This window comes from Phragmites australis, chromosome 11, assembly GCF_958298935.1.
Source record: "Phragmites australis chromosome 11, lpPhrAust1.1, whole genome shotgun sequence".
NCBI classification, from domain to species: domain Eukaryota; kingdom Viridiplantae; phylum Streptophyta; class Magnoliopsida; order Poales; family Poaceae; genus Phragmites; species Phragmites australis.
In genome coordinates, this window is record NC_084931.1 from 30,825,881 (window position 1) to 30,894,610 (window position 68,730).

At 45.3% G+C, this 68,730-nt stretch overlaps 11 protein-coding genes, 1 non-coding gene and 1 pseudogene across 12 annotated transcripts in view; 5 read left to right on the forward strand and 8 right to left on the reverse strand.

The window, feature by feature from the left end:
• Positions 1-470: 470 nt before the first annotated feature.
• Positions 471-2,276, reverse strand: LOC133884164 (uncharacterized). The gene is made up of 3 exons (XM_062323520.1): positions 2,262-2,276; positions 764-2,212; positions 471-701 (listed from the first exon to the last, which is right to left on the reverse strand). The coding sequence occupies exons 1-3, from the start codon at positions 2,274-2,276 to the stop codon at positions 471-473; spliced, it is 1,695 nt and encodes a 564-aa protein (XP_062179504.1).
• Positions 2,277-2,282: 6 nt separating this feature from the next.
• Positions 2,283-7,496, forward strand: LOC133884165 (pentatricopeptide repeat-containing protein At2g22070-like; annotated as a pseudogene).
• A 3,168-nt stretch (positions 7,497-10,664) lies between these two features.
• Positions 10,665-12,198, reverse strand: LOC133885377 (zinc finger CCCH domain-containing protein 37-like). Its single transcript, XM_062325085.1, has one exon. The coding sequence runs from the start codon at positions 11,772-11,774 to the stop codon at positions 11,001-11,003; it is 774 nt and encodes a 257-aa protein (XP_062181069.1). The 5' UTR covers positions 11,775-12,198; the 3' UTR covers positions 10,665-11,000.
• A 1,724-nt stretch (positions 12,199-13,922) lies between these two features.
• On the forward strand, positions 13,923-15,306 carry LOC133885376 (photosystem I assembly factor PSA3, chloroplastic-like). The gene is given in 4 exon segments (XM_062325084.1): positions 13,923-14,433; positions 14,436-14,500; positions 14,617-14,781; positions 14,886-15,306. Coding segments are annotated over 4 exon segments (804 nt in total). The 5' UTR covers positions 13,923-14,171; the 3' UTR covers positions 15,198-15,306.
• A 2,351-nt stretch (positions 15,307-17,657) lies between these two features.
• Positions 17,658-21,048, forward strand: LOC133885941 (F-box protein At5g52880-like). The gene is made up of 6 exons (XM_062325715.1): positions 17,658-18,019; positions 19,156-19,307; positions 19,891-19,978; positions 20,058-20,257; positions 20,361-20,512; positions 20,736-21,048. Exons 1-6 carry the CDS (start codon positions 17,802-17,804, stop codon positions 20,868-20,870), a joined length of 945 nt encoding a protein of 314 aa, XP_062181699.1. The 5' UTR covers positions 17,658-17,801; the 3' UTR covers positions 20,871-21,048.
• Positions 21,049-21,617: 569 nt separating this feature from the next.
• LOC133884831 (reticulon-like protein B1) lies at positions 21,618-23,673 on the reverse strand. The gene is made up of 5 exons (XM_062324399.1): positions 23,380-23,673; positions 22,710-22,890; positions 22,333-22,474; positions 22,169-22,238; positions 21,618-22,087 (listed from the first exon to the last, which is right to left on the reverse strand). The coding sequence occupies exons 1-5, from the start codon at positions 23,570-23,572 to the stop codon at positions 21,918-21,920; spliced, it is 756 nt and encodes a 251-aa protein (XP_062180383.1). The 5' UTR covers positions 23,573-23,673; the 3' UTR covers positions 21,618-21,917.
• Positions 23,674-26,577: 2,904 nt separating this feature from the next.
• TRNAD-GUC (transfer RNA aspartic acid (anticodon GUC)) lies at positions 26,578-26,649 on the forward strand. Its single transcript has one exon. It is a non-coding gene; the product is annotated as a tRNA-Asp (tRNA).
• Positions 26,650-28,475: 1,826 nt separating this feature from the next.
• Positions 28,476-29,714, forward strand: LOC133884832 (RING-H2 finger protein ATL67-like). Its single transcript, XM_062324400.1, has one exon. It carries the CDS (start codon positions 28,837-28,839, stop codon positions 29,434-29,436), a length of 600 nt encoding a protein of 199 aa, XP_062180384.1. The 5' UTR covers positions 28,476-28,836; the 3' UTR covers positions 29,437-29,714.
• Positions 29,715-31,194: 1,480 nt separating this feature from the next.
• LOC133884830 (uncharacterized) lies at positions 31,195-32,372 on the reverse strand. Its single transcript, XM_062324398.1, has one exon. It carries the CDS (start codon positions 32,256-32,258, stop codon positions 31,488-31,490), a length of 771 nt encoding a protein of 256 aa, XP_062180382.1. The 5' UTR covers positions 32,259-32,372; the 3' UTR covers positions 31,195-31,487.
• A 4,261-nt stretch (positions 32,373-36,633) lies between these two features.
• On the reverse strand, positions 36,634-39,042 carry LOC133884704 (anthocyanidin 5,3-O-glucosyltransferase-like). The gene is made up of 2 exons (XM_062324215.1): positions 37,386-39,042; positions 36,634-36,888 (listed from the first exon to the last, which is right to left on the reverse strand). Exon 1 carries the CDS (start codon positions 38,866-38,868, stop codon positions 37,453-37,455), a length of 1,416 nt encoding a protein of 471 aa, XP_062180199.1. The 5' UTR covers positions 38,869-39,042; the 3' UTR covers positions 36,634-36,888; positions 37,386-37,452.
• Positions 39,043-50,545: 11,503 nt separating this feature from the next.
• On the reverse strand, positions 50,546-58,679 carry LOC133884705 (respiratory burst oxidase homolog protein A-like). The gene is made up of 14 exons (XM_062324216.1): positions 57,925-58,679; positions 57,683-57,842; positions 57,549-57,597; positions 56,830-56,943; positions 54,832-55,254; positions 53,534-53,917; positions 53,358-53,453; positions 53,169-53,284; positions 52,908-53,075; positions 52,624-52,783; positions 52,254-52,451; positions 52,035-52,163; positions 51,782-51,860; positions 50,546-51,413 (listed from the first exon to the last, which is right to left on the reverse strand). The coding sequence occupies exons 1-14, from the start codon at positions 58,601-58,603 to the stop codon at positions 51,304-51,306; spliced, it is 2,865 nt and encodes a 954-aa protein (XP_062180200.1). The 5' UTR covers positions 58,604-58,679; the 3' UTR covers positions 50,546-51,303.
• A 4,590-nt stretch (positions 58,680-63,269) lies between these two features.
• Positions 63,270-66,582, reverse strand: LOC133885709 (uncharacterized). The gene is made up of 3 exons (XM_062325443.1): positions 66,418-66,582; positions 63,850-64,078; positions 63,270-63,615 (listed from the first exon to the last, which is right to left on the reverse strand). The coding sequence occupies exons 2-3, from the start codon at positions 64,033-64,035 to the stop codon at positions 63,433-63,435; spliced, it is 369 nt and encodes a 122-aa protein (XP_062181427.1). The 5' UTR covers positions 64,036-64,078; positions 66,418-66,582; the 3' UTR covers positions 63,270-63,432.
• A 1,474-nt stretch (positions 66,583-68,056) lies between these two features.
• LOC133885707 (probable WRKY transcription factor 56) overlaps positions 68,057-68,730 on the reverse strand; it is a 2,931-nt gene continuing 2,257 nt past the window's right edge. Inside the window, exon 2 of the mRNA XM_062325441.1 lies at positions 68,057-68,454. Within this exon, the coding sequence (XP_062181425.1) occupies positions 68,274-68,454 (181 nt within the window). The 3' untranslated portion in view covers positions 68,057-68,273. The remainder of the gene's footprint in view (positions 68,455-68,730) is intronic.

The following is a 68,730-nucleotide window of genomic DNA, read 5'->3' on the forward strand; positions in this document are numbered from 1 at the left end:
CGAGCCATGGCGACGATACTCTAGTTGCGGCGCTCCACCACCCCGTTCTGTTGCGGTGAATAGGGGGCGGTGAGCTGCCGTTGGATGTTGCGTTCGGCGCAATACTCGCCGAACTCCATGGAGGTGAACTCCCCCCCATGGTCAGTGCGGAGAACCTTCAATTTCCTCCCGGATTCAACTTCCACCGCCGCTTGGTAATTCTGGATTACGGCGGGTGCTTGATCTTTGCTTGATAGTAGGTGAATCCACATATACCGGTTCAGATCATCAACAAGCAACAAAAAATATTTGTTACCGCTTGGCGTTGTGGGTGCGATTGGTCCGCATAAGTCACCGTGAATCAGATCAAGGATGTGCTCCGCTCGTCGCAGTGCCTTGTTTGGGAATGGTGACCGCCTGTGCTTGCCTGCGAGGCAACTGTCACACACCTGGTCGACTTGATCAAGTGGTGGCAGTCCTTGCACCATCTCCTATTGGGCGAGCGCGTGCAGCGACTTGAAGCTAAGATGACCGTATCTTCCATGCCAGCGCCAGGCCTTCTCAGTGCAGCGCACGGACAAGCACACCGGCCGCCCAAGGTCCAGCTCAAGGACATAGAGCTGAGACGGAGAGCGACGCACGCGCGCGAGAAGCCTGCGCTCCTGGTCGAAGATGCGGAGGATCCCGACGTCGATCTCCACCCGGCTACCTGCCTCGTCCAGCTGACCGAGACTAATGATGTTCGCCGTCAGACGGGGAAAGAAGTAGACCCCCGTCAACGCACGATGCTCGCCATTCTTGCACGTGAAGATGATGGTGCCACGCCCCTTGATCTCCACCACTGATCCATCGCCGAACCGGACCGAGCCGTAGACTCCCCGTCGAGCTCGGAGAAGGCAGACCGTGCGCCAGTCATATGATTTGTGGCGCCCGTGTCTAGCACCCACCGACGGTGATCACGATCCTCGCACGGTCCGAGCTGCGCGAACACGCGCTCCTCGTGGATCTGGACAGCAGAGCGTGGCGGTGTGGAGGAGTGGGTAGGCACCGCCGCCGGAGGGGAAGAGGAGTAGAGTGAAGCGGATGCCATCAACAATGTGGGCCTGCTCGGACTTCGTGGGCCTACTGCGGCAGTCCCGGGCCCAGTGCCCGGGCTTTCCACAATTCCTGCACTTGTCCGCCACCGCTGGTCGCTCCTGGGCCGGCCCTGAAGACGGACCTCTTCTGGTGTGGCGCGCGCCGCCACCACCACCGCCACGGCCTCGCCTAGTCTTGCCGCGCCTGCTGCCGGACCCGCTCCCCTCACCGCCGGACCGTCGCGCAATTTAAGCCGCTCGAGCCACTCCTCTTCAGTGAGAAGAAGACGACCCTGCTTGTCGGCAGTGGGTGTTGACGACACTGGCTTTTTCTTCCTCTGCTCGACGGCACACAGACGTCCTGTGACCTCCTCGACCGAGAGCTCATTGACGTCGAGGAGAGTCTCAATTGAGACAACGATCTGCTCTAGGTGCTCGGGGACGACCTGGAGCATCTTCTTCACGATCTCAGCGTCCGTGATGTCGCGGCCGAGGATTCGAATGTTGTTGGCGAGGTCGACGATCCGGAGCAAGAATTCGTCGACTGATTCGCCCTCCTTGAACGACATCTCGCCGAACTGCTTGAGCAGCTGCTGCGCGTTGGCCTCGCGGACGCGCTGCACACCGACGCGCACGGTTTTCACTGCCTCCCAGGCGGAACGCGCCGTGCGCTTGCGTGCCAACGACCCGAGCATCTCAGGCGGCACGGCACGCAAAATCGCTGCCAGCGCTAGGCGATCTTCACGGTACTCAACGACCTCGCCCTCCTCCGGCTCGACGGCCTGCCACAGCCCTTGGGCTTGAAGATTCACGCGCATCAACAACGACCAATCTTGGTAATTGGTGCGAGTGAGTGTCGGATACTGCACCGAGCCGCCCGTCTCCTTGACGCGCTCGATGATGACTTCGCCGCCGCGCTGGCGCCCACGGCGCGGCGCTGGCGAGTGCAACACCCGACATCGGCAAGGAGGAGATGGCGATCGAATGCCGCTGTCGATTGGTTCCGACTGAGCAGACATGCTGGCCCCGAGAATGTAGAAGCTCTGATACCAATTGTCGTGGAAGACCGGCGGTTTCTCGCCGCCTGCCACAGCCCTTGGGGCATTCAAAACACGATTGAACCCAGTGATTGGTGCTGCAAGAACTGGCAGCGTTTTCTAATTGTATTGGCAAACTATATAAAGGAAAGCTTGAGCTACAAACTACCTGTATACACGGCATGGCCGCATGGTGATCGTGCCATCCCACGACCGCTTGCATGCCGAGCATGACCACGAGCTCTCCTGCATGAACGGGCATGCGTCGAGGCTTCTACAAATGCGCACGGCCACAGCTGACAATTCTAAGCCATGTTCAACTACTAGAGAAAACAAACTAAGCTCTAAAACAAACTAAGCAAAAACAGAACAGAGCAAATGGTGAGGCGCTGGAGTATTTGCAACACCACACAACCAAAGAGAACATCTAAAGTCCATTCCTTGTCGGGCTGCATTGCTCACGGGCCTTGCCCGATGTGGAAGGATCAATGATGCAAGGATTTTATTTGAGCAGATTCCTCAGCCTAATGTTGTATCTTGGAACGCCATGATTACTGGGTACATGCAGAATGAAATGATTGATTAGGCAGAAGAGCTTTTTAACAGGATGCCTTTTAGAAACACAGTATCTTGGGCTGGGATGATTGCAGGGTATGCACAGAACGGGAGGGGTGAACAAGCTTTGGTTTTGCTCCAAGCGCTCCATAGGAACGGGATGTTACCTAGCCTGTCTAGTTTGACTAGTAGCTTCTTTGCTTGTTCAAACATTGAAGCTCTTGAGACAGGAAAGCAAGTGCATACGCTTGCAGTAAAGGCCGGCTGTCAGTTCAATAGCTATGTATGTGATGCATTGATTACTATGGGTCTGTTTGTTTCAGCTAGAGATTCTAAAAAGCAGCTTATAAAAGCTGGATTGTTAAAAGCTGGATTGTGAAAAGCTTTTAGACTGTAGATTCTAAAAAATTTTAATGGACAGTTTAGTAAAATGGACTTTCACAATCTATCAAAAGCTGAGGAAAACCAGCTTCTCAGATTCTCACAATTCAACCAGTAGATTTTAAAAAGCTATAACCAAAAGCTGCCTGTTTGTTTCAGCTTCGGATTATAAAAGCTGAAAGCCAGAATCCGAAGCTGAAACAAACAGGACCTATGTATGCAAAGTGCAGAAACATAGGTCTTGTGAGAGAAATCTTTCGGATGACAGTTATGGATACTGTGTCATATAACTCTTTTATTACCGCACTTGTACAGAATAATCTGTGTCATATAACTCTTTTATGCGCAGTCCAGATATTGTCTCTTGGACTACTATAATATCTGCATGTGCACAGGCTGAGCAGGGGAATGAGGCAGTAGAGATTTTCAGAAGCATGCTACATGAGCATGAGTTACCCAATTCACCAATATTAACGATACTTCTTGGTGTTGGTGGAAGTCTTGGTGATCTCAAACTTGGACAGCAAATTCATACCGTCGCTATTAAACTTGGAATGGATTCAGGAATTATAGTGGCTAATGCTCTAATGTCGATGTATTTCAAGTGTGGCTCTACAGATTCTCTAAAGGTTTTTTTATTCAATGGAGGAATGAGATATTGTAACGCCCGTTCAAATTTTGCTCGCGGCCCAGCCCAATCTTTCGAAGCCGGCCCAACTAGCGCAACCCAGCCCGTTCCCCCTCGCATTCTCCCGCTGACCACCGGGGCCCAGTTGTCGGCGCCTTCTTCTCCACCGCGCCCGCAATCCGAATTCGCCGGCACACTCCGCCCCACGCGCCCACGTCCACGCATTCGGTTGCGCGCGCCCTCGCCTATTTAGCCCCGCAGCGCCGCCATCTCGCTCCCCATCTCACCGTGAACACCGAGCGCCATAGCCGCCGCCGCCAAGCTTGCCGAGCGACTCCGCCGCACCCGAGCTGTCCCTGCCGCGTCTGAGCACACCGCCAGCATCGCCGGAGCGTGGGGAATCCATTTCACCGCTCGCCGAAGCCCCTCCGCCGCCGGAACCGAGACTTCACCGATCGCCGGTAAGCTCCATCGCCCCCTCGTCGTTGCCAGCCTACTCCGAAGCTCCCCGCGGTCAATTGACGCCCCCTCTGTCTCCACGTGCCTCCCAGGAAGCTGTCTCGACCGCTAATTGAGCCATCCCGTCGTCGCAGCAGTGTTTTCACCGAGTTCCGACCGCCGCCGACCGCCATTGCCGTCGCCGACCACCGCCAAGACCTCCCCGGTCGTCGACAAGCCCTCGGTGAGACTCCCCGTGCCCTCCCCGTTCTTTTGCGTCGTTTCCCGTAGAGAATGGTAGCTTGTAGCGCGTTCTAGAGCGTCTCCGGCGAGATTCCGGCAAAGCCCGAGGCGGCGCTGCCGTCCTCCGTCGTCGTCGGCTCTGTCCCCCCCCCCCCCCCCGATCAACCTCGGTTGTCCAATCCGAGATGAATGGCCTAGATTAGAATACCTCGTACCCTTTCGCAGACCAATAGGAAGCCGCCATGTGTCCCCTTTAATACAGTCAGCAAGTCAATCCACGTCAATGCGCCACGTGGTCGTTCCTGTCCTACGTGGCAAAGCCATGTCAGCCCTGGAGCCCAGTCAGCCAGTGACATTAGCATTGCGTAATAAATAGGGTTTTAAGTATAAAAATAAATCAAGTTATTCTCTGAAATTAGGTAAACTTGCAGATAGACCCTTAGACTTTACTATTTTCACAAAAAAGCCCTTAGATAGTTCTGTTTTATGCAATTAGGCCCCTAAACTTTAGGATAATTGCATTTAGACCCTGAACTTTAGGATAATTGCATTTAGACCCCTGAACTTTAGGATAATTAGTGATAGGTCCCTGAACTTTGCTTATAAGCCCCTAGAACTTTCTGTTTTCACAACTTAGTCCCTGCAATCTTTCAGAAAAGCCCCTATAGAGTAAAACTAGCGTAACTTTTTCATCCGAACTCCGATTTAGGTGATTTTCGCGCTCCTGAGATCATAGCAGCGTGTACTTTCCTTTAATAGCCTTTTTAGAGTTAATTGCTCCTGTTTGGTGTGTTGTATTTAGCTGTTTGTTTGTTGCTTTCCGGTGTGTGCTTTGGTTTTAGGAGACGAGCAGAGTGTCAGTGTTCAGGACCAAGCTTTTGAAGACTTCGAGCAGCCTACTTTCGAAGGCAAGTGTTCTTGATCACTTTGATTCCACTATAGGTCATTATAGTTTTATTTTCCTTAGCTGCATGCTTGTCCAATTATGAAATCCCATGAATAGGGTTTTACTAGAATTTTGTGTGATCATTCCTTGTAGCCTCTTTTGGGTCTTGGGACATGAAAAGGGTAGTCATGCTAGTGCAGTCAGGGATTGGAATAATTATGAATTTTGACTAATGCCTATGAAACAAGTATTTGGGGAATGATAATCTTGTAGTAACTTGAATTAGGGTTCCCAACTAGATGGCTAGTATGTGTTGGAGCTACACAGCAGGGATTGTGTACGTTCTTGTGTGGGATCCTAAGGATCGATTCTTGGAGCCTGTAACCCGGCATAACAGCACAACCATGAGGCCTATATGGGTACGGTCTGGCTAAGTAATTAGTGCGCTTCACATTCTGTACGCACCAATGGTCGGTTAAGTGGCACAAGAGGGGGCCTCTGCAGTGGATGAAATCCCTGTTAGCAGTGAAACCTTAGTGGGTGCTTATAGATGTGGAGGTACTTTGTAACGGCCTTGTAGTGAGACCCCAGCTCTACACCCCGGAAGTGTAAGGCAAAACGGGAATCACGACTCATGGGTAAAGTGTGCAAACTCTGCAGAGTAAATAAACTGATCGATCAGCCATGCTCACGGTCAAGAGCGGCTTGGACTTCTTCATGATTAGATGGGGATCTTAAGGGTTGGTTTGGGTAGTCGGGTGGTGGTACTCCCGATGAGTCGGTAGCCGGATATGGGATATCTGGTGAGTCTAGTAGTCGGATGGAATCCGATGAGCTATGTTCTTTATTTGTTGGAGTTTAATCTAGTAAATATGTTGCTATGCTATTTGAGTCTTGTTTAGTTGGGCATAGTCGCAGTAATCCCCAAATCAACTTTTCCTTATCATTAGCCTGCATGTCATACTTTTCCCCCACTTGCTGAGTACTCTGTATACTCACGCTTGCCTTCTCCCAACTTCCGGATGCTGCTCAGAAGGTGAAGCTTTCGAGGATTTCCCGGACGAGGATGCTGAATTCTAGAAGGAAGGAGGCGTCGATTGAAGGCCATATCCTAGGCTGGTGTTTCCCCCGGACAATGCCTGTGGATGGATGGGAGTTCCGCTACCGTTTGAAGATTTCTTAGTATTTTCTTTCAGACCATCGGGTCCTTTTGTAAGGAATGTTTACGTTATTTAAGACACAGTTTATGTTATCACTAATGATGTCGCTACATGTATGGAAAACTTGATCCTAGTATACATGTGGAATACATCTGATTTGTTTCCTTTAAAATCGGGTGTGACAGATATTTTTATATGGAATACCATTATTGCAGGCTATGCTCAACATGACCTTGGAAGAGAAGCCATCGGGATGTATCAACAAATGGAATCTGCAGGAGTGTTGCCAAATGAGGTCACTTTCGTGGGGCTTTTACATGCATGCAGCCATTCCGGTTTGGTGGATGAAGGACGACAGATTTTCAAGTCCATGAGCAGTGATTATGGACTAACTCCTCTGCTGGAGCACTATGCTTGCATGGTGGACCTACTTGGGCGAGCTGGTGATGTGCAAGGAGCTGAACAGTTTATTTATGATATGCCTATTGAGCCAGATATGGTGATCTGGAGTGCTCTTCTTGGGGCATGCAAGATTCACAAGAATGTAGAAGTTGGTAGAAGGGCAGCGGAGAAACTTTTTGCTATTGAGCCATCAAATGCTGGCAATAATGTCATGTTGTCAAATATATATTCCTCCCTAGGAATGTGGGATGAAGTTGCAAAGATACGGAAACTTATGAAAGAACAAGGTGTGAACAAGGAGCCTGGTTGTAGCTGGATGCAGATAAAGAACAAACTGCACTCATTTGTCACTGCAGATGAGGAACATGAGCGAATTCAAGATATATATGCTACCCTCCGGGAGTTATACACTTTGTTAAAGGCTACAGGGTACGTGCCTGACACGGAATTTGTTCTCCGTGACATAGATGAAGAGCAGGAGGAGAGTTCTCTTCTGTACCACAGTGAGAAGCTTGCTGTTGCTTACGGCCTTCTTGTTACACCCAAGGGCATGCCCATACAGATAATGAAGAGAACCTTAGAATATGTGGTGACTGTCACACTTTCATCAAGCTTGTTTTCCATGTCACCAAGAGAGAAATTGACATTGGAGATGGAAATCGATTCCATCATTTTAGGAATGGTAGTTGTTCATGTGGTGATTTTTGGTGATTAATTATCCAAGCAACAATAGGTCCTCTTTACACTATATCTTCAAAGACTCAAAATCAGGTTGCCTGATCTCTTCACACATGTTTTCCTTTCTGTTTCTTTTTTAATCAGGGCCCCCAATACCCAGCCTTCTTTAGAGGCTTCTACGGGGGGAAATATGCGGAACGGAGGGCTAGAACCCCCCACCGGCTCCCTCCCACCTTGGAGTTTTGCCACTGAGCCAGAGGCTTATCCGCAGCCTTTCCGTTTTTCTTTGGTCTGTATCTAAATCTTTCTTCCCGTTCTCCCATAGATCAAAGAGGATTTTGCTATGCAATCTCTTCAATTGGTTAAACAAAGTTGACTTAAAACGACGGGTCGGTACGCTAGAAAATTAGTGCTTATCCACAAAACGTTGTAAATAAATGCAGAGGTAACTGAGATTCTTATAAGATGTGTTCCCTATTGTTGTTGATGTTTTCCCCTGGATTGCATATTGAAGGTCTGCTCATGAAGCTGAATCACGCATCCTATGATGGTATGATTGAGTTGGCACTTTCTACGTATCAGATCGCAGGATGTGTGCAGGGAGAGGGCAGACCTTGCCTCTTGGATGCCCATCTCGATATTAAGGAGGTTATCTATCTGGTAAGTCATTTGATCATCACCATAGCCAGACTGTGCAGTCAAATTTAAAAATACCTTAATTGATTACGATATCACTGTGTCCTCTCTACTGAATGTTTGTGTTTAGTGTGCTAAGCACTCCTATAAGCTCTACAGCTATGCAGTTCTGGACTATTAATGTTATTTTGCAAGAGAAGTTTCTTGCCGCACCAACATCTGCTTCTGATGGCATGGCTACCTAAGTGGCTCGGACTGATTCTACTTCGACATGCCCAGTATGTCTCTGAAGACATAGTTAAATTATCCCTGAAGGTAAAGTGTCAGTAAGAAACTTAGATAGTGGAATAGTGCTGTGAACCACCTAGCAAGGAGTTCAAAGACAGATGACAAGTGTTTGGAGATGATGGCTTCCTTGTTGCAGTTAAATTCGAACCGGTTAGTCCAAATATGAACCCTCAAGGAGGAATTGTGGAAGCTCAAGAACCACTTTGCTAGATGGAAGAAAGACTACAAATCTCAGTTGAAGGGACGGTAAATCTTTAGAAGGTTGCAATCGTGATGAGAAATCCAACCCCCCCCCCCCCCCCACACACCCAAAAAAAAAAGATGGAGATGGTGGGCGAAGAAGACCTCAAAGTAGATGTGAAAGATGAGCTTTGAGCTTTCCCCCCACATTTTCCTGACGTTGCATCAAGGATAAAGATCAAGAATGGCGGCGCAGGCGAGAAGAAATCCTCCCGGTTCTCTTTATCGTGGTGCTGATGAAATCATCGATGATAAGCTCAATCGTCGATGGTTATTCGTCCAGTTAGTGTAGGTAACCTTTCATAAGTTCAGTGTATGTATGCCATTGTTTACGTGGAGCGATAAACCTGAAATATGGAAGGGTGTTTAAATACCGATAATCCTTCATGAGCACATAGAGATGCAACAATTGTAAGGATGTGTACAGTAAGGAAAAGTTCGAATGTGCAAGGCACTTCACTCCATTCTTCTTTCATTTGGTGTCTGCTTACTCTACAAAAAGTTCTCTCTCATTTGGTGTATCCGAGTCTCGTATTGATAGCTGGACTGACTTTGCTTGCACTTTTCAAGATTCAGTGTTTTCATTTAAGTTCACTACTCCGAGCCGAGTGTTGAGTTTGGAAATATGTTTCTTCTCTAATTCGTACTGCTCTGAATTCTACACTGTTTTATGCAGCTTTGCTTGCTGAATTACAACCAGGCCCCGCTTTATTCAAAGCGAGGTCTGAGAAAAGGAGAAACAGAGATTGGGTACACCAGTTTACAACGTAAGATCTTAACAACGTATCAGTCCAAACTAGTATCACAACTCTTCGAACAGCAAAACGGTATCGTGAAGCCCACAGAAAACAATGCTGCTAGAGTGTGCCTCCTTCGCTGCATTTATATGGTCGCGGGCTCACAGCCGGCGATGGCAGATTCAACCCGAGAACCCTTCGCCCACAGATCAGAATCAGGAAGGCCCGGCTTGGAATCCATCCATCTTTTCACAAGCTCCAGGTACCCGCACCGCATGTCACCCAAGCGCTTTTCGTCCTGCCGAGCACCAGCCACCAAGTACTATCGAGCCGCGTCGGGACTCGAGACGGGCGAAGGCGAAAGCGAAAGCGAGAAACCATTCTGCTGCACAGCAAAAAGAAAACGCAAGTTGCAGCACAACTTGGCAGCGAAGCAACGGGAGCTCGCCACCTGAACGAAACCGTTCGCGCGGCGGCATCCTCCTCGTCCTTTACCGGGCCAAGCTGGTGTTCTCGTGGGCAGTGTTCTCGTGGGCGAGAAAATCTTAGAAAAATCGGGCAACTTGGGGGTCTTGGGCAGCCGCGCGCGCGCACGGCGGACCAACGTGCCCGCGCCCTACGGACTCTGGGCGCACCAAGTTGTATTTGCCAACGCCGCAGCTTGGCGGGGACCCGGTGACGAGTCAAAGCGCGCACCCGTTGTTTTGCTCTAATCCCACGGCGTTTCACTTTCATGGCTGGTAGGATGGCTTCGATTTGTCGTACGTGGTCCTCGATCTTTAGCCGGACAAAGCTGTGCAGATGAAATGTTCAGACAACTATACAATACACAAATCCAACCAAGAGTAGTTTCGGAACTGACCATCACAATTCACAAATAACTTTGTAACTCAACATTGGAAAGTCAAGTGACACTTAATATAAATTTGTAGATTCCTACTCTTATTCAAGAAAGAGAGGAGTGGCAGGCGAAATGGTAAAGTACGACTTTGCGAAGCTTGCCTGACGGCATCGTCCTATGTTGTGTGCCGCTTACTGCGAGCTCGGCCGGGACCAGGGTCCAGGGCTCGTCTCGCTCTGGCCTCCATTTTACTCAACCGCACAGGGGGGATGTTTCTCGTACTTTGTCTTTCACACTGACGGGGACATTGGCAAATTTGTGTCGATAGCCGCATCAATAGGAAAAAAAATCAAGAAACCACCCTAACTTTGCATCAAGTTATCGCGCGTTGCTATCGATCGAACCCTGCAGACTCCAGCGGAACACTTGATGACTAAACATATTAAGCACGTACAGATCGGATATATGCTCCTCATTTAATCATACGTACATCATCAACTGTGATGATACATCACGAAACAGCCAAAGCTCCTATCCAATTACACTTGGCATCTGCAATTCTACACTGATAATCGAAAACCCTGGACAGTAGCATGCCACGCCCACGATTTTCGAAAAAAAAAGAGGGAACACACGCCAAACTTACAGATTGCTCTATTAACACTTGTAACATATTTGTTTATCCACAGAAGAATGATGCAAATTTGCGAAATACTAGAATTAATGAAGCTGTTCCGAGTGGCGCGAGAGGAGCCTCTTGTCATCGCCGAACGAGATCCCATCTTGGGCTTGGAACTACATCACCAGCTCCGACACCCACCCGAAGTCCGGCCCGTCGTCCTCCGTGACAGGAGGAAGCACCGGCACTGCCGGCGCCGTGGCCGTCCTGAAGCTGAGCTCCCGCATTGCGAGCATCAGCTCTTCCATCTCCGCGTCCGCGTCCGACTCATCGATGGCGTCGAGCCATCTCCGTCGACCCTCCACCGGCGACACAGGAGGCGACTCCCAGAGAGACGCCAGGGTCGACTTGGGCGAGAGCGACAGCGGCGAGTTCTCCTTGGGCGCGGCGCGGAGCTCGCCGGCCGTGTGCGCGAAGAAGCAGACGCGGCGGCCGCAGGCTGCGCCCGCGCGGCAAGGGCGCGTGCGGTAGCGCGACGGGTGGAGCCACAGCTCGAACGTGCCGTGCGCGAACGGGCACGTGTTCCCGCGCGGGCACGAGGCGCCCGGCCGGCGCCGGAAGTCCGGGCACGTCTCGCCCGTGTACGCCACGCGCCGCGGGTCCCGCCGCCGTGCGGCCTCGCCCGGGTGCGCGTAGGGGCACGCCGTCCAGTCGTGGCTCCGCGCCCGCGCGCACCGCCGCACCTTGAACTCGTACATCATGAACTCGTCGTCGGCCTCTGCCTCGGCCTCAGCATCCCCGTCTCCGCGCCCGGCCGAGAGGTACTCCCCCAGCGCGGCGAGGAGCTGTGGAGGGATCTCCACCGCCGCCGGGTTAGCCCAGGAGACGCCCAGCGCCGCCGGGTCGAGCACGAGGTGCTCGTAGTCGTGGTGGTGCTCACGGCTCACCATGCCTGTGCCTCACTCAACTCAACACTGTCACCTGCTGCCGGAGAGAGAGAGAGAGAGAACCGGACATTGCTTTGAGGAAACAGCGGTGGGGTGACTGGTGCGCGGCTTTATAGGTCGCCGCGTGCGATACAGGATCGACACGGCCGCCGTTGGGTTGGGATGGCATAGGCGGTATTGAGTTTCTGTTGGTTGGTTGCCGAGCTATCGGGTTGGCGACTTGGCGTGGCTGCGTGGGGGTGGTTTCGGCGCGAGGCGGGGTACGTGGAGGGGCGTGGAGGCCGGTGCTGCATGTTGCCCGCCACGTAACGAAGGGCTAGTCTCGTACGGAGTAGTTTTCTCGGCGCTGGCCGCCGGAGGTGGGCGCCTGCATCGCCCTCTCTTCCTTTATTTAGCTTGGCGGATAATCTGGGGCAGTTTCGCTACCGCATGCTAAACACACGCCTCCTGATCGCACCCGCGGTTCCCTAAAACGGTAGCGCTCGTGCCACACGGTGCGAAAGGCAGAGGTCGAACCCCCGACCCGGCCTGCCGCCACCTCGTCGTGGTCTGCTGCGCAGCGCGCGACACGCACACGTACACCGTTGCATCACTGCTCGTATCAGTTCAGGCCTGAGAGAGGAGGCACCCGGACATTTCTTTCTTTTAAAAAAACTAATTACGTGTACATACGATTGCAACAGAAGGCATAAAAATTTCACTAAAAAATCTTTTAAAGAAAACCTAAAAAACACGAGACTCACCACGTTGTGCGGGAAGAGTCCGGCGCGGGACCTTTTGCGACTTTTTAAGTAGCGTAGAAAACAAACCATGTGATTCCGTGCGCCTTTAATACGAGCAGGGTTTCTCTTTTTTTTTTAAGACCTAATACGAGCACGGTTACAGACCTCCTGGCCCAGCTAGCCACTTTTCAGCTGACTGGGGAGTTTATGAGCTTTTCCATGTGCATATGGACATTTCCGCCCGATGCGACGCTGAGCCTTTCCCATCTGTGTTACCTGAGGCCTGAGTACGTGCCTGCTCTCTTTTTGGAGTTTGGAGCGTGAAGTGAATGGACGGACTCGCGGCGTCCGCCGGCTACGCCAGTTAAACATGATCCGTTCATCAGTGAACCGCGCTCTCCACTTGCTCAGTCAGAGGCGCGTTCTTGATAAGGGCGGACGGCTTGCCGCGGTCCTGCGGGCGTGGCTGGTCCCCTCGCGTGGTGAGGAGCACGGTAGCAACTGGCGGACGAAACAGCGGCGGGCAAGTCGCTGCGCGGCGCCCGATTCCGCTGAGAGGAGGATAAGGTCTTGCCAAATGACTGACGCGCGCGTGCACGACAGGCTTGCGGGATTTGGATTTCCCTGAGCGAAGAGCGCACAGCACGCATGTATTTCGTCAAATTGCTGGGCTGGGCTATCAACTGATGCTAAATGCAACTATTTAATTTGGAAGAGAGCACTCACAACGGAAAACCGGCTTTCAGGGGTTATACGTAGTTTTACACAAATAAAATGGCTAAAGAATAAGTGAATTGTCGAGTTCCTACCAATGGTTCGATTTGAAGATTTGTGCTTCAATTGAGCTACGCTTTTTATCTAGCGACAATGAGTTTTGAGTTTAGATTTACCTAATCTCAGTGGCGGATCCACATAGGACTCGGCACATTTGGGAGCCTCAGCCCCCTTCAATTTTTGACATGCAAAAAAAAAAGAATGAGAAGAAAGAAGAAAACGAGAAAAAAAAAAGAAGTAAGAAGAGAGTGAACCTTTTAGTTTTTTTCCTCTCGATCTGTTACTGTCCAATCTCAAACCCTAGAATTACAAGTTTTGGACAGTAGTGTTAGCGCTTATGGATATATATAGGTCAACAATATTTTGAAACTGCAAGTTGAAATAGGAGGAGATAGTATAAGCTGTCAACGTATGAAAGTGGAATGATAAGGAGATAGGGGCGTGGTGATTAGGGATGTAAGTTTTTTGTTTTTAGATCAGTAAATTGACCCAAAATAAAAAAAAAATAAATTAAAAAATCACTCTCATCTAATTAAATTAAGAAAAAAACAAACTACGAAGTACGTACTGACACTATCAATTGGATACCCATTTGCATTCTAATGGTGATCGATAATAATGCGCACCGTAGCGCAATACTCATTTTACTTTTCGCACAATGCTCCTATGCGCTAATGCAGAGGATCGGCGTCCACTGAATGGCATTAGCCATCCTCCAGAGAGTCCACGGTTTCAGAAAAAAGAAATCCTCCAGGCAGAGAGAGTCCATGGTTTCAGCAAAAAAAAAAATCCTCCAGAGAGTCCGAACTCCAAACTGGCTTTGAGCAAGTGAAGTCCATGAAGCAGATAAGGCGCCCGCCATCACCATACACACAGGGCATCCAAGTAAACCCCATCGACGGGCATGGGGGCACTACCCGTCGCCCACAAGCTCGCACTCACCTCGCCCTTCCTCCCGCGCCACCGCCGGCCCTGCCCCACCGCCCACTGCCGTCGCCGGCGACATGGAGCGGTGGTGGCATACATGGAACCGAACTCGAACTCTCCGGCGGCCATCGCGGGGCGCCTCATCGGTGCCCTCCCCGTGGTGGGCCTCGTGGCGCGCATCCTGAGCGACGAGGGCGGCGTCGGCGGTGACATCATCGACTTCGCGGAGTTCCGCCGCCGCGCAGCAAGAAGTGCACCGTCATGGACTCGCAGGCCTTCTACGACTTCAACGAACGCCGCGGCAAGGTACGTACCCACACGACTCGTCCAGCTACTTTGTTTTGCTCTGATTCTCCTACACTTGCACGGCTGTGCAAAACTTTCGAGTAAAAGAGAGATCTTTACATCGCGTCATTGGGCAGCCAGGAGATCCCTTCTACGTCCTGCTGTGCTGCTGGCTGGCTGCCGTTGGTGGCGGGCTGCTGAAAACAGAGGAGATCTTGGAAGGCGTGGCGCGGCTCCGCATCTCCAACGACATCGAGTTCGAGGAGGAGACCTTCATCGACATGATGAGGGCAGCAAAGGAGGTAAGCGGCTTTCTGCAATTCGAGAACTGTGATGCATCGCAGTGCAATATCAGAACTACAGAAAACATCAGTTCGCCCCTGAGAGAAGATGAACTTTGACGCAGAAAAGAGCAAAGCTGAAGGCTCCAACTCCGCAGATACCGATGGAAGCGCGGGCAGAGAAGGCCCTTGAAGCTATATACGTATGCTGCTTTGGGCAGGACATGGTCGAGCAAGAGGACGCGAAGCTCCTGTGCACCATGCTGAACGCGGTCTTCCCGTCGGTCGGGAGGCAGGCGGTCGAGAGGATGGTGGCGTCCATGGCGAAGCAGGTGGCCACTGGCGAGAGGAAGCGCGGCGAGAAGACCGTATCGATGGAAGTGGTGCAGCGGCAGCTTAAGGACCTCGAGTTTCTGAAACAGAACAAGCTTGACTAGTGATGAGCAGGACTTTTTTTGTCAAATAGATGGTGTTTATAGTCCAAGAAACACAAATCACGCGGCTTACTTGACATACTCGAGTCAGGTATTGAGGTTCTTGATTGCAGGAAGTCAGGAACGACGAAGCGGACGCAGGATGGTTTTGACCATAGTCCATAGGCGTGCTAGGAGGAATCAGGCATGATAGCAAATATTGCAACACAGTTTACACAATTGAAACAAAAATTGCTGTCACTGTAGTGTTGCAATAACATGTGAGTGGCCATCAGAGCGTTGTAAGATAACGTTGTGACACATTTAGAAAAATGTTGTGTTTTTACAATCATCAGCAGAAATGAACAATGTGAATCACGGATCATCGGTCTAAGAGAGCAAAAGATTAGTACACATTCCACCAGCAAAATCTCTACTGTATAAACTACTATATAAAACCGTTATTTATCATATCACCTCTTCCCGCTACTCTTCCCCGTATAATAAAAATCCCTAACATTTAAATAATTTACTAATTGTTTATATTCATTCTTGTCCTCCAACCTCGTTCTTTGTTACCGGCTACTGATATAGACCTATTATACTAATAAAAATAAATAAAGAAATTAAGAGAAAAATTACCCTATAATCTACTCCTCCTTTTTGAGATTTTATCTAAAATCAAACTACAATATCACCAAATGTGCCAAAATGTGACAAAAAATATGTCCAAATGTGCTAAAAATGTGCCCAAATATGACCAAAATGTGCCCAAATATGACCAAAATATGGCCAAATATGATCAAAATGTGTCCAAATAGGATGTGAAAACTACAAACGATTTTTCTGTAATTAAACCTAATTTTTCTAGAATTAAAACTAATTTAATATAAAAAAACATATTAAAAGCATTTATTTATCAAAGAATTTTTTTTAAACTTTATCAGAATTAATCTAAATTATTTATCTAAATTATTTTATATTAAAATATTTATCTAAATTATTTTATATTTTTTAGATTTTTTTCTAAACATAAAACCTATTTTTTGGAATAATCTATTCTCATAAATTATTTTAAAAAAACGAATTACTGCGTAACACTGATGTCAGCACACTGACCGGACACGCTGACTAGGACTGCCATCTAGCGAAACCGTCGTCACATCATTAAAACTACCAAGAAAAACCACTCTAAAGATAAAATGAACAGTATTGATAGTTTAAAAAGTAAAATAGATAATTTAAAAGTTTAAGGAGTAAAATGGATATATGCACAGCCCTTAGCTAGTTCTGCAGTGCGGTGGTACCACAGAAAAATCCAGCTACAAAATCAATCTGGGCCAGCACGGACCGCCTAATGGGCTGGTAAGCTAGCACCAACCATTCAGCCCAATCTTGCATGTGATCTAACAGCCCATTACACGGGTGGGATCCATCCATCGACAACACCGGGAGTTATTTTTTATATTTCCTAATATTAATATTTAAATAAATAGATCTCTAATAAAAAGAATTGTAAAAATAGACATGTATCATCTTCTCATGAGGCGGTTAGCCCCTTACCGCACTCTCAGAGGATGGTAAGCAGTTCGACACGCCGTGCAGGGCTAACAGCGTTTCGTCAAAATTACTATTCACAGTAATATTTTTCCCTCCAATATTCTTTATACAAAACTATGGTCTTCCATTCCTTAAAAATTCTAATTTTTTTTACATGTTTCATAATTTATATGCAATCTATTTTAATTAGATTCACCTAAAAAGCATGTGTAGAATTTAAACTAAAATTTTTCAAAAAAGACTACTTTTTAACTTTTAACAATTTTTAGAGCTCAAATAAATTCCTAAAATTTGGAAAAATTAACTAATATTCATTTTATGTGATGTAATAATTTATAAAATTATTTCTAATCATAGGCTATATGCATAAATAGAGCATTAAAAAGGAACTCATTTTTTTACCATATAAACTAGGGCTAGAAATAATTTTAGAAATTATCCCATCACATAAGATGAATATTAGTTAATTTTTACAGATTTTTAGAAATTTATTTGAGGCCCTAACAATTATTAAAAGTTATAAAATTAGCTTTTTTGAAGAATTTTAGTTTAAATTCTACGCATACTTTTTAGTGAATCCAATTAAAATAAGTTGCACATGTATTATAAAACATATTATTTTAGATTTTTTGAAGCAACAGAAGACCATAATTTTATATAAATAAGATTGGAGAGAACAATATTACATTAACAGTGATTTTGACGAAACACTATTTAGAGGGCTGTTATACCCCACACACACGGTGTACGCGTCGAACTGCTTATCGTCATCTTAGAGTGTTGTTAAGAACCTAACCGTTCTATAAAAAGATGGTAGACGTCTATTCTTATAATTGTTTCTATCAAAATCTTTTTATTTAAATATTAATGTTATAAAAAAAAAAACTCACAACCGGAGGGAGCGAACTCTCTCGTGCCCAAGCCCAACAACCACACTGCACAGGCGTAGGCGCGTAGCCCAGCACAAGGCGCTGGTGGCCGTTGTGCGAGGGGAGAGGACGGGGACGGTAAGCCGTGAACGTGGCCGATCCACGTGGACCGGCTCCGTGATTCCGTCTCAGCTCAGCGATGCCGGTGAGGCGGCGGCAGCCGCGGCGGCCGGAGACGGGCGCGGCGGAGAGGTACAGGGAGATGGGGATAGGGGCGGCGCTGTCGCGGCCGTGGGACTACCCCACGGCCTGCGGCGAGCTGGCCACCCTCCTGCGCCTCGGGTACGCAGACCTCCCCAAGGCCGCCCAGGCGCTCGTCCTCGCCGACGTGCTACTCGCGTTCCGCCTCCTCCTCGAGTAAGCCTCTCCAGTCTCCCCTCCAATCACGCATCATTGCGTGGAAAGTTTGGCCGCCAGTCCCGTAAATTGTGTTGATGATGATTGATCATGCTAATTTCTCTTAGCTACTTATGGTTAGCTAGTTTTATGTGCAGATTACGGATAATTTCTTCTTAGAACCATATAGATTGAGGGTAATGTAGATCTATATGTGCTTGTCATTCTTCAACACTCGAGTAGGTCTTTATCAATTTTTCAGATGATTTCATTATCCATTCTGGTTTGGCTCTTCAATTCTTAGAGTAATTGCTATAGTAATGGCATGATTGGCAGAGCTCCAGCTTCAAGAATTTTTGGAGTTGGCCATTCCTAATTACGGAAATTCTTGGAGCCGGTGCTGTGGGCAGATTGATTGTCTTTGGTTTAAGCATCGTGTTCTTATTTTGGACTGGAAACGAATATTCAAACTACTTTATATTATCCTAAACTACAAATCATACATGGATCTTGGAGCTGCAGCTCTACCAAACAGAGTCTAAGATATCGTACCCGAACATTCTAATTGTTCTGCTGTCAGCACTGCTTAATTTTTTTTCTGCTAGTAATGGCATTTCAGGCTAGGTGTAACTTTGACAGATATAGTTCTTGCTTTCTTCAGTAGTTCTTAATAGACCACTGATGATATCAAGGAAACAAAGTGTGATAAACAATGTGTGTGGAATAAAAAACAATTGCGTATTTTCGAAATAAAAATGGTATTCAATTCACTCTTACGCAGAATTGAACATTGATCCTGACCAAAGCTTGCACAATGGAATACACAGTTATGCACTGAGGCTGATGATTTATGGTATGGATGTGGAGTTTATAGTATGTTATGCACTTACGCTGATAATTTTTTTCTCTCGCTCCGAACCATGTTTAGTTGGAAATTTCTGAGCTGTCTTATGCTTCCGAGGCTCAATTTCTCTTGGCATAATATCCGGTTAGTTGTTCATTGGTAATATACTTTCGTCAAGCTTTCAGATGTTGGCCGTAACCCAATTCTCGTTTGTTCTTACTAGTGTGCAATGTTATACTTTGGCTTCTGAATGTTCTCAATCTTTGATGATATTGCTACTGACTAGTTGGAATTAACTTATTATTTCCCACAGTGTGCAGACAGGATATGCAGTAGCTGCAGCTACTGGTCTTCTCCAGGCAGTAGAAGTTACCCTACCAAAGCAAAAGAAGGCACAGGCTGCTTCAGAGTTCAGGCATTCTGTTGTTGCACATAAGAGGCGTGCAAGAGTAAAACAAGAACCAGGTATGTGACAAGTCCCTTTTCAATCGTACAACTGAGTCAATCTCCCTGCATAGCACAAAGTATAAGCATGATGTCTTTGTTACACATTTGATGTGTCTGCAACTATGTCTGCTGCTTATTTGATTTACTGCTACAATATCAGGACTACTATATCTGTTGCTTATTTGCTTTGCTGCTAGCCTGCTACAATAACATAAATGCCACCCTCATCTGCCATTTGCTCTTACTTTATTCTTCTAGATTATGTGAATTGTGTTGAAACTTTCATGCTTCATACCCTGTTAGAATGGTAAACATGGCATAAGTATAAAGTTGGCTTAGGTGAAGTTTATAAATGCTGCGATGTTATATCTTACATCTCTTCAGCCTTCCTTTCATCACTTTACGAAAGTGGCCATGGTTTGATCATTTCAAACTAATTAGTCTACATAAACTGCAGCCTCCTGCCCTCCTCAAAATTTGGGAGGACGGAGGATCAGTTTGCAAATCAGTACTTACCAATAGGAGTCAATAGTCATTCTTTGGTATCATACCACATGATGTTCAACCCCTTTGTGATGTGTTACTTCAACCCCTTTGATAGGTTCACCACACATACCACATGATGTTCTTGTTCATATCTTCAGTTTTCTGGACATTCGTTCTTTGGTAGCAGCTGGTCTTGTCTGCTGGTATTTTTCTTCCCTTGTCCATATACTTCCTTCAAATACGCAGGTTTCTTGTTTATCACGATCTTGTCTTCCTTATAAGGTCTTGGAATTCAGCTGCAAATGACAACAACCTGTGGAAGATGAATTACTCCTGTTTCTTCGGCATCTGCCATGTGAGTTGCAACAGCATACCTGTATATGGTTTACAGCACAGTCATGGTCTTGTGCAAAATAGCACGGATTCAGTGTCCATTGATCCAAATTTTAGCTGGAAAGAGTCCTTCCACAATAAGTATGCAGGTAGCAGTGGCATTCTTCTCTTTGCATATAATTCGATACAAACTACACTCCGCCATTTCCATGGTTGTCCTCTACAACAAGGTTGAATTATATTTTATTGCAGAATGCGCATCATGGAAATTTGCATCAAATAGAGCACTGTGTGGGCGTTGCAGATCAGTTATTTGGCTGAGCAACCTGACTTGTGCTTCTCCGCACCATTGCGCTAAGAGTGGAAAAGATGAAGTAAAATTATGGCCTCTGTTACCTGATACAGTAAGTTGTTTTTATCCTATGGTCAGTTCTAAACTTTACGATGGTTTTGACCTAGCAGATAGATCATAACTTTGTCTAATTTGCTGATTGTCATATTGCCTACAGCGGTTACCTATTCATCTTTTTGTTATTTTGTTATCTGTTTGACTAGCCATTCAATTTTGTCCAAGAATTATCATCATTGGAACACTGTACCTTTTGATTTAACACTATCCTGGACCAGGTTGCTGAATACATATTGCACGATGAAGATCTAGCAGCTTCATCATCTGAAAGTGACGACGCAGATAGTAATTCTGATTACGAGTATGGGCACCCAAGATTTTGGATGTTGTTGGACGAAATGACACTTGGATAGTTGTTTGTCTTCAATTCTGGTAATTGGCTGTATGCGGTGTCCGTGCTGTTATTAGTAGCAACTGCAAACTTCAGTGATCTCTATGAGATGGCTCGTCAACTTAAAGTGAAGCATGTACATTGCACTGCAAAATCTATTCTTAATACTCTCTCCGGTCAAAAATACATTATATTTTTTTATTTTTTACGGTCTTTGACGTGCAACCTTGATCACTATTTTTTATCAGAATATAGTTATAATATTCTATATGTATAATTTTTATATTCTTAGACTAAATATTTTAAAAGCTATTATCGAAAAGTCTAACCGGATGGAGTAGTATACTTGCGGCAGGAAAAGTAAGTACATCGCTAAATATGGAAGAGGCTAAGACCATCTCCAACAGCTACCTCAAATCTTCATCCTCAAAATACTATTACAGTATCCCCTATCACTATTACAGCATCCTCTATCCCTAACACTGTAGCAGTACTGTATCATTGGATAGAAGATCTGTTGGAGATGGATGTCTAGTGCTACAGTATACCGCAAAACACTGTAGCACTAGAATCCTCAAATTTGGAGACTCCGTTGGAGATGGCCTAAGGCGCTAGGCAAAGGCTTAATCTCATTCCGATTGGGTCGGGTTCTTGGGTGAATAAACAATTGAATTCAACCTATTTTCAACGTCAACCATCCACAAGGATTGTGCAAGGAGCAATAAAAAACTACAGCCAAGGCACCAATCGAAGCACCAGGGAAGACAAATAACCAAGAACCACTTCATCGTAGCCCCAAGTCAGGCGATCCAATAACACGAAGATATATTACAATGATATCGAAGAACCAGCAACTCCCAAACAGGGAAGCGATATTAAACATGCAGTTTCAGAACACGATATAGAGTAAGCTGCCATACTTTAGCGCATTGCAATTACTGATCATACTAGAACACGTTCATATTTACCATCACCTGCAGACATGGAATCACAACCATCCTTCAAAACCCAAAAGTAGTGATCAACAGAGATGATAAATCAGTGTAGTCCCTTCTATGGTTCTACAGCTCTAATGCTGCTTCTTATCTTTCGATGGACCCTTCGGAATCTTTGATAGGCATTTCTCATCGAAGATGGCATAATACTTCTTCAGCTCGATCATGGCCTTCTCTCCAAAATCATCAATCTTATCCTCATACTTCTCGTACAGAACCGGCACAGTGTACAATACCATAAAGACTGCATCAGGGAAACCATAATTGGTGAATGTTGTTGAAATATGCATGCATCAAACAACTGTTAACAGCAAACAACAATTACCTATGTAGGACAGGGTAAGGAAATTGCAGCAGCTCCCAAGAACAGAAAGAATCCACAGTCCTGCAATCACCTGACAACAAAAAGAAACAGATTAAATGCATTCATCAAGAAATGCCCTTAATCAACAAAGTCTAAAGAAAATTAAATATATCCCATCAACATACAATAAGAAATTTCTTCAGGTCATGGCCTTGACCGATCAGCCTCAAGGTAGCAAACCCCCTGTTGATCTCATATCTCAGCGAACGTGCAATATTCACAGCCAGGTCCTCTTGGATCCTCACCTCAGGGATGTTAGGAGGAGACCTAAAGAACCATTGCAAATATGTTACATTCCACGCACAATGATAATCAACTACAGATCAACAATAAATCCTCGAGAAAAAAGTCCAAATGAATATTATCTTAGATGCAGCCATGCAGAACATTCATGCACATGCCACTCCAACATTTTAAGTTGGGTTAACCTGGCACTGTTAGCATAAATTAATCTAATCAAAGGTGAAGAACATCACAAGAATAAGGGATCCCACTAACTCACTTGTTGATGAAAGTGGACGCATTTGACCAGAGGAACAGGATGGCCAGTGTGAGGATGAGGCAATGGCATAGCAGAGTTAGGAGGTGGTAGTCCATGACCTCAAACAGCAGCCAGATGGCCGTGGCGCCTGCGAGCACCCCTCCAGAGATCCTCTTGTTCCTCCACAGAAACAGATCGGCAGCTGCAAGCATGATCACAAGAACATCAAAAGAAAGCCCCAAATAAACAAGTGAGAACAATGCTCGCTACTAAACAAACAAAGAATCTCAGGGTTTAACTGTTTAAGCGTCACGCATGCTGCAACATGGTTTACCCACTAGTCTGCTGCTGTTACAAGCTTATAGCATCACTCAATCGCTTCGATCCCCACCTAGAAGCAAATCCTACAGCGACAGACAGTAATCTGATCCCATCCTACTCGCATTATAGAGACGATGCCGCATAAATTTGACTCCAAACGACAGCGGATCGACAGTCGAGACGTTTTCCGCACGCTAAAGATCTTTCCCCAAAAGATTTGTCCACGCAGAAGAACAAATGCGGCCACAGATTAACAGTTCAACACCGCTCGGACAAGCAAAGCAAACCCCGATGCGCTGGGATCTATATGCTGAACAGGCAAACCCCCCAGTAGTGGAGATCGGAGAAGAGCGTTGAGGTCCGGGCTTACGCTTGCCGCCGCCGAGGACGGAGTGGACGGGCTTCTCGCGGCCGAAGAGGCGGTAGATCTTGGCCTTCACGGCGGACGCCGCCGACGACCGCTCGTCGTCCGAGCCCGACGACGACGAGGAGCCGCCCCCGCGGCCGTGGAGCTTGTCCGAGATCTTGTCCATCACTGACTCCTCCTTGTGCTGCTCCGCCATGGCTCGCGCTCCCTCCCACTCTCTCCCCCCTCCTCGCTCCAAATGCTTGTGCCGTACGAACAGCAGCGACAAGCTTTCTGCCTTCGCTTTTTCTCTTTCCGCCGTGTTTGGCTTCGATTTATGCGCGTCACGACGCCATCTCAGCCGTTGATTGGAACGCGGCGGGCCGTGTGATTCGACCTGCGTTAATCTAGCGCCATTTACTCGCGCAGTTAATTGTCAAACGTAACGCCGCGTGCTGCTCCACGGCAACGGAATTAATTCGGCGCACGCTGCCGGGCCCGCTCGTAAGCTCAACGTCCGCCCGCGCCGGGGTGGCGTCGTAGCGTCACGTTAGGGATGGCAATGGTATCCAATTATCCTTTTATCATGGATAAATACTCTAATAAAGTATGATATGTTTCGTAGTATCTATGTGTAGATATATTTGTGAGGAAAAAACTCTAGGTGATGTAGATACATTCGTGAGGAAAAAACTTCACGTGATGGGTAAATAGATATTATATAGATAAATCTTATCTATACTGTGTTACCTATTTAACTATCGGTTCATAGTTAGGCTCAATGTAACCTATCTGAACTCCGAGTAACCAACTCTATCAATAATTCAATCTATCGTCCATGCCTCACACCTCTCCTCAGCCTCCCTCATCTGGTCACCCCTTAAACCTCATCTCGCTACCCTCATTATGGCATCGCCACCAACAGGTATTACATATCTCTCTCACACAGATATACGCTGGGAACAACTAGGATTTAGCTCCTGGCGTCGATTGCCTCGACATTTCCAAGGAGCCCGAGTTCATGGAGCACCTCGAGGCCAATCCATGTGCAGGTTTGACTCAGTGCCTCAACATCTCTGTGAAGATGAGGATCATTGGGAACATTGGCACTACGAGTCGGTTGTGCTCCTGATGGCTAACACTGGCCATCAACCAGGCAACAGAGGTTTAATATAAGTTATTATTAACTTATTGATATATATGAACTAATTTTTAGTTCAGTCAGATTATATTTAAGTAGATACTTAAAAATTTATTCTCTATAATACTATTATAATATTTTTTAATACTATTAATGTGTCTGATCGACAAAAGTTATCGTATCACTGTGCCGACTACTGCTTTCTTGTTTTGCCGATCAGAACCAGCTGCATCGATCTATAGTAGGTACGACATCTAACGCTACATGGATACGGAAGGAGTGGGATGCCGGCAAAATTACGGACGGAAAAAAGGTCGTATCACTTTAGCTAGCGGATGACTATGGGCCTAAGGAAAGACGGAAAGTAATGAATGATAGTAAATAAGGTAGCTGTTGGAGATGAAAAAATAGAAGATGTTTTAATAGTGTTAGATGATGCTATAATAGTATTATAGAGGATAAATTTTTAAAGTATCTGCTGAAGATAGTCTTACAATATCTTATATTTTTCATCTTCAGTAACTACCTTATTTACTGTCTTATATTAATCTCATCGTGCCTCCGGACCCACCACTTACCACGGTGATGCCACCCCTCCGGACGATCGGCAATGTCGCCCGAGCGGCAAAATCGTTGTAGCGGCTGAAACAGACTCCACTGGAGCGCGTTGCAGGCTACCCGAGCGGTAAAATTGCTAGCAAAGTGATGCGGGCGTCCGTTTGCCGGCTCTGGTGCTGGCCTCTGTGCCGGATCCCAAATCCATGTCTAGTTTGCACATTATTTTTTGTTGTCGTCTAAGTTGTGCTAAAATTGGTTGTGGTCTCCTGAAGCGCATGTTGGGTCAGTAGTTGGGTGTAGTTGTACAACGTGTGCATCTGTTTGGCAGCCAAAAATGAGCATGCTCGGAGATAACGGGTATACGGTATATATTTGGCTATGTGCTTGTGAGTTTTCACGGATACGTCCACGGAAGATAAAACTGACAAGTATAGGTATGGAAAAGCAATATTCGCACAGGGCACAGGCTATGCCCAAGTGGCATCTTGTCAAGTCATCATGTCCTTCTCCGAGCCCGCCGGGGTGGAGATCGCGAGGACGACACGACAGCGTGGCGACGCATGGCGTGCCAGGACTTTCGCTCGCATCCGGTGCGACGGAGGGGTCGGGGTCGGGGGCGTGGCCAAGAAGATAGGGGCTCGTAGAGAGTCAGAAGCTTCTGGACGTCGAAGCGGTGTGGTGGGCTTGGCCGATTCTTGCGGGCCAAGTCCATCTTAGCTTAGCTTTTGTAGCTAAGTTAATGGAGTTGTCTTTTTTTAGCTTTTTCTAAAAAGCTGTATTTTTAGCTGGTTTAAAAAGTTATTTTTTAAAATAGATTATTTATTTTTACAATACATTTTTACCTTCTTAGTACGTAGTATTTTAGAAAAACGTCTCTTAACGAGTTTTTAATCGTTAGTTTATTTTTGAGACTTAGCTTCTTAAAAACTACTTCTTCAGAATCTCATTTATTCTAGCTTCTGACTTTTAGCAGTAGCAGAAATAAAACTAAAAACAGAAAACAAATATGGTCTAAGATAGTGACTATTTCCTCCCTGCCGGTTCTTGTAGGCTAAGCAAAAGAAGTCTTTCTGAACTTTTGAACGGTTAAGCAGCGTGAGTACTCCGGCACAAACATGATGATCAAATTGCAAGAAAAGAAAATCATGAAACGGCTAACTCAAAACTGTCTCAGTGGCTCCACACTTGATTCTAGTAGGTCGGCTTCAGAAAAACGCTAAAATTATCATCCAAGAAATGGAACTCACACCTGGTTCCGTCTTTGTCATTTTGAGCTACTCAAGGGTCTAAGTAAGTTCATAAACAGCACAAAAAGGAAGTATCCATATGGACTTGGTGATCAAGGGATAAGATTTTGGATCCTCTCTTTCTGTTACCGGACATTCAAACTTGCTAAGCGTCTCGTTCCACCGTCCAAAATGCCCCGAAAGATCCATGATAATCTCAACAGTACTAACATTTTGGACTTGGAAGAACTTTTTTTATAAATATAATATACATATAAACTTTGTTCATGCACTGAAGTCGTTGTAGTATAGTGGTGAGTATTCCCGCCTGTCACGCGGGTGACCCGGGTTCGATCCCCGGCAACGGCGAATTATTTTTGTTGTTTTCCTATTTCTATTTCTCCTGCAGACCAGCTTTTGTCCATTTTGAGAGGTCAGCTTTTTGCTATTGAGGAACACCTCTAAAGTATTGGTACATTAGATACGGTATGGAGCCAAAAGCCCATCTCCACCGTTTTCCATCGAGTGCCACGAAAGCAAATTTCATTTCTACAAGCTCTACTTCATCTCTGCTTCGTCATTTATATTGACTTCGATGCAATCTTACTCCGACTATAATTAGTCCTGCTGCATTTCAAATCAACGTGATATGTGGCAACAAAGTGTCTATTCCAATTGTACCTGGCTCCTAGTCGGCATGTGTGGTCCACCACCTAGAGTAAGCGGCGGCTCCACCCCATCCCAACCCATGACACATTTTTTTTTAACATGGAAACCCCATTTCTATTACCATGTAATAGAACGTAATATATTTGTTTAGACTTACCTGGCACAAAGAAAGAATATAACGAGAGACCAAAAACATTTATCAGCACATCACACTATGCTAAGTATTACGCAACAACTAGCTATCGAACTATCATAAAAGTTTAAACTGAGCATCCAAGTCCACCATCATTTAAGGGGAACAAAAGAACAACAAAAAGGACTTCAATTGTTCGTGTCTTTATCATCATTAGGATTCAAATCATCCTCATCGTCAAGAGCATCAGAGATGGTCACACCGGTGCTAGGTAAAGCCCTCGGATATGAAGATTGATGTTGTTGAGGGGCAAGAATGTTAATCATAGTAGTTAACAGACCTTGAGGGTCTTTCATCAACTCCTTGTCCATGCCCTTTAGAAGATCTGCAAAGATTTTTAAAAAAGAGCAAACATGAAAGATAATTTCATTCGGATCACGAATAAACCTTTTCTCAAAACAAGCACTATTTCTAGCTTTCCAGATAGCTACAAGACTAGGCGCATGGAAAACTTTTACCTGTGACAAAAAAAGAATGTATCCAATTATAATATTAATGCGTTGTGTTTGGAATTGAATTAGCACCAAGAACAAAGCAACAAAACCCCACACATATTTAGCTATAGGGCACAGAAAGAATAAATGGGCACAAGATTCTTGCTAAGTATAAAAATAACAAGAACCGTCCTACAATATATTTTCCTTTGATCATATTATCTTTAGTAAGAAGGGTCTGTTTTCTAACAACCAAAGGAAAATCTTAATCTCGAGAGGAATTTTTGCTTTGCAGATATAGAGAACCTCTCATCAACCATTTATATATAGATTTAACCGTGAAACAACCACTTTTTTCAAAAGACCAGAAAACTAAAACTTCAGAATCATTCAAAGTAATTTGTGCAACAAGGTTATGGACAAATCTCTAGTGAGAATGAAGTTTAGTATTCATCCATCTTCTAAAAGATAGATTCCAACATTTATCACGAGCATTCCTAACCAAAATGCCAACATCCATACATATCCTATATAAAACTTAAAAAATAACATATAAAGATTTGTAAGTCACCCAAACATCTTCCTAAAATCTCCTATTCCTACATAGGACACACTTGAGAGCTCAAGCCCTCAAGCCCCTCTACAATTTTTTAAAGAGGAATAAGAAGAGAAGATATGAGAAAAAAGAAAAAAATAGGAAAAGAAGAAGAAAAGACCCTACTTCTTAAATCCGTCACTGTCTAAAGTCAACAATGCCGCGCGACCTCGCCGGCTAGCGGCTACCACGACTTTCGAAGGAAAACACTCGCATTTCCCTCCCACCAGCAGCCCACCAGCCGCACGGCCCGCATCAGTCATCACTGCCACCATCCGCCAGTCCGTGCGCCGGCTGGAGTCGCATTGTCAACGACGGCCCAACGCGCATTGATCCGTGGCCTCCCACATTCCCCAGCAGAGAGAGGAGCAGAAACCTCACGCGTTCCCCGCCGTCTCCCACTCCGCTCCCACACCCAGGCGCGCGGCAAGGCAGACGCATCAAAACACACAGCAGCACGGCAGCGCGTCCAGTGCCCCGCCATAACTCCGGTTCCCCTTCTCGGCTTCTCCTCCTTCCCCGGCAGTTAATGCCGCCAACCACCAGATCCAGCCCCCCGGAAACAAATACCCTCTTCCCGTTCTGCCCCTCCCCCCCCCGCGCATCATGCCATTCCGCCCCACGATCATACCCCCGCCGCTGCCGCCGACGAGGGGGATTGAGCCATGTCCATCCTCGACCCGCTCGCATCGCTCGGGCTCGGGTACGCCATCGCCATCGCGCTCGGCGTCCTCGTGCTCCTCGCGTCGGTGCTACTGGCATCCTACTTCTGCCTCCGCCGCGGGGCCGGCGAGGGGTTCGGCGGCGGCAACAGCTCCGCGCGGCACGCCGTCTCCTCCGCCTCCAGCTCGGGGCACATATCCATCACCGTGCCCCGCGTCGTCTTCGTGGCGGACGACTACGACTCCCCGGGTTCCTCCTCCCGCGGCGCCGCCGCCGCGGCCTCGCCCGTCGGCCTCGACCCCGCCGCCATCGCTTCGTACCCGAGGGTGCCCTTCTCCAGGGCCGCGGCGGGGGCGGACGCCGAGGCCGCGTGCTCGATCTGCCTCAGCGAGTACAGGGAGGGCGAGATGCTGCGGGCGATGCCCGAGTGCAGGCACAGATTCCACCTCACGTGCCTCGACGCGTGGCTGCGGCGGAGCGCGTCGTGCCCCGTCTGCCGGTCCTCGCCCATCCCCACCCCCGTCTCCACCCCGCTCTCCACCCCACTCTCGGAGCTCGTCCCGCTGTCGCAGTACGCTGCCGACCGTCGCCGGAGCAGGTGACGGGGATTGTCATTTCACATTCTTCATTCTTTTCGTTTTAATCCCGTTTGCTGCTGTTTATCAACGATGGGATGCGGTGCTGGTTGTTGCATTGGTCGGGACAGGTTTGGGTGATCCATCGGTGATGCTTAGCGTATTCAATCTGGGCTAGAACTGCCATAACATGGAGAAAGTTTTGCTTGGTAGCAGCACATTGTTGGACTAAGGCAGGCAATCAGTGTACATACATTGTTCTTCCATTCTAATATAGCTTCTATCAAGTGAAGTTACCTGTGTCCTATAGTTCTATGTGCAAGATCAATCTCGAATCATCTTATTCCATTCATATGAATTATATATTGCAATGTACATGTATGGTGGCTACGGGCTACCTTACTTTGGTAGCAAGAACATGAAAGAAAACCTCCCTTTTCTCACAAATGTAGGGATATTTCTCTGTACGTAAGCTACTAGCATCTAAAAGGAAGCTCCTTATTGTAAGGGAAGGATGAGCATTCTTCAATAGAGCTCATTATTGAGATATTTCTGGGTCTTAGATACTTGTGACTCCTTCATGACTGATAATTTGGAGCGTTGAATCTTGCAGTCACGATGAATTAGCGTTCAACAAGATCGGTTATTTAACTTTGAGGAAAGTAATCAAATTTGAGATAATTTTTATGTACAGATTACTGCCTAAACTTCCGATTGTAACTATGCCCTTCTATTTCAAGCATACTATGCTATTTATTACAAAAAACTTCGTTTTTCTATCTTAAATTGCTACTATAATTTACTTCATGCTATTGATTAGTCTGAATTCTCAAATGCTATCCTGGTAGGTTGAACTAGTCATTTCTCTATGGTCTTTAGATTTCTGGCTAAACGTTTTCATTCTGTATACGAATTTTGCTCCTTTCTCTTCGCTGTTGGTTTCCAAGATGTTTCAGTAAACCAACTGCGATAGCTGATATCATGACCCGTCAAGGCGTCAAGTGAGTATGTATGTTATACCTAATTTTGGGTTTTTAAGGGAAGTTACATATAGAAGGCAAGATGTTGTCATGCTAGTGAACTAAGATGATGACCTCCCACAATTCCGTTGCTAGTTGCAGCCTTGGACAACTACCAAACGAATAATGAACCTAGCCTTGTACTCTAGTACAATGATTAGTTGGTGTTGAAGTCATCTTCTTGTGACTCTTCATTTTTCATCTAGCTCTATTATTGTTGTGATCAGTTTGATCAGGGAAGCCTCTGTATTCATTTTGTGTTACCTGTTACTCGGTTTTTCATTTCTACAGGTTTAATGATGCATTCGTAGCACCCATTTTTCTGTTGTTTGAAGAAACAAGCTTCTTTGCATAGTTGCTACATGTTCATTCGCTACCGTCAAGTGCTGTTTCTTAACTCTTCCTCTGCCAGTGCTAGGTTTCCACTTTAGAGTGCCTCTTAAGATGATCTTGTACCCAGTTACCCACAGTTGTATGAAAGCAGCAATTTAGACAATAACAGCAGTTACCGATATTGCACACAAGGTACATGGATTTAGATGAACAGACTTCATCTGAAATGAAACTGTATCCGTGACTCCGTGTACCATGGAGTCCGTTTATCCCTTTCCGACTTAGCCTTCAGCTACGTTTCATTGTCTTTTTCGAAACTCGGCTACTTATTCATTGTCAGTAACAACTCATGTGCATTGCGCGCCGGAAAAAAAAAAAGGGATCGGGATTAGGAATTAGCTAACCCTAGCCTCTGATGCCATATTACCTCAACTGAAATTGTGATAAGATAGATCATCCAATTGGCTTGATGCCAATATATATAAAGTCCTCATAGGCCTAGAGTATATGTGCCTAGATATATATACGTAACAATTCCCAGGTGCAAGCTATCTGGTTATAAATTTGCAGCACCATAGTTTAAGCATGGAAACGTAACATATATAGTATTTTACAACCTAAATAAACAATCTAGAACCGATCTAAAAAAAGGGAGAGTAAGACAAACCGAACAAGAAAAGCAACCTCAAAACAATATGTAATTGACCCGCCACTCAACTAATCAGCTCACAGTGACACATCTGCGACACAGTTCACGCCCTTGCTCTGCACGGTGGACGCAACCCCTGACACCAGCGCGGCGGCCACGCCCCCTACCTCGATGACGATGGAGCAGTTCAACCTGATCTCGACGCCCTTTTTGATGATTCCCAGCACCTTGACCGTCCCGTTGATCGTCGTGTAGGTGTCGAGGTCGTACTCCTGCCCGAACACCAGGCCGGTGCCGTTCATAGCATGCGCGAGCCGGTCGCCGAGCAGGTCGAGCGTGACGTTCATGCGCGTGGTCCGGTCGGCGCCGACGCTGCCGGCGGGCGCGTACGCCACGCTGACCGTCTTTCCCCTGTAGTAGACGTCCGTCTCGCTCTGCGAGAACCTGAAAGCCGCGGCGTTCGGGTTCTTGAGCGAGACGTCGGCGGTGAGCGTGGCGTTGGCGGCTACGGGGCTCGCGAGCCCCGACCCGGGCCCGGCGCTGATGGCCGTGAGCCAGACGGCGTTTATAGTCAGCCTGGGCGCCTTGACCTTGAACACGGTGAGCGCCAGCACCAGGATGAGGAGGCCCACGACGACCACGGTGGTCACGCAGCAGCCGCCGCAGCAGAGCACGCACCGGCGCTTCCGGAGGTACTGCATGGAGCGCCACCCGGTCGCCGCCTGCGCCTCCGCCTCCGCGTCGTGTGACGCCGGGTAGACCGTCGGGGAAGGTAGCGCGAGGGGCCTCGCCGGCTCGTTCTTGTCCTCCGGTGCCACTGCGCTCCTCGACGGCCCGGCGGTCGCCATGGAGGGACAGGAAAGGCCACACGCTATGCCACCACGATCCACGAACACCGCTGCTTTGTTAAGTACGCGTTGGTGAGAGGAATTCTTTGACACTGAACACTACGGGTCTTGGTCTCATACGCGGGGTTTTGGAGAAGCCGCTGTTAGGCTTTTGTGACACGCTTGACTTAACCTGGCAGGGCTCACTAGTCTCAGTTGCCGGTTAAACTGCGCTGTTGAGACGAGCGATGTCATGCAACAATTGCTGGGTTTGGCACTTTGGCTTCACCTGTCCCTGGAAAAACATGTCAAGCAATTGTCATTAAATGTGTTTGTATTGTTTGAACACGAAAATTCTGTTAGGCATACGGACATATGTCTTATTAGAATCGTTTATTTGCGTTAATATTCGGGTTGGAGTCATATGTTAAAAATTATAGGATAAATAAAAGAATCAACAGATGGATGGAGTTGCATTTCCCGGTTTTGTGTTGATCGTATTTGAATATTAAGTCCTGCGAAATGGATTGACATACTGACGACTTTGCTCGTATTTGGATATTAAGTCCTGCGAAATGGATCGACATCTCTGATTTGTTGGAATCTCTAGTTTCTCGTGGAATAAGTGTGTTATGGAAAACATTTTCACATGTTGGGAACCAACCATCAAATCATCTAAAGTCTGCGTAGAAAGAAAACCATGTGTCTTTTGTCTACATCTCCATTTTGCATGAGGTTTCTAGATGCTTGAATTTTTCGTTTGTGAGTGAATCTATCAATCTTGGACTTTGGTCTATGCCACATTGTTTTGAAGTTTTGAACCCCGGCGGCTGGCCCGGCCACCTTTCTTCTAGAATGGGTTTTTTGATGTCATCACGAAAACATGAGCGTGTACCGGGAAGATTGGAAAAGAACGTGTGAGACATATTGCGAAGCAAAACGCGGTGCAATTGACCGTGGATCGGCGAAACTTTGGCCACAATAAGCTGTTCGTTTGAATGGAGATTGGTTAATTCAAAGTGGTTAATCGGAGTTGACATTCAACGCTCGATTTGGAATGTTCTGATTGGCCCTCGGCACTATGAAGTGGGAGAAAGGGCAGCTTCTTGGCCTCTCGCTGCCGCCGCTTCTTCTTCTTCGTGTTTTTTTACTTTAACTAAGTGATAGCTTCGTTAGTAAAGCCTATAGTTAAAAGGTTGTTTATCTAGACTTGAACTTAGTGCTCATAAAAATAAATATCTTCTTGAGAACTAGTTCCAAATAAATTTTCTGACTAGCTAGGTTCGGTACTCCTCTACTTTAAGACGAAGCTAGATAATACAGTATCTTCTTCCTATAGTCGAGTTTCTTTTCATGCTATTTTGACAAAGCCTCAACGTATGTGAAAAGCGTGGACGTGTAGTTTGCTACTTGTTATTACCTTCATTCTCAAATAAATATTATTTTAGAGTACGTGTAGTCAAACTTAAAAAAATTATCTATTAATACACACAAAATGCCGGGATAAAAATTTTCATAGTGTTGTTGCGATGGCCTTTGTCCTTCGAAAATTTTCCATTTCTCAATTTCCATAATTCTCACACCGCTATGATGAAAATCTCTATGAAGAAAGGTTGTTGGAGATCCTCTTTGCAGCAATGATTCTTCTATGTATTTCTGGTGCACTCGGCCATTGTATATGTTGCTTTTGCCAGCATTGCCTGCTGAACTGACATTCAAAAAATAAGTGATCTCTTGTTTCCTCGGTATTGTCATTTACATAGTACATAATAGCATTGTGCTGAAATCTTGGAATTGTCGATGATTGCGTTGTCTTAAAGATATTTCTCGTGTTCAACCGATCAACTAGTAGCAACCACATGAAGAACTTTAGCCTTTGGCATACATTTTGACTTCAAGATCCAAGTTAATGGTGTCTTTTCCAGAATCTTAATATGTTCACATATTATTCTTGGCCCACATCTAGGCCCTTGAGAAAATCCTATCTGATATTGAAACATAATTTTTAGCTCAAACAATTACTTTTACAATGAGAAAAAAAAGGATCAATTTCATTATACACAGTGTGTACAATAAAAATTGTCTTTTTCTTTCATTTTAAATATCATATTTTCTTTTTAAGACCTAGATAATAGTATTCTCTACACCACCAAATGTTTTCAAAAAATTTCAGACTATTTTGATAGTGTTTTGAATTTTGAGGGCAATGGAACATAATATTTTTTGATGTTTTAACCCGTCGCCCTTTGGAAAGGTGACATATTTATTTTTTAACTTATCGCTGGTTGGATGTCCGACAGACGCCTTTTGTCTTTCTAACATGAGATAATAGCCTATTTTTATAATTTTTTCAAATGAATAGCTATTAACTGGCGACATGTTTGTTTTTAAAATCTTATCGCCCGTTGGATGGGTGATAGGTGGCTGTCACCTTTCTAACAGGCGACAATAGCCTATTTTTACAATTGTTTCAAACGAATGGCTATTTTGTATTTTTTTTATTTTTGAAATATAAAAATAAAAAAGCTCGCCTTGAAACATCTTTGGGCTTTGCCTCGACTACTAGCCCGTGTTCCCCCCTCCTGCCGATCTATCCTTGTTCTCTCTAGTTTCATTTAGGAACAGCCCATATGCTATTAGGGGACAGAATCTGTAAAACAGATAAATATTCGAAGCAGGCTGAACGGCCCAATTAATCTCCTGAAAAATGCGCAGAAACAGTTACCACACTCTAGCCACCACTCCACTGGAACACCAGTGCGCACAGGAGAACGTGACCACCCCCAACCCAGAGAATTCGTAAAGGATCCTCTGACGGGAGGAACATGGGTGAACAGTATTTATGATTTTGCTGCGATGTGAACTGTGGGATCGAAAATGAGCCGGCAAGATTCTGGTACAGTCCTACTCGTCATAAAATCAAGGGAAAACTGCAAAAAAAACCCCAAAAGTCACTTGGATTTTGACTTTCCCCCCAAAAGTTGTTTTGTTGCAAAAAGCCCCCCAAAAGTTTGACTTTGTTGAAAAAACCTCCTAAAAATTCAAAAAAATAAAAAAATCATTAAAAAAATTCTAAAAAAAACTAGAGACAATTCTAAGACCTTATGTGAAATTTGTTTTCAAAAATAATATCCTTTGCATCATATTTCATGGAGAGGAAGTTTGGAAAAAAAGAAAAATGTGTAGCTCATTTATTAACTCATGTTATTTTAACTTTGTCATGTCTACCATTATTTTTCCTACACAAATAATTGTTTAAGTAAACTAATAAAAGTGGTTTCACTAATTTTGGGGGTGTAATGGATTAGTTATGAATTAATCTATCTGCAACCCATTTACTGAATCCTGCACGTTACAATAACTATTTCAAGATTTCATGTATTTTTACAAGATAGAGAATCATGTAAGAAGACTAAAAAATTTTGTTTCATGATTTTTGGATTAGTAAATAATTAACTATGCATTTAACTCGAATTAATAAATGAGTTACACATTTTTCTTTTTTTTCAAACTTACTCTCCATGAAATATGATGCAAAGGATATTATTTTTGAAAACAAATTTCACAGAAGGTCTTATAATTGTCTCTAGTTTTTTTTAGAATTTTTTAATGATTTTTTTATTTTTTTGAATTTTTAGGGGGTTTTTTGCAACAAAGTCAAACTTTTGGGGGGCTTTTTGCAACAAAACAACTTTTGGGGGGGAAAGTCAAAATCCAAGTGACTTTTGGGGGGGTTTTTGCAGTTTTCCCTAAAATCAATACAATGCTCGTGCACAGTATCCAAATAAAAATACGTTTATCGTCTCAAAACACTGTTCGCCCGTGTCTTTTCTCCTTCACATACTAAGACTATCCCAACCTGATTCTAGTTAGGGTATAGAATCTATTTATGATAGAATTTTTGTTTATTTTAGTATTTTAATAATTTTTTTACAGTTTTTATTTTGTTTATTTCAGTGTTTCAATGATTTTTCTTTACGGTTTGAAAGGATTTTTAAAATTATTTCTTTTAAAACATATCTCTCTATTTTTTTATTAATCTTTTTAATAGAAGCTGTTAGGAATAAAAGAAAATAAAAATAATATAAACGAAAAAAAGAATTAAGAAGAAAACTAAATAAAGAGAATACGGTTAAGAAGGTCTAAGATCCGTGGCTATTCACCTCCTCGGCTTGTCCGCATCGCCGTCGCGGATGGAGCCCAATCCCAATCCCACCCCGACGGTGGTGCTGCACGTCTGCCTCGGCGTGGGCCACCTCATCCCCATGGTGGAGCTCGCCAAGCTGCTCCTCCGCCGCGGCCTCGCCGTCGTCGTCGCCGCCAACCCCGCCGTCTCCTTCCATCACCTCCCGCCCCCGGACTACCCCGCCCCGGACCCCTTCCTCCGGATGCTCGACGCGCTCCGCCTCACCGTGCTCGCCCTTGACGCCTTCCTCTGCTCCCTCCCCTCCCCGGATGGCATTTTAAGAGTTCTTGACGGATTTGAAGCTCCCCGAATGATCAAGCACAGAAGGGGAGGATCATGGTTGTATATTGGAAGGTGACATGTTTAAGGTCAGCGTCAATTCCACCTCTGAACTCTTTCAAGGAGACAGCAGCATGGCTATGATTTGTGAGAGTTTGACAGATTATCTGCTTCGGGATTTAGTATCTGTTTAACAGGGCTTCGGCTCTCAGCTCGCAAATCTTGAGTTTATAGGTTAAAATAAAGTTGTTTAAGTCTATATTTTAGGACTAAAATGAGAACATAAATAGATCATCCGAACATCTTTTGGTGTACTTATAGCTTCATAAATTTCTGTAGCTATCAAACATATCCTTATACTTAGAAACATATGTTGTACCTGTGCTTCCCAGCTGAGGCTAAGGAAAACTGTAAGATTTCCTCAGGAGCTTGTTCTTTCATAAATCACAATATGCTCCTGAACACTGATACAATGATCGGTGAATCGGTTTAGAAAATAAAGAATTGGCAGTCTCAGTGAGCTCTTGCGTTTAGCACGTCAGTGGCTCATTGCTCGATGACTTTACCCAACTAACTGGCCCAATTTTACTCACCCGATTGAGTTTTAGGATTCCCCAACTGGTATACAACACATGCAAAATTTCATTTATTTATGTTGATGACAAAATTTGGGATATTGTCACCTCAAGTAATCGCCAACTTCTATAAATCCTTAGCATCATTTCGGAGTTCATCTGCTGTGCACCTCGATCACTTGCATTCTCCATTTTCAGAGCTGCTCGTCTTCTCCAAATCTCTCAAGAACTCGGCGAACGCCACCTCAGAAGACCCGCCTTCCTTGATAGCCTCCAATGCCTTCTCCCTCGCCACCGCGAGCCTCTCCCTAAGCATCTTCCCCTCCTCAGTCTCCATCACCAGCCTCACCTTCGCGTCCACCTCCTCAGCCTTCACAAACTCCTCGTATCCCTCGAGCGCCACCGCAATCTTCATCTCCTCCACCATGAACACCTTGTTTAGCCCTTGCTCCGCGTACAGCGGCCAGCATATCATCGGAAGCCCGGACATGATCGCCTCGAGCGCGGAGTTCCACCCGCAGTGCGTCACGAATGCGCCGACCGCCTCGTGCTGCACCACCTCTGCCTGTGGCACCCAGTTCTTCACCACCATGCCCCTGTCTCTCGTCCTCTCCAGGAACCCCGCCGGAAGCAGCCGCTCCAAGTCCGGTTCAGGGAACTGACTCTGCTCCTCGGGCGGGCTCCTCGCAGCCCACAGGAACCGGTGCCCGGAGCTCTCTAACCCGCAGGCGATCTCCTGCAATTGCGCGGCCGAGAAGGCGCCCTTGCTGCCGAAGCAGAGGAACACGACGCTCCGCTTGGGCTGTGCGTCCAGCCACGCGAGGCAACCGTGCCTCTCGCCGATGCCGTTATTTCCCTTGTTGCCGTCGTTGACCAGCGGCCCGATGCAGTAGACTCTCGGTGTCGGACGGCCGGGCACGCAGACGCCGTCCTCGAGCGCTATCAGGGCCCTGGGCTCCAACCAGTCGAAGCTGTTCACCAGCACGCCCCTCGCCTCCGGGATTCGCTTGAACTGGTACAGCCGGACCTTGGTCGGGTCGCTCTCCTTGTCCTGCACCGTAAGCGGCATGTCCAGCGCGCGGATCGGCGGCATGCCCGGGAAGCGCACGAGCGCCTTCCCCATCTCCCTGAATGACGGCACGGTGGGGTAGTAGTACGGCATGTTGAGGAACACGGCGAGGTCCCCAGCCGCGGAGGCGAAGAAGAAGTAGGCGGGGACGCCGAGCTCGGTCGCGACGTCGAGCGCGTCGATGCAGAACATGTCGAGCAGGAGCGCGTCGACGGCCGGTAGTGAGCGCAGGAAGTCCCGGAGCGCGGGATTGGCGAGCCGGAGCGTGTCCAGGCTGCACTTCACCGGGTGCGCGCCGAGGTCGGGGCTGGCCGGGGCCGGCAGGAGGCGGAACGCGATGGCAGGGTTGGCGGCGGCGAGGCGCGACACCGCGTCAGCCGACACGGCGTCGGTGTCGGGCGGGTCCACGACGGCGATGACCACGCCCTGGCCGTGGCGCAGGAGGTGCTTGGCCAGCTCCACCATGGGGATCAGGTGCCCCACGCCCAGCGACGGGTAGAGCACGAACGTCTTCTTCCCCATGGATCGAAGCCTCCCTCCGAGCCTTCAATTCCAGCTTCCAGCTGCCCCGGAATGGGACCTGCACAGCGGAAACTGCACGCAATGGATGAGCGCTCTCGGGGTTCTAATTGGAATCGTTTGGGAACCGACAGCTGCGCGCATAAATACTCGGAGAAATTGATGGCGCACCGCTGACGCGAGTGGATCGTACTAGACGCGCCAGTATATTTATATCCCAGTTTCCGACCAGTTTCGCTTAGCCTCTGCTTTCCCGGAAAAGTGGGGCGGGGGGACGCTTTTGTGTTTAGACCTTTCACCCGTCCGAATGGGCGAATGGCCGTAGCCGGCGGCCGACGTCCAAGAAAATCCGCGTGGCTGTTTCGTGTGCGATGACGAAACTAACAGGCCTGTTTCGCCGTGCGCCTCACGTCACTAGTGAGCTGGGTAGCAGTAGCTCAGGGGCGGATCTGTGGTGGACTGGTGGGGCTGGTTGGGCTCAAGGTCCCTCCCTACCTCAATAAATCTTCTCTTCAATCTTTTACAAAGAGAATAGAAGAGGATGTGGTAAGGGAGGAAAATGAAGAAGAAGAGTAACCCGTATTTGCTTCTCTCTTTGTATCGGTCACTGCTGTAGCTTGCACGTGAATCAGAGGTCCCCACATGGTCCCATGCACCTCCTGCAAATGGTCCAATTGAAAGGTTTTAATGACCTGGATTATGAGTGTAACTAGGGGAGGTTATGTAGCTGTCAAGGTAAATGATAATATTAGCCTATATTTCTCAACTTTTAAAGATCTTAGGGGAGGTTTTTTTTAAAAAACAAAATGACAGGAGAGCTACCAATTATATTAAAACTAGTTTAATACTCGTGCATTGCAACAGACGTAATTTTTTTTTCACAAGATAATATTATTAATTAGATGAAGCACCCGCAAAACAACTAAAAGGTGCATGCCAGACTCGTGTAGCTACGACCTAACGGGAGCACAATGATTCACACAACATCACCAATCTCTAACAACTATCCTGGATATAAGCCTATAGCATCCTCAGTCACGGCAACAAGACAATATATTATCAGCAAATCACATATAACAGTACCATACTGATGACATTACAAAATCTGCACCACCTTCAAGTAACCAGCAACAAAGATGATCAACCACGTTGTAACCTCAATCCCTCAGTTGACACAGAACAGGGACATCATCAAGCTACAAGAGGTACCACCAGCCAAGCTAGCTACAATCAGCCATCATTATGGAAAGTAACTTAGCTATAATCATTCACATCTGCTAGGAAAGGAATAACAGAAAGACCAATCACTATACCAATCATTCAGCAAAAATAAGTATTAGCAAGAGGCATCACCAACAATAAATAAACTTTCTCTCAACAGGGAGGGACCAAGTCTAACTATGACCAAATTTATACCAAACATCACCAGGTTCACATATTATTACTTATAGCAAACGTCACCAAGCTTAAATAAGCATACCTCTCCCACATCTATTTTGAGCACGTGCAGCTGGAGCCCACCCAATTGGCACTGTCCTGCACACAATGACACCAAAATTCTTTATATAGACATGAAAACATGCACCACTGAAATAAACTGTAGCAATCACATTCCTTAGAGAGTAAATAAAAAGCATCTGACCAGTACAGTTACATGAGTAAGCCCATAGAAAAAAAGTAGCCTATAAATATAGACCGGTAATTTATTTATTTATTTTTTTAACATGGTGAACCTCGGGAATATTACCATGTCAAAAACAATGCATGAGCCTAGGCTTATTTACATGCATACCTCAACAAAAAACAAAAAAAAGTTGATTGAGCGTGCTTTAATCTGAATAAGAGTACAATGTTAATCCAAACCATGTGGCAATCGCATAAACAGTTTTATTTATACTAAAGGGTTGACCAGTCTATAACTGAACTCTTATGTTTTTAGTTCTGAAGCCACACGTCAATTACAAACCTGTTAGCACCATAGAGGAAGAAAATAGACATGAAACTAAAAAAATCATATGCGGACTATAAAGATCAGGCATAGTTTGCTTATGTCAGGATATTTAAAATGAATTAAGACAATTGCATCAAGTAAGATAGGGAGCCAACAGTCATTTTCAGAAACATGTTAAAGTAGACATATCGATAATCTATAAGCAACATGTTAACACCCAAACTAATTATAAGGAGAGCCAAAAATACTACAGACTGTACAAATATTTATGTGAGGGATAAATTTGGGAAACATGTTACATCCAAAAATATAAAAGAGCGGTGCAGATCAAAATATTGGATGGTGGATTCAAAACAAAGCATTCAAATAGAAGCAGGACTCAGCGCATCTCAGATCTGGAGATGATCACCCAACTGTCCACTAACCTGCAACACATTCAAATAGAATTTTTCTTATATTGTTTCAGGATATTCAGATTCAAAACTAAAAATATTTTGCTTTGCTTATATTATTATGGAGCACAGAGCTACAGCATACAAATATCCTTTTGTTACTACTGCACAATGGGGCAATTAATTTTTAGAAGAGCGGTACTAATGACATTTTCATCTTTGGTTGACCATATGTATTATATGTATGTGAGTATCAGAATTATAGTGCATATGGGTAAGCAGAGTGAGCAGTTATGTAAATATCATTAGCACAAGAAAGTGGACTCCAAATCATGTGTGTGTCTGTGCATTAAAATAGATGTCATGAATATACGGAAAATAATACAAAGAAGAGCATGCTTTACCTAAGATAATCAATTTAATATGTAAATAGTTTATACCATCTTTCCTAATGACTCAAAATGGACACCAGGATTCGAAAAACAGAACCTGAAATTTACTAACTACACTTTTGATCGCAGATTGCTTTGGAAATTCAAGGGTACTTTCATGAAAGTTGTTGTATAGCAATATAATCATTGTTTCTAATGAGCAAACCCGAATATCTTTGTCATATCTTTAATTCTTTATTCTTTTTTCCATGTTTTCAAGAAAATAGTAGTTGATATGGTTAAGTAATAGAGATTTGTTGCTTCACTGAGATTTTTTTCATGATATTCGAGCATGGTGATAGAAATCCTACATAAACTTTGCAAAACAGTTATCGAGCCAAGATGTTCTCTTTGGACTGGTTCTTTTTGTTTCCACAGGGTTCATATGGTTCAAAGACGACCAATGAGCCTGTATGAGGTTACAAGTGCAAAATAATATAGCATCTCAAACCGAATCATTGAAAAGTATGGGTGATCCTGAGTATACAAGAAAGAGATACTTCAAAGAGAGCATGGTCCTGAGTAAGTTCTATAGAATCGGCTGAATAAAAAATACCTGAGAGAACCTCCTTGGCTGACTCCCGATCCTCCCTCTTCCCTCCTCCTCGGCCAAAGACTGATCCTCCCTGTGCCCTCCTCCTCGGTGGTTTATATCAGGATTGTTTAGTGGACCTCCTCGGCAACCTTTGCCATATATACGAAGACCCGTTTTTCGTATGGAGAGATTATTTTGGTAACAAAAGATTATTTTGCCATATATACACATTCCTTTTGTACTCACCTCGGTGGCGGATCCAGCGGAAATCGTGACCTCCCCGACGCGGTGTGGCGGACCCCACCTGAATCTCGCCCAACTGGTCCATACTCGAGATGTGGGGAACCATCCAAATAATATTCTAATTAATCACCAAGAGGATCATTATTCATAATCACAACCTCAATAATTAACCAGAATATCATGCCTTCTAACATTTAGCATCACAACATAGCTTAAGAAAAAGCAAGTAATTAACATTTATATTACAAATCTTTAACATGCAACCATTTCCAACAATTTACAACAAAAGGCAACAACATCTACGCAGCGGAAACATAAACCTATACAACAAAAGAGAGTGGAGCTACATGCCCTTAGGATCCACCCCAAAAGCACGACCTCCGAGAGTAGGATACACTACTCTTGCCCGCCACCTTGAACGGCAAGCACAAAGTAGCCAAACACCGGCTCTTCCTCACCAGCAGCACCTGAAAATGTAGGCATGAGTACGAAGGTACTCGCAAGATTTAAACCATATAGAGCACATATACATAGCTCGACTCCAAGGATTATGCATTAAGCCATTAGCAAGGAAAAGCCACATGGTTAAGTTAAACATAAACGGTAAGCAATTTAGACATATATGTGAGCAACTAACTTAACCAACAACAACATAAATCTATCTTATCATAACTAACTGAACATAAAAAATTGGAACCATAAGAACATATGAGTAACAAAGATCAACTCAACCATCTCCCACATATCCAACCATCAACCACAAGCGAAAACTCTACGACCGATGCAGATGGACAGAAGCATACTTATGACCGAGAGCGCGAAATTTTGAAATATTTTTACACCCTGCAGGTGATACTCTTGGACCCATACGACTTGAGGATCATACAACTTGCATGACCACACATATCCATATAAGGGGTACTCATGTCAACCTTTCCCAATAAGCACTGATCATTTGAAACATGCATCGCTCGCGCAGCGGTACTAGAACTACTCCCAGAGTAAACTAGTACCACTACAAGCCCGCATACTCACATCGTCGATATTCAGGCCCCTAATGACCACAGCTACAAAGGTATTTGGCTCGCCTTACCATTAGATCGGCATGTGGTGAGTATGATAAGTGCTAAAGCCGACTACACCGACGATCGGTGCTTAAACGACACAAGCGATCTACAGTGTCTGGTTTTCTCTCCCGCCCTACCCAGGGGAACTCCACATCCGGATAGGATAAACACCTCCTAGCATCGCCCACGTCTCGTCTCATACTCACCACTCGTACAACCATCATCAACAACCCATCAAGGTTAAAATTATTGTGAACAACAATTAATCCTATAGCTCGCGAACGATAGAACATTTCATCACTCGACTTCTACCGATGACCTATGCATTGTTAAGCATTTAAGTCAAAATTGTACTTAGATGACAACATGCTCTCAAGGCTATAAGGATGCGGGTAAACAATATCTCAAGATAGAGCTAATGCAACCAACATAGGATCTACCCATTTATACCCGATACCGACTCGCTAATCATGAAATATACATAAGCATAATTTATCAACTTTAAACTTCATTCAATTGAACAAGGGTGCAATATGCTTAGTTGCTTGCCTTGCTGCTCAGGTGGCTACCTATAATTACCCACGCAACACTCGCAGAAATTCAGAAGATTGGAGTCATCTTCAACCACGGTCGTCTCCCGCTCTGGCTCCTTGTTCACTAAACAAGAACGCGTGCAATGATGAGCATGAATGAATGCAACAAGGTATGCCACAATGCTCAACAACATGCTAGAAGTACAAGACATGCGAATCAATGCAATACTAAATGATCTAAATGAAATCTAAAAACTAACAGCCATTCGGAGTATCCGGGTTGGTTCGGAGTATCCCGGAAGAGGCGCTCGACTACTGCCTTTTTGCTTGTCTGACCCGGAGTATCCGGGTGAATTAGGAATATCCGGGTTCCGGAGCCTCCGGGCTATCATCCGGTGAAGGTGCTTGGTTAGCCACTTTTCTAACTTAACCCGAAACCTCTGGGCTGGTCCGGACTATCCGGGCTGTGCCGGATATTCCGGGTGAGGCTCCAGGAGAGGCTCTCGGCTAATCGTTAATGCAACAACCTGGAGTCTCCGGGCTTACCCAGATTATCCGGGTGATGCAGACTTGAGTTCTTCCACAACTTTTCCCTTGATCGATTCGACTCACTTTACAAATCTGTGTGACACAAACGTGTATATGCCCTATTCAAAGGATTCTAAACCCATCTTGCACTCTAAACCCTAACCAATTTTAAACACAATTCGACGGACGATTTCTGCTGAACTCGAAGTATCCGGGTGAGACCAGAGTATTCGGGTCAGCCCAGAAAAGCTGCTCTCGAGTGGATTATTGGTCGATTCGAGTTGCGATCTTATCCAAGCCTAAAAGGAATATGTTAGGAATAGTCCAAGGATCCTGAAACTCACTCATCAACTAGCAACATGACTCTATAGCTCAAATTTGTCTAAAACTCTATTTTTGCTCCAAAAAGCTCAAGAACTTTAAGAACTACTCGATTTCTTCACGAAAACAAAAATGAATCGGATAGACGAGTAGCTCATAAGCTAGAGAATGCAATGGTACCACATGCATACCTTGACCTTGCTCTTAGAGAGGGAAATCCAAGGGAGAGTGAGAGAGCTTGAGAGGGGAGTGAGAGCAGGCAGCAGGTGCGGCTGCACAGGTGGGGGCGTGGGAAGTGAGGGAGGAGAGAGAGAGAGAGAGAGGGCAGGTGGGGCTACCCATTTGAGTAATTGGGATGGTGGGGTCACTTGTGGGGCCCATATGTTAGAGAAATGAGGTATTTTCAATGCGATTTCTATTCTTTTTTCTCCCAATTTTCTTTCTCTTATCTAAATGATTTTAAACGAATTACTTTATAGCTACACAGCAAAATCACGTAAAATTAAACATAATGCTTGAGAAGCATATTTATACTTAATTATGCAATTACGGATTTTGGGACGTAACACGAGATCTCCTCGCCGTCGTGGAGGACCTCTTGGCCGCCGGCATCCACCGCAAGGTTGGCCGCACCATGAATGCCAAGCAGATTAGGTGGCCGCCGTTGCTGCTCAAGGTGCACTGCGACGTAGGATGGTTCACATTGCTGGCCTTCGTGGTCGTTACGCTCGGTGGTGCTGGTAGGCGCAGGGTGAAGGCCAGGCAGACTGACGCCAAGGCGGGGGTGATGATGGCCACCGGGGAGAGCTCCGTGGTGAGATCCCTGAAGGATGGGGAGACACCGTCAGAGAAGAGTGAGGAGAGAGGAGGAGGGGGGTCAGCGCCGGGGGGTGTGTGCGTGGACGCCGGGCGAACACAGAGAAAGTGGTGAGCGGTGGGACGCGGAGAAGCCATGGAAGGGGCTGACGGCGGGCGGAGAAGCTAGGGGAGGGGCTGGTGACGGGCGTGTGGTGGCGATTTTGGCAGCGGGTGGGGCGGATATGTCGTGGGAGGACTGTGGCTTCAGCGGTCGGGTAGACAAATCGTAGGTGAGAAAAATCGCGTGAAGGAGGGCCAAACGCAGGTTCCACGCGGCGTGCCCGCGCATGGACGAGCGTGGATCTACGTGGACGTGTGGGGCCACCGCCCATACATGCTGTTGGATGGAAGTAACGGATCTAACGTTATTAAATTGATTTGAGTAGATAATTGTATAGTATAGAAGAAGAAGAGCACAACGGGCTAATAAACCACACAACGCTCAGTTTATAAGGGAAAACATACCTCAAAACCACAACAACACGGGCAAACTACCTAGCCAAACTAGGCCAACAACACCGCATCCATCTGACCATCTACCTAGCTACACTAGATCTGTGATTAGGCCCGGGCATTCGGTTTTTTTATTTTTAGTTTGGTTATTTCTATTTTTGGAAAAAAAAATCAGTTTCATTAGCTAGGCTGCGCATTCGGTTTTTGAAAAAAAATGGTTTTCAAAATATGCAAACCGAAGTTGCTAGAAAATATTGGAAAACCATCAAGTTTGGCTTCAGTTTTTACAATTCGGTTTTCAATTTTTACCGAAATTGATATTCTAATAGAATATGGGATGGGTTGTGGGCCGTAGTTGATGGAGTGGGCCAATAAGTGGGCCGTGGGTGGGTGGGAATGTGGGATGGGTTGGTTTCTTGAGTTTTTCCGGTGGTTCAGTTTTTCAAACCACAAAATCGAATCGAACATCATAAACCGAATAGTCCAGAAATAGAAACTGAACCGAACACCAAAAAAAATCAATAATTTGGTTTTTTGGTTTCGGTTCGGTTTTCAGTTTCGGGGATTTTTACCCAACCCTACCTGTGATGATCAACACTGACATAGAGCAGGCCAAATGTAGGACCTAAATTGACCGCCACCCGAAAACATGGGGAAAGAACACCCATACGACGCCTCCAAGGAGGGCACGACGCCAATGATATTGCAGTCACCCATCCGAAAGAACCAAAATTGGGTTTTCACCCCAACAATCTCCCAGAGAGGCAGAAAACACTACAACACTGCTTCCAATGAGAGAATGGCGCCCAAGGGTATCGTAGGCACCAGTGTCGATAGGATGCCGAAATAGGGTTTTCGCCGGTTGTTCCTGCCCCCAACTGTGTAGGAGGGGGCTAGTGCGAACACGAACAAACCACTAACACATCGCAACCCCTGGAATCGTGCTTCCAACAACACAGCCGATGGCCCCTCGAGCATGCGAAGCCACAAGCCGTAGAGCTCCAGCGCCACAAGTCATAAGCTATTGCCAGATCTGGGGGAAGGGGACATATCTCGCAAGGGGAGGAGCCTGCACAACACTGGCGAGGCTGTGACGAGGGCGAGTACTGTATGCCCGGAGCGCCAATGCCCAACGAAAACCAACACCTCGCACGCGCCGCCAACGAAGCCAACACCGGACTGGTAAGCTCCTCGTAGGCCATATCGGGGGAAATAAACCGATCTAGTAAGGGAAGGAGTCGAACAACCCAGGGAGGCTAAAATGACGGCGAGCGCCGTGGAGGACGTTGGGCATAGCCAGCCCATGGTGACTAGCACCAACAAGGAGACTGCCATCTGGAGCTTCGGTGTGACCTAACAAACTGGAGCATCGTGGAGAGCTGCGTGGAGTTCCTGAAGCTATTGTGCGACGTGTCTCCATCTCTGTACACTGACATCATACAAGCAGTCATCGGGATGCGACCACTTACAGTGCGCATCACCAGAACGAGTGACGCCACCCCGCTAGGCCACTGCCAGCGCGGCACCTCTGCACGCAGACCAAAACGGCTACCACCACATCACGGGTCGACCCGCATGACAATGCCCTCATGGCAGCCCTCGACGCTGCCATTTGCAACAAGAAGCTCCTCACGGAGCATGCGCTACTCCTGAGGGTGGCCTACCCACCCGTCGGGCTTGAACCCGGCTGCCCTCCCACGTCGAATCGCGGAAAGCCTATGGAGGCTGAAACAGTGACGGGTGCTGTGGTGGACGTTGGGCATAGCCAGCCCATGGTGATCGACACCAATGAGGAGTCCGCCAATCGAAGCTTCGGCGTGACCCAACAAACTGGAGCATCGTGGAGAGTTGTGTGGAGTTCCTAAAGTTATTGCACGTGTCTCTGTCTCTGTACATTTACATAGTACATGTAGTCGCCGGGATGCGACCACCTATAGCTCGCACTACCAGAGCAAGTGCCGCCACCCCGCCAGACCACTGCCTGCGCGGCACCTTTGCGCACAGACCAAAACAACTACCACCACATCACAGGCCGACCCGCATGACGATGCCCTCATGGCGGCCATCGACGTTGCCATTTGCAACAAGAAACTCCTCGCGGAGCAAACGCTGCTCCCGAGGGCGGCATAACCACTTGTTGGGCATGAACCCGACCGCCCACCCACACTGAATCATGGATCCCAGCGGCCCTACGCCAATGAAATCATCGGTCCATCGAACTTCGTGTGCTCGCACATCGCTGCACGGATCTGGATCTGACCACAAAATGCATGGACACGCACGAACTCGCTAGAGGCGCAAAGATCAAGCTGCCTAACGCCGAGCCATCCATTGGAACTAGTGAAGGGATGAAAGGGGGAGGGAGGGAAAGGGATGTAGGGACCGTGACAGAAGCCGTTTGGTTCCGTCGTTGGCCGTCGCCGTCGCCATCGACTGTCAATGATGGCGGTGGATGCACTACTCGCGCATATGGGGCCAAGGGTGGCGAATCTTGAGTCGCCCCTGAGTTCCTCAAGATAAGCGACATGAGGGCCTTCAACGAAGGAATATAAATGTGTGGTGTCAGGTCTTAGGGAAGGTGACCTAATTGCACCTGTGTTGTTCGACCTAGTAGCAGATGGACTATCACTTTTGATCAAAAGAGCTCAAGAAGCAGGTTTTACCACAGTAGCGGACCCAAGATTTCTCAGTTGGGCATTCGAACTGCGATGATAGCATAAAATATTCAATGGAAAAAAGAAAAGGGTTCACAATAGCAAACTCCATAATACAACATAATTGCTCGTATTAGAGAAAAACTCAAGTAGTTAAGAGATTACACAATGACTAGTGCAATTTAACTATGCGCTCCTTCATGAATTGGAAGTGCAATATCACGGCCTTGTCCTTCACTTGCCTGAAAAACTCCCACTGAATTAATGCAACCAGACAATCGTTCAACAATTGGTCTCCTATTCTATTTCTTAGCTTATTCTTTACATAATTTATTAGCACTAGCAGTTGACATGGGAAGAACTAACATCAACTTGAGAAACTTGTAAACAATATGGTACATAGGATATATGAGACTCTTATCTATTTTAACAAGCATGACTGAAAGCTCACCAAGATGAATTTTTTAGGTGAGCTTTCAGTCATTATGAATATATTTTTTACATGAGACTCCAGGAGTGAAAAAATACCAGTTGATGAACTGGGACACAGTGTGTCTGCCAAAGGACCAAGTTGGATTTGGGGCGTTGGATTTAGATATTATGAGTATATGTCTGCTCGGGAAATAGATCTGGACACTAGAAAACGAGACAGATCTTTGGCAAGATCTGTTAAAGAACAAATACTTATATAACCAGACTTTGTCTCAAGTTGAGCTGAAACCTGGTATCTTACATTTTTGGAGAGGGGTGATTGAGGTGAAATATTCTTTTTATAATTTCTGCTCAAGGGAAATTGGGAATGGTGAACATACTCATTTTTGGGAAGATGTATGGCTAATGGTTCTACATCAGCATCCCAATTTCCGAGACTATATAACTTAACTTTTTTCCAATAATATTATAGGAGTTCGTGTTTTCTCAGAAGGCTGTGGGGTAGTATAAAGGTTTCATCTCTTGCTCTGGGGTGAAATGCTACAGTTATGACAACAGCTGCAGCATAAATGTAGTGAGGTCCAATTATCAGATGAAGATGATAGACCCGTATGGAAGCTGACTACAGGTGGGCAGTTCAGAGTGAAATCCTTTTATTTGGCCCTCAAAACTAGTCAGATTCCTTTTCCCTACAAATTTCTGTGGAGAGCAAAATTGCCTCTGAAGTGCATTCTTACCGAAGAATCAAAGATACTCTCTTATTCGAAGAGGGTGGATAGGGAACCCACATTGTCCGTTTTGTGGTGCAGATGAGTCAATTAACCACATGTTTTTCGAATGTCCTATGGCGAATGTGTGGCTATTGTTGTACAATGTTCATTTGGGCTTACAGATATTCCAGGTTCAGTTCAGGAGCTGTTTCATGGCTGGTTGAATAATTTTTCAAAGAAACACAAAACAGGAATTGTGTTTGAATTGGGCACACTATTCTAAACTCAAAAAGGAATTCTATCAAGTTCAGGAATTATGTTTCTGGTTTTAGTCCAGTTTAAGTCTTAGGCAGTGTTGCATCTTACTCGAACTTTTCCAGAACAACATATAAATACGGAAGTAGATGTGCCCAATGTAGCAACAAAAGCAGTGAGACTATCTCACAAGACCAATAAACCAAACCCAGAGAGACTATCTCGCACGAAAAGCGGTATCAGCAGAGGCTGTCTCTGGTGCGTGTGAAGATTAACAAAATGGCCGAGGAGCAATCATGCAAATTTCACCAAGCATATAATAATTTACCACATGAATTTCCTTTCAACACAAAATTCCAGACAGCAACTTTGTATAAATAGCACTATAAATGTCAAAAAGAAAAAGGAATTTGCTACAGTAAGATATACAACATTGTGTGTGCAGCAACACCTTAAAAAATGCATCTTCTCACCCAGCACAAGCAATGAAACAGGCTTGAAAGTAATTTGAGCCCCCCAATCTGGACCCACTCACTACCAACCTACGCTACTTACAAAAATCAACTATATTCTGTCTGTTTTGCATCCCTGTATATAATTACAAAGTTAGAACCAACTTCAACTTGTGGCTTAAGTTAACCACTCAGCTCCATGCAAATATACAGTTAAATAGCATTGTGACATCCTGGCCTTCCTATCCTACATCACGCTGCTTATAAACACAACCATCCTCGGAAAAACATCATATTTGGGTGGACTCTGTGCATAGGAGATCATATAGAGGGAATCCCTTCACTGTTCCACTTGGGGCATGAGCTGTTCAACCTATGATGGATGCCATATTTGTTGTACCAGCTGATCCCCCATTTCCCTTTCTCGATGTCCTAATTTATTCGAGTATCTCAAGCAAGAGATTTACAGTAATGGCACAGTGCATGCACTGTGGCAACACAACACTGTATGCTTCTCCCTTGATCTTTCCAACTCATTGCGAAGAAGGTATGTGTTAAAGAAAAAATAGCATACATACAATACATCTTCAATTGTTTCTCAATTCTGTATTTACCTTAGTATTTCAGAAATGCTCCTTGTGGAACTCAAATTTCGTGGTGCACTTGTCATTGAATTCATGACAAAGTTGGTTTAGTTCCTGTGCCAGGACTGGAGCCCCACAGTAGAACACTCCTGTACACAGCAATCGAATTACATTCTTTACAGTGACCAGATCACAGAAGTTGATACCAAGATTATTGATATAGCCAGAACTGGGTCTAGGTATTTCTTCTGGGGCATGAAGTCTAGCTAAAACCAAAATGTAAGGACTTTCATGTCTTCCTTTAGCTATGGTTACTCCTTAAGTTGATCATATTACCCTCCTCCTGTTGAGAATCGAGATTTTCACCATAGGTCTCATATTATATTTATATGCATGTGCTAGTTCCAATTTTATAAAGGACTGGAGGAAAAAATCCATCCTGATGGAGATTTTACAGCTAAAAGGATATATAAAGATAACTTTCAACTATATATCAGGAATAGGAAAAGTAACTGACCTATCTTAGCGTAAGGATGTTTGGACGCTATCTTAGATAGGACCCTCTTAAAATTCGGCCTTGCAAAATGTGTCCGGACCTGCAAAAGCAGTATGTCAATAATTAAACAATACTATTAGCAGCACACTGAACATGACAAGGTATTCCTCCCCCCTATTTTTCTCATCCTAATAATAAAGCGAAGTTCAATACTTTACAGCATGATGCATATTGGAGTACACAGCATGATGCATATTGCAGCACCAAAGCTTACTTTAGTTCCTGAAACTATATCAACACCATTCTTGGCATGGTTGAGAGCTTGCAGCATCGTGATAAGTGCTGACCGAGCATCCCCTTCCTCATAAACACTTGTGAGATAATTGTGCATTTCAATGATATTCTGGTATTGAATCAAGGCATCTGTAAGAACAAATTTACAAACAAAAAGGCACGTAGCATGATGTGAAAAAAATGGTTACATGATACTTACCCTTTGATCTAGTTCTGCAATCTCATTCATGACTCCTTTAAACCAATCGAAAGAGCCTTGTTCACGTGTTACCCAATAAAAGTAAGCGTTTGTTGTCTTCAAAACCCTCTTTGGTTTGGAGGTAATCCTCATAAGGGTGTCAAGATCAACATGTGTCTTACTGTGACCAATTGGTGGGTAAAGATCGGTTGAAGCTTCCTGCAATTATAGGTGAATTGAGTTATTCATTTACCTAGTCTGTCATGGCATTAGTGAAAGATATTTTCCAACAGATGGACAACTAAATCACAAAGAAAATAAGAATTACAATAAATTATTATTTGTTATAGTAGTTATAGCTTATACACACAACAAGAGAAAGATCACTTACTTCCTCTTCCTCCATTTTGATTATGTTATTGAGCAGGTCTTTCAATATGCTAATAAAAGGTGTGGCACCAATTCCTAATCCAACAAGTAGTAAAACATCATACTTGCTGTAGTCTTGCGCAGGAGAACCATATGGTCCATCAATCAAAAGCTTTGGCAAGCTGCATTCCAAATCAGTATTATGAAGCTCTCACGTGCACAGACATATTATTAATTATAGGGTGCTACATATAAGAAATGAACATACACTGATTCACCAAAAAAAAAAAACAAGATTGAACATACGCTTTCTTAGTTGTCTCATCTGCTCGGAGAAGGCCGCTTTTTCCACCCACTGGTGGCTCACAAGCTGCTGAGAATACCCGCTTGAGCTCCCGTGTCCAGTCACCAAGTTGTCGAACATGAATGCTAAGATATTCATCCCCAGGAGCCGAAGTTATTGAGAAAGGATGCCTGAAAGGAGAAAGAAGTGTTTAGCTACATATTTTACAAATTGAGTGTTTTATGACATTTTATTTGCAATCTTAAAGTGGAACAGCCATGTACCATTCAAAGGGTGAAACAGCTGGGCACTGAACAAACATATACTGCCCACTCTTGTGACGGAATGTAGGAGGCTTAGACATCTGCAACGTCAAAACATTACCAGGATATATGGCCACCTGCAAAGAAACTGTGGGTCAGAGTGTGGCTCAAAAGTTCAGTATTCAGATTATTGAATTCATGTGGGTTGACCTTCAATAGCCGGACGGAATAACTGCCCGACCTGAAGAACCTCAGAGTTCTCTCCCCTACATACAAACCAACAGGCACTGCAAGATACATCCATGTCTGTATGAAATAAAAAGACATTAGATACTCACAACATTGTTCAGGTGCAGAGTAAAGAGGGGAAAGGAAGATTATCTCACCGTCCTTTTGTACCAAACATGGATAAGGTACAGCCACTCTCCATGAATGACGAATGATATGTACACAATGATGAACAAATGATGGGAGTACCAGAAAGCATTGAAGCCAGTTAGTTTGTCAAATGGCTTTGGAAGCTTTACCAGGCTACGCCGGAACCACCTTGTTGCTAGAGTAAAAGCGATAAGCATGCACACAACCATGATTACCCCGGTTATGCCCTCCACTCCTTTGACCAGCGTTAAATATGTTGGCTTATGTTCCCCAAAGTACTGGCGCAGTGGAGCGTACTTCACATCTGATGAATTTATGAGCCGTGGAAAATCACAAACAAGGTGGTTCCCTGCATGAAGGATAACACCAACCACAATTGCCGCTGCAATAGTCTGCCATTACAACACAAGCAAAAATGCTTATTCTTTTAGCCATATTCTTGGTCTGGCTGAATGACAACATGCCATATGTATGTCCTTATGAAAAAGCCCTTATCAGGCACCATTAGTGCCCCCGGTATTTTCATCCTATGCATTTTAACGAAAAACTAAAATGTAGTCTGTAGCACATGTGGTATGCCTCTGTTACTTCACAAGCTGAAGCATCTCCTAGCCAGGAGAAACAGCCCAGGCATTTTTGCTTGACATGGTAATGCCCAACTATTATTATCAGCAGGTTGCTACGATCCAATCATCACCCATGTGCATTTTTCATGGTACCAACCAAATGGCTTTAGCTTTTCTTGTGCCTCCTTTAAGTGAATATCAGGCCTGGCTATGATTCTGTCAAGAAAATCGTGTTTTCTGTGATTTAAATGGTAAAGGGAAGAACAATGCCTACCTTGTGAAGGACAAAATACTGCTGATGAAGAACAATGACTAATGACTACTCAGTGGGTTAATCTAAATTAGCATAAAGGTCATACAATGATTATTTAATAGGGTTAAGCATATCTAGCTTATGTCCTGACTGAAGGAACATTAATAACGCTTTCAGACAAAACATATGGATGAACAATACATCAATTAAACTGTGGTGTATATTACCTATGTCCCTTTTGTGGCATTGGAGTTGGACATATGGGACAAATTAGCCCCACATGTAGCAACCATGCAAGGGACAATACATTTAACAAATTTCATGCTCATGGTGCTCTACAGAAACAAAATAAAGATGGAGTGTGCAGAGATTTCTTTTCTAACACAAGCCCGTTGATATATCCTAAAGGTGTACTCTGACAAACCCCCCCCCCCCCCCCAAACAAAAAAAATGGACAAAGAGAACCGAGGAAAGTGTAGTGGCTAACCTTGTGAAAGTTAATGTTGTCATCGAATGGCAATGCTCGTGCAGCTTTTGTATTCCGCAGCCAAGTGATGGTGTTGCGGCATACAGGCAAGAGGATAAGTGCCATGTTTAGCTTGAGAGTCTCTGCAGCCCCCTTTGCAGTTGTGACACAGTATCCCATCACATCAAAGACATACCGGTTGCGGTACTGAATGAATTTCCAAGTGAACAGTCCGGCCATTATCCCAATCCACAACGCAAGCACCCAGAGGCGTTTCCAATTGTCCTCCAGATAGTAACTTAGTGTGGTGCTAATTTTTCGGATCGGGCTTTTTTTCCTTAGACCAGCAAGGTTCTGGCTTAGTGCCTGGCTTGTGTAGCTCAATGCCTGGCTGTAGTTCACATAAGTATCCTTTTGCAATAGCAGTGTCTCCAATTGCCAGAGCTGCAAAGTCAATCACAAGCAGGTTTTTCTCAAGATGTCACAAAATTGCACTCCATGGTCTCTAAATGAAATTGGAAAAATTAAATAGCAATGGAGAATTTTCTTCAGGTATTTGTTGGTTCCAACCAGTAGGTCATTCGTAAAACAAACAATTTATAGAAAGTTTATATGTAAGCATAACACATTTGAAATGCGGTGTAAATGATTAACTTCGTACAGAAATTAAAGATGAAAATCTGTGAAACTATTTAAAAACATAACAGGATGAGGAGCATGTTACACGAAAGAAATTCTCAAATTAAAATTTCCTAATTTAGACTTCAGTGCAATAGCAGTGATCAGCAAAATTATATAGGATTCAGGATAACAATTTCATATTTGAAAGTTGCTTTACAGATGCCTCTATGGCATATTAGTTCTACATGAGAATGGATTCAATGCTTGCAGTCATTTCATTTATTACCATCAAACAATTGATCACTAATAATTCATGGTGTTGTCTTACTTAATCAATATCATAAATACAACTAACACGGGAAAAAGTCTCAAAAAGAGGGAGAAATTCTTAAGTAGACTTCTCTGAAGATAAATTTGAGGTTAACCTACACATCAATCTAAGGGACAAAAGTCAAACATGCCACCAAACTGCAGACAGTCCCCGCAAGATTACAATTGCATTTGGTGGCGCACATGGCTCCCATATGAGCCCACCATACATGCCAAAATCATGTGCAACGTGCATCTAATTATTCCCTTTCCAAAAAGTGGGACATGAACGTTTTCGTTACCATATGTAACGTTTTGGCTAGATTTACTATATTACTGTTGCTGAACACCCTTAGCAAACCAGTATATGATGGATTTAAATATAATGATCAAGCAGTTTTCTGGAATGAAGTCAGATGGTTGTTCTTTTAGACCAAAGGGCTCCAGGAGACCAGGTCCCCAGTTCCTTATATTATACAAAGAAACTGCACGGTACAGCCAGTCTTACAGAAATTTAAGAGGAGCTAGAAACCTGCTATAACTGCAGAAAACACATCAGGAGCAAAGCATTAGGAGAAATATGAAATAAAACGGACTCATCTTCCAAACCGAACATGAATTATATGGTTATTGACACAGGACACTGCAATCCAGTATGTTAAGTAGAGATACAGAAGGGAAGCAGAGGAGAAGCAAAGATAGACTGGTATATGGAAAAATTGCAAGAGATTTTTTTTGAACGAAAAAAACTTGCAGGAGATCAGTGAAATGTTTGACTTTCAGTTTTCACCAAGCAAGCAACAGTGCTGCTGAATCGAGGACCAACCATGCCTTGTTGTTTGGTCAAAACAAGTTAATGCAGCCATGCAGTGTCAATTTATGAATGGACAAAGTCAAATATGTCAGTCACTGTTTTCTCAGTCTTTTCTGTAAGTCAACATTTTTCCATTTAAGATGTTTCTCCTGAATACCTTCAAAATCAGTGGATACTGATGGGATCATGGGATATCACAGGATCATGGAACCATTTATGGTGCACCAACTCGGCAACTACTACACAGTACGGAATAAAATCACATGGTATTTTACCTCAATGTAGCCAAGTCCTTCTGGATCAAGTTCCTCCATGATCAAGGCCGCATACTCTTCAGCTTGCTCCTTAAGCCTCGACAGTTTATTAGCAGAAGCACTTAACATAATGATCTGGAACCAAAGCAATGCCATATTTCAATTAGTGGATCACAAACCATCTTTTTGACACCTCGAAAAAAGTAGCCTAAACAAACAGCCTGGCTCGGCCCTTAGCACGATGAACTCAGCTAAATGAATGAACTAAACTCTAATCCAAAAGTTTCCCCTTTTCCACGCACCATTTGAACAGATTAGAATACTGATGACGGAATTGCCCCCACCAACTAATGCCTTCTGGTCTCCGGACTTCCGTTTCCATCAATAGTAAATTTACGAAACACCCCTCCCACGTTCTAGAACAAGCAATTTTCAATAGCTCGAGAAACAAAAAATGCTGTGTGGAGAGCGGCCGGTGGGGATGCTTTCCCCGCCAGTTTCGCCGGGGGGGCTCGATTAGGCGGCGATGTTTTTCCAAGCTACCAATTCCGTAAACTTATGCGTAAATCCAGGAACACAAACTTGTAAGACAACAAAAAAACAAATACATATCTACAGAGGCAGCGAAACGGACAGCTCAATTATCAAAAGACTCCAAATTCTAGAGAAATATCCACAAACACCAAGAGCAAAAAAAATTGCAAGTGAAATACCAAGCAAATCCACGAGGAATTGTTTACCTCTTTCACCTCCGCCTCCGTGATATGGCCATCTGCATTCTTATCCACCCTGATTAAATCGCACCAAAAACGAAGGCACGTTAACGGAACTGATAGCGCTAAGTAATTAGCAGTTGGCAAATTGTGGGAGCTACATGTCGAAGAAGATCTGGAGGCGCGAGTCGAAGCTGTTGTCGGTGATCTGCTGCCAGATCTCGCGCAGCTCTTCCTTGTTGATCCTGTCCACCTGCATCCGCCGCCGCCGGCTCAGTGTGTCGAACAGCTCCATCGCAAACTCCTGCGACTCCGTCATCCCTGCATCCATAACTCCAATGCGGTTAGGAACTAATTGAGAAGCGTGATGTTTCTGGAAGGAGGTGGATGGATTATTAGGAACCTATGCATTTCGGGAAGTCGGCGCGGGAGAGGTAGCCGTCGCGTGCGAGGCGGTCGAAGTTGGCCTGGACCTCGATCCAGGCGTTGCTGGCCTTGTTGCTGCCGCTGATGAAGCGGAGGCCGCGGATCGCGCGCTGCGCGCCGGACTTGGTGCGGTCGAGCTGCGCGCGCTGCCGCCGCGCGGCGCGCGCCGCGAGGGCGGACTCGATGCCCGACGACGGCGCCCCCGCGGACGACGACTCCCCGGTGAGATTTGCGCGGCTGTGGGTGCGCGTGAACCGCTTGGTGAGGTCCTGCGAGAACTGCTTGGCGGTCGCCTTGAGCTCCTGCGAGAACTGCAGCAGCCGGTGCGAGGAGGTCCGCCGCATCGCCGGCGACCGCGACTGCGACGACGCTACGGACGCCGGGGGCTCCGCGCGAAGATGAAGCGGAGGCGCCGCCGACGAAGGCGACGCCCCCACCCCCGCCGCCGCCCCAACCGCCGGCTCGACGCTCCGCAGCACAATGGTGTCGTCCTCCTGCAGGTCCAGCGTCACCTCGACCAGCTCCTCCCCGTCGTCAGAGCTCCTGTCCGACCCCCGAGGCGACGAGCCCGTGCTCAGCGACCGCGGCGTCGTCGCGCCGGACCCCCATCGCGGGCGACCCGGCGTGCAGACGCCTCCTCCTCCTCCTCCTCGCATCGCCACCCTTCCCCTCCTCACACAGCTGCAACCCACCAACTCGTTTGACGATTTGGGAGCGAGAAAGATATAGCTCGCACAACAGTCCAAGCGAACGGACCTAAACCGCGGTAGCAATTTATCAGGTGGGAGTGGGACAAGCCGACGCCGCCCCCGAAAACTAACGTAAAAAAAAACGTTCACGCTGCGGCGCTGCGGCCGTTAACTCTGCTCCGCCAGCTCGGAAAAATTACTGCCCGGTGTTAGCGTGATCTGCAGCGAGATTTGACGGATTTTGGCCTGGTCATCCCGAGTTAAGTAACAATGGTTACGTTTAGTCTCGTGACGATGAACTCGAGAGCTGAGAAAACCGAACAATGTAGCTCGAAGTCGAGCCCCAAAAGAACAGCGTTTCTGCCATGATGAATTGTAACCACCGCTCGCCAGTGGCTATCATGCCATGGCTGCTGCGATGATCTGGCCGCGGAATCTCCTCCTCCTGCTCGTGGGCATGCGTGCGCCGAGCCGGACACTCAACTAGAACGACCCTTTCCCCCGTCATCCGCGTACGTGCACCGTGACTTGTCCGTCTCGTCGTCTCACAGCCGTGCCGAGCACGCCCGCCTCGTCTCGTCCATACGGAACACCACCAACCCTGGCAACCCACCCGCGCGCGCGCGCTACAGGTCGAGGCTTCGAGTCGCGCCCCGCTGCGCTGCGTGGCGCATGGAGGGGCATGCGCGTCCGGGGTATGTGTCCGTCGGGGTGGGCGCACCTAACGTGCTCAGTGAGATCGCGGCCGTGCCGCAGCCTGCCGAGATATCATCATGAGCCGGACCATGTGCGCGCCGTGATGTGCGGCTGCGGACGCACAGCAACTTCCTAGGCGCGTCGCTGCCCACGACGCCAGGTTCCTGAGCGGGAGAGCAAGCGATCATTACCTCGTCGAAACGTACTCGAACTCTGGGTGAGTGTGGTGACAATCATGTTTGTTGAGAACGCTTGATCCGAGACCACTCTGCTGACTGCTGAGCAGGTTCGCAGATGCGTTGAAAACCGGAAGAAAACAGTCAAGTTGGTTCGCACCGAATTCTGAATTAAAAAACTACTTTTTAAAATTTAAATCTGAATTCAAATCGATTTTCAAATTTGAATTCAAATAATTCAAAATAAATAAATAAACACAAAAAATCTAAAAATACTATAGATAATTCTAAGACCTTCTATAAGAAAAATAAAAATAATATATTTTGCATCATATTTCATCGAGATGAAGTTTAAAAAAAAGTGCTTTATAAAGCATGTAACTAATTTATTAACTCACGTTAAGGAAAATATTAACATGCAAAGATATATTGTGTGTAGAGTGTAATTTAAGAGGATCTATAAAATTAATTTCACTTTATTTAGAGTTATATTAATTTCTCCATAATTTTTACAAAGTTCATAAATATAAAGTGAACATATTAAGAAAAAGCACTGTAATTAACTTTGTTATGTCTACCATTATTTTTCTTACACAAATAATTGTTTAAGAAAACTAATAAAAGTGGTTTCACTAATTTTAGGGTGTGATGGATTAGTTATGAATTAATCTAGTTGCAACACATTTACTCAACCATACATGTTACAATAACTATTTCATAATTTCATGTATTTTTAGAAGATAGAGGATCATGTAAGAAGACTAAAAAAATGGTTTTATGATTCTTAGATTAGCAAATAATTAATTATGTGTTTAACTAGGTTTAGCAAATAAATTTTCTCATGGAAATATACAATTTTTTCATGAGTATAAATATTTTAATCATGTAGATCATGTTACAAGGAAATCAACAAAAAAAATTCACTTGATTTGAAGCTCAAATGAATTAGTTATCGATTTTACAAGGTTGAGCTATTTTTTTGGCTTTTCTTGAACTTTATTGAAATTTGATAAAATCGAACGGCTTTCGATGGAATTTGAGTGTTTTTCGTAGAAAATTGAGCGGTTTTCAAGCACAAATGAAATGCGAGAAATACGGTCTGTTTTGGTATAATCCGGTCGGTTTTCAGTTGAATTTGATCGGTTAACAAATGGTTGATTCGGCCGAATTTTGCCTCGGTTGAATTCGGTCGAATTCTCGCTAAATTTCCACCGCATTTTTCAGTATTAAAAAAAGTGAATTCTCCACCTAGCGAATTCCGACCCTCCACCGAATGTGCAAACCCTGCTGCTGGGTAGTGGTGGCTACTGGGTGGTGAGCGATGGGAGCTTTGGAGCGAGCCAGGAGCCCAGGACAAGCAGAGAACACCGTGGGCTTCAATGGCAACACCTACTGCAGATCATTTGTTGAGCATTCTAGCCTTTTCTTCGCAGTACTCCCTCCAATTATAAATACATATTTTAATTTGAGCTGTGCGCTGTGAACTTGTGATGCACCCAATGATTTGCCCTTTTCGTTTTGCGAAGAATGGTCAGCTCATTTGATTAGCAATATTCAACTAACATCCCATGATTAACCAGCCCATCAACAAATATATAAATATATATATATATATATATATATATATATATATATATATATATATATATATACACACACACACACACGACAGTGCTATTTTTCATTTATGGTGTAACGTATTATTCTATACCTACTGAACAAAATCTCAGTAGTAACGTTTTGCTACTAAAATTTTATTTAATAAGTGTAGAATAATATGTACATCTAAGATGTAGAATAACATATATATATATATATATATATATATATATACACACACGCATCAAATAAAAGATCTTGTTCACAGACCATAACCATTTCTTAAGGTACCAGAAAAAGCTCAGCGCTGAGCTTGACGAGCTTGGTCAATGGATAACCATGTCAATGCCTATGCTTCAGAAGCCTCGAAGCCAGAAATGTAACTGAGCAACGCATAGTAGTGGAGAACACCTTGAGGTCGATGACCAAGACTCGCGGTTCTTCGCATATGATTTGCTCTTGATCAATGGGTTCCAGCTGATATGATATAGAAATTAGAAGCGAATTATCGAATTGATTGGCCGTCCAGCAATCATAAAAACAAAACTGGATGGGGAATAGAGTAAAATTTATAGTTGACCTTGCTATCACCGCCATGTTCCACATCTGACTTTGCGACAGGGAGACCTTGTATAGAGTCACGTGGAATCTGCTCGACAATTTCTGAATCATGTTAGTTCGTGGTGAACTGGTGATCTAGCATGCCCACGATTAAGAAAACTGATTCCAGAACAAATGAGAAGAATGTTGGAACCAGTTTGGTTCATGCATTTGGGTTTCTTTCAGACGCCCAGAGACGCATTAGCATTGGTCAGTATTGGTACAATATTGTGTCAGTCTTGAGGCCGACCTACCATTTCCCAATTTCCCATCTATTCAAACTGTTGCCAACTTGACGCAGCCTGTGCCCAAAGTTTCTTGCATGCAGCTCACGTCCTACGGCGGGCGCGATTCAGGCAACGGGTCATCCACGCTGCATGGAAGACGATGTTGCACATCATGTCTGGGGAGAGCTCTTTTAGTCATCTGAGAGTCATCGATCTACCTAACACCAGACAGACTGATCTTACAGAGGAAGCTCTGAGTTCTTGATGCAGCTCACGTACCACGGCGGGCGCGATGACGTCCAGGCAACGGGCCATCCACCATGCATGGAAGACGATGTTCCACATCATGTCTGGGGAGAGCTCTTTCAGTCATCTGAGTGAGTCATCGATCTACCTAACACCAAACAGACAGATCTTACAGAGGAAGCTCACTCAGAGATTCCTAATCCCATGTGATGGAGATTGCAATGGCTGCCCAAGGTAGACGGTGGGGATAATTTTGCGCTAATTCCATTGCGAGAATGGTAAAGTTGGCAATATTTCCCGTCAAAAAAGAAAAGAAAAGTTGGCAATACATATACAACGACAGACGTGTCTTTTTATTTGAAAACGCACAGAGACAGGCATGTAATCTTCAGTTTTTTAAGATTGCATACAAGGCAGGGATTCATGATAAACTATAACAGAGGAAAAAGGTAGGCATTGATTCATAACCTGTCAAATGAAAAGGATATAGTGTAACAGGGAAGCTGTATCAAGAAGAATCTAACTACACCGATCCAGGACAGAACGAATGTGTAATGTGATGACAAATTTTGCGCGTCCACAAAATACTTGGTCAGGACGACCAACATTTAGCAGTTATCAAGGAGTTTCTTTCTTCTAGAAGTTGATGATGCAGCCAACTCACCAAATTTATATGAGATGTGATGATGCCATGATTTCGGAAGAAGGCAAACTCGAACAACTAGTCTGCAGCCTGCACTATCAGGCCACATCCTTTTGGAAAAGATCCTCTGACCTCACGCATTTGCAGCCATCCGATCCAGGACGGACGATCCGATCCAGGACGGACGAAGTAGATTCACTGCTACAGTGAAAGTGCAACGGTAGAATCGGTACAATATCTTGTTAAACAGTAACCGCAAACCGCTGTTTAGTACTGTTTGTCGCTGTAGCGCCTGCAAATCCCTCCATTCCTTTTGCCACGTGCTTGAAAATGAGTGGTTGCTGCCTGAGCTTGTGCTCGAAGTACAAAAAACGTAATTGATAATAAATTCTGCTGAAGTTTTCAAGAGTAAAAGGAACGCATTCTCCAGAAAACCAAAAACAAGGGGCAACAGGTACAACACATGTAACTAGATGGTCGGTCACCAAACAGAAAAAGAGAGAATAACTAGGGCAGTACCCATAACAAGCTCTTCGTAACGTTACAAGCTGAAAGGTTGCTTTCAGATGCGGATGTTACCATTAAGTTTAATTATTGGGCAGGAAGCGTTTACAGAATGCTTGCTAGTCCCTCCTTAACAGGAACAGGCCTATTCCCAGGAAATGCATTGCGAGATACATCGACAAGAGCCTTGAAGCTGTATGGTTCATGCATTGACAGCTCTGAGAGTACCTTCCTGTTGAGTTGGATATTCTCCTTCATCAATCCATGCATGAAATTGCCATAGTTGACCTGGAAAGGCAGTTAAGACAAATATAATAAAGCATAGGCCCCTGCAGTGGCTAAATTAGAAACTCAAGAATGAAAGCTTTGGTAGCTTATTCTTTACTTGCACATGAGGAACAAAGCTAGTGGCTTCTGAGAGTTGTTTGATTTATCATGAACATGTAAGAAACTTTGGTCTGTGATTAGCAAATGATAAAGTGTTTTTCCCTTGTGAAACCTCAAATGTAAATGGATACATACCCCATGGAGGCGTGTACCAGCATTGATGCGCTCAATCCAAAGAGAGCGCATGTCCCTCTTCTTGTTGCGTCGATCCCTGTACGAATATTGCAGAGCCTTTTCCACCCTCTCTCTTGCTATCCTTATGCAGTTTTTTGCCCTTCCTCTGAATCCCTTAGCTAACTTAAAAATCTTGCCCTTGTTCATTTTTGTGTTCCTGTAGCCTCACGTACAACTCTTTTCCCTATATCTGCAACATCAGAGAAAAGGTGGGGACAACACTGGAATTAGTATGCACTAAAATCAGATCTGTGCTCAGACTATGCATAGGATCCGGGTGGCATTGATTCCGAACTAGGGATTGTGTACATGTGAATCATACCAGAAGATAATATCTGCAATTAGTTTTATGCTACACAGAAAGAAAACTTCACTTGAAATTTGAAGTATATGTTAACAGCAATAATTTGAGAGTGTACTTATTTTTTAATTAATTATACAATTTCTAAAATAACCTTGACTCAAACGATAGCTTTTTGTTCAATGATTATGTTAGGTTAAACACCCGCCGAGAGGATAGCCGAGCAACGTCATCTGCTAGAGGAGGGATTAGAACATAGATTGAGGAGACAAAATATTAGGAGAGACTTAGATTAATTCTTCTTTCCTTGATTTGATCTAGGCGCAATGCCACATATATATATAGCCGGCCATGTGGCCTATAGAATCCTAATTGAAATCCAACTCTAACATATCTCTAACTTTCATCTGATTTAAACTAACAGATCTCTAATCTTATCTTTAACCGAAACTGATTCAAGCTAACAAACCAATCTAACTAACTTCATCACTAACCAATCTAATCCCGTGCTACAGTACCGCGCATGAACAGTAGTCGAACACCTAACAGATTAGACCAGATATACAGAACACCAATACTACCTAAGTACCTAACTAAATTTAAATGTTGAAATAAAACACAGAGCCAGTTAAATTCTACATAGGTTCCTCTATTTCAATGTGAACTCGAATCTTGAAAACAAAATACATATGACTAATGAAACATTTGAAATCTGACACCCCAGGCAAGACGAGCGTTAAACACTGCATACAACTTATATTCACATATCACATAAATCTGGCCATTAACATATACAAATTTTCTGGTACTTGTTCACAAAGAGTGATTCACAAAACACAGAGGCAGCTTTGAAAACCAAATGCTTCAACTCTTGAAATCGCATTATCCTTCCACTAATTCACACTACTAGTGCTTCCACCAATCATACTACTGATGCTTCCATGGGGAGGACAATTCATACTGGAGACCATAGTTAGGGCCTGTTTGTTTCAGCTAGAGATTCTGAAAAGCAACTTATAGAAGCTGGATTGTGAAAAGCTGGATTGTAAAAAACTGGATTGTGAAAAGCTTTTAGGTTGTAGATTCTAAAAAACTTTGATGGATAATTTAGTAAAATGGACTTTCACAATCTATCAAAAGCTGAGAAAAACCAGCTTCTCAGATTCCCACAATCCAACCAGCAGATTTTAAAAAGCTATAACCAAAAGCTGTCCGTTTGTTTCAGCTTCGGATTGTAAAAGCTGAAAGCCACAATCCGAAGCTGAAACAAACAGGGCCTTATTAGGACCGGACCAGTCATTGAACCGGTCAAGGCATCGGTTTTTTTCAAGAGTGATTCACTGGTTCAACCGTTATGAACCGGTCAAACCGCCGGTTTTTTAAATACTATTATTTCATTATTTGGCTACTATTTATTTGTACTGAAAAATATAATTATGCTATTATATACTATAATCTATATGTATGAGTGGTTCAAAAAATCAGAAAAAAGCCAAATTATGCTATTATAAACTTCAGAATAGAGTGTACAACACAAAGCAACATCAAGGTTCATAACTTCCAAAAGTGAAGTGGTAAAGAGATACAAAATTAAGAATTCCCGAAACTACAAGCATACAGATTTGTTCATATCATCCATTATTGAAGAGTTGCCTACTAGCCTACGTACATAACGAATGCATCCAATTAACGTGGTAATTTCTAGGCCTTGAGAGCGAAGGGGTGGCTCCTTTTAACTTCGTTATACTAAGATGATAGATAGATGGTCATAAGTTGACTGAGACTGACTGTAGCTTATCAGTGAGTTCACAATCAAAAGTACTTCAAAATTACTCCCAAGTAAGATCATCCAGATCTCCACTCCTTCCTCAGTTGAACCCTACAGGATCTTCCAATCAGACCTAAATCCCCCATTGATACAAACCAAAAATATTTCAAGCACATGATAATGCCCCCAAAAGTTGCATCCTCGGACCTGGATGAAACTAATTGACCCACTACCAGTTCAAGTCGGGCTTCACAGCAGCGGGGTAGGACGACGGCGTGGTCACGGAGGGACGAAGAGGACTGCGGCGGTGAGTAGTGTCGGGCCGAGGAGGGGGAGATCAGGGCGGTTAAGGTCGCGACGAATCGCACTCACCTAAAGCCCGTGCCTAAAACCCTGATGCTAAGGCTGATCCCGTCTCTGAGATAAGAAGGGAGCGAAGAGGAAGGATTTGAGCGATTACCTCCCAGGACGGCGATATACCGCGGAAACGGCAGCCGACCTCGGCGGTGCGAGCAGTCTTCCAGAGCTCGCCAAGGGCGTGAGAGGGCAACGGCGGCGGCGGCGGCCGGCGGTCGATGGCCTGGCAAGGGCGCAGTGCTGGACTCCGAGTGGGTGAGTCTTTCTCTCTTTTGTTCGCGTGTTCGACGTGGGCTACATGACGGGCCGTATTTTCGAGATGGTTACGTGCTCTCGGCCGTTTTCCCGCAGCCCATCCATCAAATAGCAAAATGGGCTGAAACTGAGGCCTTAACCCATCTGAAGAACCGCGCGCGCAGCGTGCACCTCTGAATCTATTAGATGCACAGCGCGCGTGGTGCTCGGCGGATCCAGGATTTAAATAAAGGGGTGTTAATTTTTAAATACTAAAATGACAGTTCGACTCACCCGAGCGCCGAGGCAGCGGGCGGCGTCAGAGCTGGGAGGCGGCCAGGCAGGGAGCGCCGGCCGTCGGAGCGGGGAAGCCCGAAAGGTGCGAGTGCGCGGTGCCACGACGACGCCAGCAGGCCGCAGAGACACGGAGGCCAGAGGAGGAGGATGCGCGGTCCGCAGTGGGAGTTGGCGGTGCACTGAGCCGACCGCCTGGCATACAGTCGTGCAGAGGTCAGTGGCGTTGGCCGACGGAGTTCGACTAGGGTTTGGAGCGCGGAGCGCGCTAGCATGGATGCACCATGATGACTGATGGGCGTCGATGAAGGCAGCCAGACAGGAGCGAGAGCGACCGACACCCGATTGATCGAGGAAGGAGCCGAAAAGGTTGGGCTTGCTTGAACCAATGCTGGATTAGGCTGGACTGCTAGGGGTTGCTATCCATAGGAAATTTGGGCCAAGCCCGTGCTAGAGCCCCTGGCACGGACCGTAGGTCCACCTTGCTTCAGATGACTTTCTCACGGCACGGCACCGTCCTTCAGTTCGATCTTGAGCCGAGCCTGAGATCAACCCAAGCTTTCAGTCAGGCTAGAGCTCGGTTTGAGTAGGCTCGTCAATGCAGGTCCAGAGGATGCCAGCGGCGTCGTCCGGGACGAGGAACTGGCGGGCCTTCGGGCCGACGGCTGGGCTATTTTATGGGTGGCGTGGGGGCCGGCGAGGTGGGACTTGGCGGGAGAGCTGGCCGACGGTGGGATGGGTGGAGAAGCCGCGGATCTTTGACATGGGAGCAGAGGTGACGGCCAGCAGCGTGGTCAACCTCCTTTGCTCCTTGAAGTTGGTGAGGGCTCAAAGGCACTGCTTTACGGTGAGCTCCCGGGGATTGGAGGGGGAAGCGGTAGGGAAGGCCGAAGATTCGGGCTCGGCGGCGGCGGTCGTTGGATTAGAGAGGGGAGGCAGCGATTGCTTCGTGTAACATTCACGAGCAAGGTACACATCCAGGTCTTCTTACGTACATGGATCACCAATATATGCAAGCAAGTTTGTTCACGTGATCACCAAATCCTCATGCAAAATCATTGACGCATGCATACTAGTTGAGAATTGAGGTTACGATGGAACTGGTGAGATTAATCCACGAGTAAATTACAACTTACAAGGATGCTCGATCTGTAAAGGTTTTCTCAACACGTACATTTCTTTGCTAAGTTTAGAACACAAGTATCGATCAGTAGTTCAGTACCTAACACACATTTATATATGCATGAAACACGTACAGATTATCTAGATAGATCAGCTGCTGTATTATTGGGAGGCGGGACAGCCTTTTTCCTTCTCTTCCCGATTTGGGTAGGTTCTGTGTAACTGTGCAGTAAGTCTACATGCATGCATTAGTTCACGCGCATCAGCATGATGTGATGCCTGCGTCAGTTGGGACGTTGAGTAGAACTACTACTGGAACTGCGAGAGGAACTGGAGCTGCTTGAGGATGGGGGTGAGTGCCTCCATGAGCTTCTCGCACGGGTGGTTGTGGACGCCCTCGTACGTGGTCACCACGATGCTCCTGTCCTTGGCCAGCCGCTGCACCTGCTTCTTCACGTTGCATGTGTGGTGCGTGCACCGGTAGTAGCTCCTGTGCATCATTGGCATGCACTATTAGTTGAGAAAAAAGAAAAGTAAACAAGTTTATTAAAATGCTTATAGCTCAATAAGATGGGAGTTGAAGTTGGGGATCGACATATGGGAAGAGAGCACGGCGTGGCCATTGCTTTCTTCAGAATTACCGTGCTCAATGCAAAAACGCGAATGGAGTGGGATAACGCCGCGTGAGCCCCTCCCAGAGTCATCTTCCTCTCGCTGCCTTCCTCTTCACCTAGCCTTCTTTGCTCACGTGGGTCCCTCCACCGCT

Coding starts and splice junctions, on each gene's coding strand:
- LOC133885941 (XM_062325715.1), top strand. CDS start 17,802: ATGCCGGTGAGGCGGCGGCAGCCGCGGCGGCCGGAGACGGGCGCGGCG. Junction 18,020..19,155: donor GCGTTCCGCCTCCTCCTCGA/GTAAGCCTCTCC, acceptor TATTTCCCACAG/TGTGCAGACAGGATATGCAG. Junction 20,513..20,735: donor GGCCTCTGTTACCTGATACA/GTAAGTTGTTTT, acceptor ATCCTGGACCAG/GTTGCTGAATACATATTGCA.
- LOC133884830 (XM_062324398.1), bottom strand. CDS start 32,258: ATGGCGACCGCCGGGCCGTCGAGGAGCGCAGTGGCACCGGAGGACAAG.
- LOC133884705 (XM_062324216.1), bottom strand. CDS start 58,603: ATGCGAGGAGGAGGAGGAGGAGGCGTCTGCACGCCGGGTCGCCCGCGA. Junction 57,598..57,682: donor CTCCAGATCTTCTTCGACAT/GTAGCTCCCACA, acceptor CGATTTAATCAG/GGTGGATAAGAATGCAGATG. Junction 51,414..51,781: donor ACATCCTTACGCTAAGATAG/GTCAGTTACTTT, acceptor TGCTGTGTACAG/GAGTGTTCTACTGTGGGGCT.
- LOC133884704 (XM_062324215.1), bottom strand. CDS start 38,868: ATGGGGAAGAAGACGTTCGTGCTCTACCCGTCGCTGGGCGTGGGGCAC.
- LOC133884164 (XM_062323520.1), bottom strand. Junction 702..763: donor GTGCAAGAATGGCGAGCATC/GTGCGTTGACGG, acceptor AGTCTCGGTCAG/CTGGACGAGGCAGGTAGCCG.
- LOC133884831 (XM_062324399.1), bottom strand. CDS start 23,572: ATGGCGGAGCAGCACAAGGAGGAGTCAGTGATGGACAAGATCTCGGAC. Junction 22,475..22,709: donor GCGTCCACTTTCATCAACAA/GTGAGTTAGTGG, acceptor ATGGTTCTTTAG/GTCTCCTCCTAACATCCCTG. Junction 22,239..22,332: donor ACCTGAAGAAATTTCTTATT/GTATGTTGATGG, acceptor TTTTGTTGTCAG/GTGATTGCAGGACTGTGGAT.
- LOC133885709 (XM_062325443.1), bottom strand. CDS start 64,035: ATGAACAAGGGCAAGATTTTTAAGTTAGCTAAGGGATTCAGAGGAAGG. Junction 63,616..63,849: donor CTGGTACACGCCTCCATGGG/GTATGTATCCAT, acceptor CTGCCTTTCCAG/GTCAACTATGGCAATTTCAT.
- LOC133885377 (XM_062325085.1), bottom strand. CDS start 11,774: ATGGTGAGCCGTGAGCACCACCACGACTACGAGCACCTCGTGCTCGAC.
- LOC133884832 (XM_062324400.1), top strand. CDS start 28,837: ATGTCCATCCTCGACCCGCTCGCATCGCTCGGGCTCGGGTACGCCATC.